General features: G+C 54.6%; 2 protein-coding genes and 1 long non-coding RNA gene across 3 annotated transcripts; all 3 read right to left on the bottom strand.

Moving 5' to 3' along the window:
* Window positions 1-25,998: 25,998 nt before the first annotated feature.
* LOC142913935 (protocadherin Fat 3-like) lies at window positions 25,999-29,632 on the bottom strand. The gene is made up of 2 exons (XM_076061054.1): window positions 26,945-29,632; window positions 25,999-26,090 (listed from the first exon to the last, which is right to left on the bottom strand). Exon 1 carries the CDS (start codon window positions 29,387-29,389, stop codon window positions 27,056-27,058), a length of 2,334 nt encoding a protein of 777 aa, XP_075917169.1. The 5' UTR covers window positions 29,390-29,632; the 3' UTR covers window positions 25,999-26,090; window positions 26,945-27,055.
* LOC142913934 (protocadherin Fat 1-like) lies at window positions 29,632-48,075 on the bottom strand. Its single transcript, XM_076061053.1, has 10 exons — window positions 44,721-48,075; window positions 44,454-44,578; window positions 40,435-40,648; window positions 40,071-40,132; window positions 38,854-39,159; window positions 38,521-38,737; window positions 37,209-37,348; window positions 36,201-36,497; window positions 30,935-31,145; window positions 29,632-30,657 (listed from the first exon to the last, which is right to left on the bottom strand). Exons 1-10 carry the CDS (start codon window positions 47,959-47,961, stop codon window positions 29,639-29,641), a joined length of 5,832 nt encoding a protein of 1,943 aa, XP_075917168.1. The 5' UTR covers window positions 47,962-48,075; the 3' UTR covers window positions 29,632-29,638.
* A 561-nt stretch (window positions 48,076-48,636) lies between these two features.
* Window positions 48,637-52,857, bottom strand: LOC142913963 (uncharacterized). The gene is made up of 4 exons (XR_012934994.1): window positions 52,650-52,857; window positions 52,003-52,055; window positions 49,760-49,893; window positions 48,637-48,746 (listed from the first exon to the last, which is right to left on the bottom strand). It is a non-coding gene; the product is annotated as an uncharacterized LOC142913963 (long non-coding RNA).
* Window positions 52,858-64,285: the final 11,428 nt, after the last annotated feature.

Here is a 64,285-nt window from a genome sequence, read left to right as displayed (position 1 = left end):
AGATATGACGTATTAATTTATGTGAACGCATGCTATTATGCTAATGTATACAGTTATGATAATTAGGCTTAGCTTCGTTGCTCAGGGTCGTATCATCAATCGGCATCATACAATTAATTGTATGAAGTTATGCAGGTGTGCTGTAAGTATGCCAGATTGAGCTCGGCTTTGTTGTCTAGGTTCGTATTATCGATCGCTATGATACAATTATTCTCGCTTTAACATTTACTGATTATGTATTAGTGTGTTATCTCAGGTCTCCAAATTCAAATCTCACCGCAGGATACAGTTCTTGTAATTAAGAATTAACTTAGGAAATAAACACTCAAACACTGCTGTGTTAAGCAATTTTAATTTCTAAACAAAACTTTAACACTCTAATATGCGAATTCTTATGCTTGAAATTGTCAACACAGTATTCCAGGAGATGTTCCCCTCATTGATCCATACATTTAACCCTCAATAATCACGTTTGTTAACTGGGTACCAGAACAATTGATTACTTCCTCAGAGTAACACGATCATATACGGCGATAGGGAACAAAACTCCTTAAAAATTCGTGCAACGATATTCATACGAAGGCAATAAAGAAACATGTCCTGAAGGCAAAGTACACGGTAATTAATTCATGAGCAAGATTACGTAATTGTGAAATGTCTTGGAACAAGGGTGTGTGGCAGTACGCCTGCTTCAGCAAATACTCATCAATTGGCTAAGGCTTCATGGATTCATACATTTAACCCTCAATGATCACGTTTGTTTACTGGGTACCGGAACAAACGATTGCTTCATCAGAGTAACATGAGCATATACGGCAAATAGGAATAAAAGTCCTTCTTAGCTCTTTCGGTAAAGTCACGTTGAAGGGCAACAATAAAACATATATAAAACAATAAAAATTCTCACGACGTTTCCACCATAACACAAACGTCGTGAGAATTTTTATTGTTTTATATATATTTTATTATTTTATTGTTTCCCTTCAACGTGACTTTACCGAAAGAGCTAAGAATATGAATTACTGTAGTCACGAAAGCTTTAAATCAAAAGGAATAAAAGTCCTTAAAAAATTCATGCAACGACATTCACACGAAGGCAATAAAGAAACTTATCCCGAAGGCAAAACGTATACGGCAATGAATCCATGGGCAAGATTACGTAAGTTAACGAAATGTTGAAACCATGGTGTGCAGCAGTAGGCCTGCTTCAGCAAATACTCATTAATTGGCTGAGGTTTCAATACATTCACGGGCCAGATTCTGTGATCAAAGGAAGATTTCAATGCAGTGTTCTCCCTGTGAGTGTGTGAATTCGTAACTTATGTTTTTAAACGTTTAGTTTTCATCAATGAATTCGTTGATAATATTTATGCAAATCAAAAAGAAACATAACTACTAAAAATACTTCTACATGACCGTTTCCCCGTAACCCAATGGCAACCGTGTTCTTCGTTATCAGTTGATACTTGACGCACTTATCATGAGTCTTCTTAGTAATGATTCGTGTATATGTGTTGAGTGGGCATGGTATGGGTTGAGTGGGGATGTGTTGTTGATCAATTATTTGCGTCAAGCAGATGCCAGGTGATGTGTTGCAATGTGTGGCGGCGTGCATGTCATACGGATAGCTGGGTTCTCCTCTCACACGGGCGGCCGGAGTTCGGTCCGCAGCCAGTCCGAAGAGTCGGGACGACGCGATGATCCCGTCTTCAGGTAGCACCCACAGCTCTTCCGCTGGCAGCTGACACCCTTGCTTGGTGCGCGCCGGCTCCGGCTCTCTGGCGACGAACGATGCTTTCGTTCGTCGATGGATGACGCTGGAATTCTGGTCAGCTTAGCTCTGCAGTGGCTCTTGTGAGTCGACGCCCAGAGCAGAATGATTTTCGAGCGATACTTCTTCGGACGGCGCTGAATTCGCACGGCGTAGCATGTCGCTACTCGGCGAGCCTCACCATCCTGGATGAGTTGCGGAGTCTTCTTCTGCGTCGGCGGTGATCTCCTGCGTCGGTGGCTGGCTGTTATCTTCGGTAGCTGGTCATCTTCGGTAGCTGATGATCGCCGTCTTCTGCCGCTGGTAGCTGTGTTGCAATGTATGGCCCGTGTCTCTCTTTTTATGCCAAAATTTATTTCTCTACTCGCCTTCTCACAAAGGACCGGAACTTTCTATGATCTCGCTCTGTGTTGTGGGGGGGGGGGGGAGTTGTATGTGTGTCTGTGTGTGTGTCATTTATTAAGCCATCTGTGTCTCTCCCCAAGCCATCTTTTCATCTGTGGAACACAGATGCCCCCCTGCAATACAAGAGTAATTTCCCTCGCTCTGGGCGTTACATTCTTTGCTATGCCGTGCTGCGGGAAGACAAAGACGGTTGGGAGGGTCTTTTCCTATGGGATACAGTTTATCTTGGTTGTGTGTGACCTATTTCGCCTCATCTTTTCTGGATAACCCTCGGTTTAATAATGCATAATTATTATTTGGTTAATGTTTCCCAAGATTTGTGATTTAACATTGTAATCACCACGTATTTCTTAGGGTTTTTTTTTTATTTTGTCCCCCTGTCAGTATCCGCGGACCCGTGCTGTTATACTAGAGTAATTTATTGGTGTCCTCAGTTTTAGAGGTATAACTTAGTTTCGGTTAAGCTTCTTGACTGCTGGAATTAATTTCTATGGTTTTTGTAAAGTCACGTAAATGGCAAGATGTAGTGTAATTTAAGGTGAATAACGTTAGTATCAGTATTATGTACGAGAAGTAATACCCACTATGTAGATTGTAGTCTGTTTTTTTATCGTAGCGAGTGTGTAGATTCCTATAATGTCAACTTATTCTTTAAAGCTTTCGTGACTGCAAGGATTCATCTTCTTTGGTTCTTTCGGTAAAGTCACGTAGAATGAGAATAAAATAATAAATTAATAAAATAAAATAACACAATAAAATTCTCACGACGTTTCGGCCACAACACAAGTGGCCTTCATCAGGTGAAGGGACGAGACTGTCTCGAGGACAGCGCTGGAGCGAACACAGCCAAGCTCAGACCGCGACCTTTAAGCTGTGTGAGAAGAAACAGAGCGCCTTGACAAAGGAATTAGCATTTGGTATTACCTTATAGTCGCGGCTTTAAATCGAAATTTAACCGCCTCTACGGGGAGGGATTCCACATAACCTTAAGATCATTCAACAGACTCCGGGATAAGAAGGCTCAACTAATCGAGTCTCTCACCTTTCTGAAGAGATGCCGCGACTCTAAGGTAATACCAAATGCTAATTCCTTTGTCAAGGCGCTCTGTTTCTTCTCACACAGCTTAAAGGTCGCGGTCTGAGCTTGGCTGTGTTCGCTCCAGCGCTGTCCTCGACACAGTCTCGTCCCTTCACCTGATGAAGGCCACTTGTGTTGTGGCCGAAACGTCGTGAGAATTTTATTGTGTTATTTTATTTTATTAATTTATTGTTTTATTCTCATTCTACGTGACTTTACCGAAAGAACCAAAGAAGACTTATTCTTGTTGCTGAGTTTTGTCCTATTTTGTCTGATGTATGTGTGTTTGTTCTATTTTATTGTGGTGATGAGATGTCTCATCAAGGCCTGGCTCCTTCCTTCGCGGTCGGGTGTCGCCTTTGTCTATCTCGGTGGGAGTCGTGTTCTCTCCCTTTGCCGTTTTATTGCTACCGCATGTGGCTGGGAAAAAAGGCGGCCGATAGGCTTCCTCTATGGAATCCTTTTCTCTCAGTCCCGTGATCAACCCATCTCGCTCCATCTCCTCTGGGTGACCCTTGGCTTAACTCTAATAATCATTATTTGGTTTATGTTTTCCAAGATTCATCTTTAATCTTTAATTTGTTTACCCACCTAAAGTGTTGTTAACAACTTCACTGATTTTGAAATAACAAAAATATTTTTTTAACACAAAACATTTTTTTGTTATTTTCTTTGTGACTTTACCGAAAGACCCAAGAATATTAAATGACCTCGTTTAATAATGATAATTATCATGACAGATTAAGAACAATAATGGTAACAATGATAACATTAACAATAATGAACAATAAGGATAACAAGGATAATTTTATCAATTTATGATAATCGTAATGATGATAGCAATGATACGGATACTGATAATACGGATGATCGTGATAAAGATATTATAACGATACAGATAATGACAATGATACGGATACTGATAATACGGACAATCATGATAAAGATATAACGATATAGATAATGACAATGATACGGATACTGATAATACAGACAATCGTGATAAAAATATTATAACGATACAGATAATGACTGATACGGATACTGATAATACAGATAATTGTGATAAAGATATTATAATGATACAGATAATGACAATGATACAGATACTGATAATACGGATAATCGTGATAAAGATATTATAACGATACAGATAATGACAAGGCACCTTAATTACTCTCACGCAGCTTAAAGGTCACGGTCTAAGCGTGGCTGTGTTTCACTCCAGCGCTGTCCTCGAGAAAGTCTGGTCCCTTCACCTGATGAAGGCTGCTTGTGTTGTGGCCGAAACGTCGTGATTTTTGTTGTTTTATTTTTTACCTACATGACTTTACCAAGAGCATGATAATAACTCTTATATTTTATTTTAAACAAACCCCCCGCCCCCCAGGAAAGAGAATGCCGTGAATGTTGAAGCAATGGATCTTCCAGACGACGTGGAGACTCACCACGTCGGCGGCGGCGCTCACACCCAGCTCCACTTAGCCCAGCGGAGCGTTACCTTGGAAGGGCTTTGTGTGGTGGTGGAGGAGAAAGAGGAGGAGGTGGAGGAGGAAGAGGCGGAGGAAAAGGAGGAGGGACAGCAGGTGGAACGTGACCCGTGGGATGAGTTAGACAAGCTGGAGTGTGCCTCGTGGGATGAGTTCGACAAGCTGGACGATGAGGTGCAGCGTGTCCTGTGTGATGAGTTAGACGAGGTGGGGGAGCGTGTCCTGTGGGATGCGTTTGACAAGGTGGGGGAGCGTGTCCCATGTGATGAGTTAGACGAGGTGGGGGAGCATGTCCCGTGGGATGAGTTAGACGAGGTGGAAGATGAAGTGCAGCGTATCCTGTGGGATGAGTTTGACAAGGTGGGGGAGCGTGTCCCGTGGGATGAGTTTGACAAGGTGGAGGAGCGTGTCCCGCGTGATGAGTTAGACAAGGTGGGGGAGCGTGTCCCGTGTGATGAGTTAGACGAGGTGGGGGAGCGTGTCCCATGTGATGAATTAGACGAGGTGGGGGAGCGTGTCCCGTGGGATGAGTTAGACGAGGTGGAAGATGAAGTGCAGCGTATCCTGTGGGATGAGTTTGACAAGGTGGGGGAGCGTGTCTTGTGGGATGAGTTTGACAAGGTGGGGGAGTGTGTCCCGTGTGATGAGTTAGACGAGGTGGGGGAGCGTGTCCCGTGTGATGAGTTAGACGAGGTGGGGGAGCGTGTCCCGTGTGATGAGTTAGACGAGGTGGAGGACGTAGGCTACAAGTGCTCTCCCATGGAGTCGATTGGAGACGAGGCTTTGCCGTGTTCCGACGGAGGGGACCCCTGGGAACGGATCTTTGACGTCGCCTCCGCCGTGACCTCCTCCACCGCCTCCACTTCGACGTCGTCGACTCTCGGAGGTCTCCCCTCGGAGGCCATCGACGACGCGACCCGAGGGGGCTCCTCCTGGACAGAGTCGGATCTCGTTATTTTCAAGCTGATAGAAAACGCCTGGCGTGGCGGCGGCGGCGGGGACGACGACGATAGCCTCGGGGAGGTCGCGGCCGCGTCTCCCCGTTTGACTCGGGGTGCAAGATGGAGGAGAAGTGAAGCCAATCACCAAGGCAGGGAACTCCTCTACTTACAAACATCACTTCAGATAATCCCCTACTTATGAACGTTACTGCGAGGACTTCCCTACTTACAATCATTACCGCAGATACTCCCTTATGAGCATCGCCAGAGGGATTCTTCTATTTACTATCACTGCTGCAGGGATTCCCTTACATTACCGCAAGACGCCCCTGTTTACAAGCATTACTATAGAGACGCCCCTACTTACGAACATTACTTCAGAGATTCCCATACTTAAGAGCGCTACGACGTGGATTCCCCTACCTACGGACATCACAGCATGTACTCTATGTACGAACATTACTACAGGGACTTCCTTACTTATGAACATTCGACTTACGAACTTTCAGAGATGCGAACAAACCTGGTCCGTATGTCCACTTGCAGCTGCTCGTACCGAGAGTCGTAAGTTCAACCGGCGCGCAACAGATGGTGGTGGTGGCATCTACAGCGAGGGAAAAAAAGTATTTGATCCCCTGCTGATTTTGTACGTTTGCCCACTGACAAAGAAATGATCAGTCTATAATTTTAATGCTAGGTTTATTTGAACAGTGAGAGACAGAATAACAACAACAAAATGCAGAAAAACGCATGTCAAAAATGTTATAAATTGACTTGCATTTTAATGAGGGAAATAAGTATTTGACCCCCTCTCAAGCAGAAAGATTTCTGGCTCCCAGGTGTCTTTTATACAGGTAACGAGCTGAGATTAGGAGCACACCTGTCCACAGAAGCAATCAATCAATCAGATTCCAAACTCTCCACCATGGCCAAGACCAAAGAGCTCTCCAAGGATGTCAGGGACACGATTGCAGACCTACACAAGGCTGGAATGGGCTACAAGACCATTGCCAAGCAGCTTGGTGAGAAGGTGACAACAGTTGGTGTGATTATTCGCAAATGGAAGAAACACAAAAGATCTGTCAATCTCCCTCGGCCTGGGGCTCCATGCAAGATCTCACCTCGTGGAGTTGCAATAATCATGAGAACGGTGAGGAATCATCCCAGAACTACACAGGAGGATATTGTCAATGATCTCAAGGCAGCTGGGACCATAGTCACTAAGAAAACAATTGGTAACACACTATGTCATGAAGGACTGAAATCCTCCAGCACCCGCAAGGTCCCCCTGCTCAAGAAAGTTTGCCAATGAACATTTGAATCATTCAGAGGACAACTGGGTGAAAGTGTTGTGGTCAGATGAGACCAAAATGGAGCTCTTTGGCATCAACTCAACTCGCCGTGTTTGGAGGAGGAGGAATGCTGCCTATGACCCCAAGAACACCATCCCCACCGTCAAACATGGAGGTGGAAACATTATGCTTTGGGGGTGTTTTTCTGCTAAGGGGACAGGACAACTTCACCACATCAAAGGAACGATGGACGGGGCCATGTACCGTCAAATCTTGGGTGAGAACCTCGTTCCCTCAGCCAGGGCATTGAAAATGGGTCGTGGATTGGTATTCCAGCATGACAATGACCCAAAACACACGGCCAAGGCAACAAAGGAGTGGCTCAAGAAGAAGCACATTAAGGTCCTGGAGTGGCCTAGCCAGTCTCCAGACCTTAATCCCATAGGAAATCTGTGGAGGGAGCTGAAGGTTCGAGTTTCCAAACGTCAGCCTCGAAACCTTAATGACTTGGAGAAGATCTGCAAAGAGGAGTGGGACAAAATCCCTCCTGAGATGTGTGCAAACGTGGTGGCCAACTACAAGAAACGTCTGACCTCTGTGATTGCCAACAAGGGTTTTGCCACCAAGTACTAAATCATGTTTTGCAGAGGGGTAAAATACTTATTTCCCTCATTAAAATACAAATCAATTTATAACATTTTTGACGTGCGTTTTTCGGAGTTTTTTGTTATTCTGTCTCTCACTGTTCAAATAAACCTACCATTAAAATTATAGACTGATCATTTCTTTGTTAGTGGGCAAAGGTACAAAATCAGCAGGGGATCAAATACTTTTTTCCCTCACTGTACATCTGTTGAACGTGAATAACCAGTGACATCTACATCTGTAGAACATGTAAAACCAGTGGCATCTACATATATAGAAAATGAAGAACCAGTGGCATCTACATTTGCAGAACATGAAGAACCATTGGTATCTACATCTGCAGAACGTGAAGAACCATTGGAATCTACATCTGCTGAACGTTAAGAACCAGTGGCATCCACATCAGTAGAACGTGAATAACCAGTGGCATCTACAGCTGCAGAACATGAAAAACCAGTGGCATCTACATCTGCAGAACGTGAAGAACCAGTGGCATCTACATATGAGGAACGTGAACCAGTGGCATCTACATCTGCAGAACGTGATGAACCAGTGGCATCTACATCTGCAGAACGTGAAGAACCAGTGGCATCTACAGCTGCAGAACATGTAGGATCAGTGGCATCTACATCTGCAGAACGTGAAGAACCAGTGGCATCTACATCTGTAGACTATGAAGAAGCAGTGGCATCTACATCTGCAGAACGTGAAGAACCAGTGGCATCTACATCTGTAGAATATGAAGAACCAGTGGCATCTACATCTGCAGAACGTGAAGAACCAGTGGCATCTACATCTGCAGAACGTGAAGAACCAGTGGCATCTACATCTGCAGAACGTGAAGAACCAGTGGCATCTACATCTGCAGAACATGAAGAACCAGTGGCATCTACATCTGCAGAACATGTAGAACCAGTGGCATCTACATCTGCAGAACGTGAAGAACCAGTGGCATCTACATCTGCAGAATGTGAAGAACCAGTGGCATCTACATCTGTAGAATATAAAGAACCAGTGGCATCTACATCTGCAAAACGTGAAGAACCAGTGTCATCTACATCTGCAGAACATGAAGAATCAGTGGCATCTACATCTGCAGAACGTGAAGAACCAGTGTCATCTACATTTGCAGAACATGAAGAACCAGTGGCATCTACATCTGCAGAACGTGAAGAACCAGTGGCATCTACATCTATAGAATATGAAGAACCAGTGGCATCTACATCTGCAGAACGTGAAGAACCATTGGCATCTACATCTGCCGAACGTAAAGAACCAGTGGCATCCACATCAGTAGAACGTGAATAAGCAGTGGCATCTACAGCTGCAGAACATGAAAAACCAATGGCATCTACATCTGCAGAACATGTAGAACCAGTGGCATCTACATCTGCAGAACGTGAAGAACCAGTGGCATCTACATCTGCAGAATGTGAAGAACCAGTGGCATCTACATCTGTAGAATATAAAGAACCAGTGGCATCTACATCTGCAAAACGTGAAGAACCAGTGGCATCTACATCTGCAGAACGTGAAGAACCAGTGTCATCTACATCTGCAGAACATGAAGAACCAGTGGCATCTACATCTGCAGAACGTGAAGAACCAGTGGCATCTACATCTATAGAATATGAAGAACCAGTGGCATCTACATCTGCAGAACGTGAAGAACCATTGGCATCTACATCTGCCGAACGTAAAGAACCAGTGGCATCCACATCAGTAGAACGTGAATAAGCAGTGGCATCTACAGCTGCAGAACATGAAAAACCAGTGGCATCTACATCTGCAGAACGTGATGAACCAGTGGCATCTACATCTGTAGAACACGAAGACCAGTGGCATCTACATCTACAAAACGTGAAGATCCAGTGGCATCTATATCTGTAGAACGTGAATAACCAGTGGCATCTACAGCTGCAGAACATGAAAAACCAGTGGCATCTACATCTGCAGAACGTGAAGAACCAGTGGCATCTACATATGAGGAACGTGAACCAGTGGCATCTACATCTGCAGAACGTGATGAACCAGTGGCATCTACATCTGCAGAACGTGAAGAACCAGTGGCATCTACAGCTGCAGAACATGTAGGATCAGTGGCATCTACATCTGCAGAACGTGAAGAACCAGTGGCATCTACATCTGTAGACTATGAAGAAGCAGTGGCATCTACATCTGCAGAACGTGAAGAACCAGTGGCATCTACATCTGTAGAATATGAAGAACCAGTGGCATCTACATCTGCAGAACGTGAAGAACCAGTGGCATCTACATCTGCAGAACGTGAAGAACCAGTGGCATCTACATCTGCAGAACGTGAAGAACCAGTGGCATCTACATCTGCAGAACATGAAGAACCAGTGGCATCTACATCTGCAGAACATGTAGAACCAGTGGCATCTACATCTGCAGAACGTGAAGAACCAGTGGCATCTACATCTGCAGAATGTGAAGAACCAGTGGCATCTACATCTGTAGAATATAAAGAACCAGTGGCATCTACATCTGCAAAACGTGAAGAACCAGTGTCATCTACATCTGCAGAACATGAAGAATCAGTGGCATCTACATCTGCAGAACGTGAAGAACCAGTGTCATCTACATTTGCAGAACATGAAGAACCAGTGGCATCTACATCTGCAGAACGTGAAGAACCAGTGGCATCTACATCTATAGAATATGAAGAACCAGTGGCATCTACATCTGCAGAACGTGAAGAACCATTGGCATCTACATCTGCCGAACGTAAAGAACCAGTGGCATCCACATCAGTAGAACGTGAATAAGCAGTGGCATCTACAGCTGCAGAACATGAAAAACCAATGGCATCTACATCTGCAGAACATGTAGAACCAGTGGCATCTACATCTGCAGAACGTGAAGAACCAGTGGCATCTACATCTGCAGAATGTGAAGAACCAGTGGCATCTACATCTGTAGAATATAAAGAACCAGTGGCATCTACATCTGCAAAACGTGAAGAACCAGTGGCATCTACATCTGCAGAACGTGAAGAACCAGTGTCATCTACATCTGCAGAACATGAAGAACCAGTGGCATCTACATCTGCAGAACGTGAAGAACCAGTGGCATCTACATCTATAGAATATGAAGAACCAGTGGCATCTACATCTGCAGAACGTGAAGAACCATTGGCATCTACATCTGCCGAACGTAAAGAACCAGTGGCATCCACATCAGTAGAACGTGAATAAGCAGTGGCATCTACAGCTGCAGAACATGAAAAACCAGTGGCATCTACATCTGCAGAACGTGATGAACCAGTGGCATCTACATCTGTAGAACACGAAGACCAGTGGCATCTACATCTACAAAACGTGAAGATCCAGTGGCATCTATATCTGTAGAACGTGAAGAATCAGTGGCATCTACATCTACAGAACATGTAGAACCAGTGGCATCTACATCTACAGAACATGAAGAACCAGTGGCATCTACATCTGCAGAACGTGAAGAACCATTGGCATCTACATCTGCAGAACGTGAAGAACCAGTGGCATCTACATCTGCAGAACGTGAAGAAACAGTGGCATCTACATCTCTAGAACGTGAAGAACCAGTAGCATCTACATCTGCAGAACGTGAAAAACCAATGGCATCTACATCTGCAGAACATGAAGAACCAGTGGCATCTACATCTGTAGAACATGAAGAACCAGTGGCATCTACATCTGCAGAACGTGAAGAATCAGTGGCATCTACATCTGCAGAACGTGAAGAACCAGTGGCATCTACATCTGCAGAACGTGAAGAACCAGTGGCATCTACATCTGCAGAATGTGAAGAACCAGTGGCATCTACATCTGTAGAATATAAAGAACCAGTGGCATCTACATCTGCAAAACGTGAAGAACCAGTGGCATCTACATCTGCAGAACGTGAAGAACCAGTGTCATCTACATCTGCAGAACATGAAGAACCAGTGGCATCTACATCTGCAGAACGTGAAGAACCAGTGGCATCTACATCTATAGAATATGAAGAACCAGTGGCATCTACATCTGCAGAACGTGAAGAACCATTGGCATCTACATCTGCCGAACGTAAAGAACCAGTGGCATCCACATCAGTAGAACGTGAATAAGCAGTGGCATCTACAGCTGCAGAACATGAAAAACCAGTGGCATCTACATCTGCAGAACGTGATGAACCAGTGGCATCTACATCTGTAGAACACGAAGACCAGTGGCATCTACATCTACAAAACGTGAAGATCCAGTGGCATCTATATCTGTAGAACGTGAAGAATCAGTGGCATCTACATCTACAGAACATGTAGAACCAGTGGCATCTACATCTACAGAACATGAAGAACCAGTGGCATCTACATCTGCAGAACGTGAAGAACCAGTGGCATCTACATCTGCAGAACGTGAAGAACCAGTGGCATCTACATCTGCAGAATGTGAAGAACCAGTGGCATCTACATCTGTAGAATATAAAGAACCAGTGGCATCTACATCTGCAAAACGTGAAGAACCAGTGGCATCTACATTTGCAGAACGTGAAGAACCAGTGTCATCTACATCTGCAGAACATGAAGAACCAGTGGCATCTACATCTGCAGAACGTGAAGAACCAGTGGCATCTACATCTATAGAATATGAAGAACCAGTGGCATCTACATCTGCAGAACGTGAAGAACCATTGGCATCTACATCTGCCGAACGTAAAGAACCAGTGGCATCCACATCAGTAGAACGTGAATAAGCAGTGGCATCTACAGCTGCAGAACATGAAAAACCAGTGGCATCTACATCTGCAGAACGTGATGAACCAGTGGCATCTACATCTGTAGAACACGAAGACCAGTGGCATCTACATCTACAAAACGTGAAGAACCAGTGGCATCTACATCTGCAAAACGTGAAGAACCAGTGGCATCTACATCTGCAGAACGTGAAGAACCAGTGTCATCTACATCTGCAGAACATGAAGAACCAGTGGCATCTACATCTGCAGAACGTGAAGAACCAGTGGCATCTACATCTATAGAATATGAAGAACCAGTGGCATCTACATCTGCAGAACGTGAAGAACCATTTGCATCTACATCTGCCGAACGTAAAGAACCAGTGGCATCCACATCAGTAGAACGTGAATAAGCAGTGGCATCTACAGCTGCAGAACATGAAAAACCAGTGGCATCTACATCTGCAGAACGTGATGAACCAGTGGCATCTACATCTGTAGAACACGAAGACCAGTGGCATCTACATCTACAAAACGTGAAGATCCAGTGGCATCTATATCTGTAGAACGTGAAGAATCAGTGGCATCTACATCTACAGAACATGTAGAACCAGTGGCATCTACATCTACAGAACATGAAGAACCAGTGGCATCTACATCTGCAGAACGTGAAGAACCAGTGGCATCTACATCTGCAGAACGTGAAGAACCAGTGGCATCTACATCTGCAGAATGTGAAGAACCAGTGGCATCTACATCTGTAGAATATAAAGAACCAGTGGCATCTACATCTGCAAAACGTGAAGAACCAGTGGCATCTACATCTGCAGAACGTGAAGAACCAGTGTCATCTACATCTGCAGAACATGAAGAACCAGTGGCATCTACATCTGCAGAACGTGAAGAACCAGTGGCATCTACATCTATAGAATATGAAGAACCAGTGGCATCTACATCTGCAGAACGTGAAGAACCATTGGCATCTACATCTGCCGAACGTAAAGAACCAGTGGCATCCACATCAGTAGAACGTGAATAAGCAGTGGCATCTACAGCTGCAGAACATGAAAAACCAGTGGCATCTACATCTGCAGAACGTGATGAACCAGTGGCATCTACATCTGTAGAACACGAAGACCAGTGGCATCTACATCTACAAAACGTGAAGATCCAGTGGCATCTATATCTGTAGAACGTGAAGAATCAGTGGCATCTACATCTACAGAACATGTAGAACCAGTGGCATCTACATCTACAGAACATGAAGAACCAGTGGCATCTACATCTGCAGAACGTGAAGAACCATTGGCATCTACATCTGCAGAACGTGAAGAACCAGTGGCATCTACATCTGCAGAACGTGAAGAAACAGTGGCATCTACATCTCTAGAACGTGAAGAACCAGTAGCATCTACATCTGCAGAACGTGAAGAACCAATGGCATCTACATCTGCAGAACATGAAGAACCAGTGGCATCTACATCTGTAGAACATGAAGAACCAGTGGCATCTACATCTGCAGAACGTGAAGAATCAGTGGCATCTACATCTGCAGAACGTGAAGAACCAGTGGCATCTACATCTGCAGAACGTGAAGAACCAGTGGCATCTACATCTTTAGAATATGAAGAACCATTGGCATCTACATATGTAGAATATGAAGAACCATTCGCATCTACATCTGCAGAACACGAAGAACCAGTGGCATCTACATCTGCAGAACGTTAAGAACCAGTGGTATCTACATCTGCAGAACGCGAAGAACCAATGGCATCTACATCTGCAGAACGTGAAGAACCAGTGACATCTACATCTTTAGAATATGAAGAACCATTGGCATCTACATATGTAGAATATGAAGAACCATTCGCATCTACATCTGCAGAACACGAAGAACCAGTGGCATCTACATCTGCAGAACGTTAAGAACCAGTGGTATCTACATCTGCAGAACGCGAAGAACCAATGACATCTTCACCTGCAGAATGTGAACAACCAGTGGCATGAGACCTCCTTTGCCAGTAACAAGATATAGAAATAGGTTTTACCCTTTTAACTGGCACAAAAACTGACACCTTTATTCAAGGCATCATGTTTGCAATAACCACAACACAAGCAGTCAACATGCAAACAAAAAAGACAACTCTGATAATAATATGCACTGTCCTTGAATTTGATTGGTCCACACCCGAGACGGCTTTTCTTAGAGCCTAGTCTCCATTGGTGTTGGACCAGAAGACGCCAAAAGGCGTACAACTCAGAAACAGCACACTATCAGAGTATTGAGGGCTCGGAGTGAGCATTTACATTATGAGACCTCCTTTGCCAGTAGCAAGATATAGGAATAGGTTTTATCCTTTTAACTGGCACAAAAACTGACACCTTTATTCAAGGCATCATGTTTCCTACAACCAGTGGCATCTACATCTGCAGAACGTGAAGAACCAGTGACATCTACAGCTGCATAACGTGAACAACCAGTGGCATCTACATCTACGAACACAGACCCTCTGGAACCTAACTCGTTCGTAAGTAGAGGCAAGTCCCTGTATAGTGTAGTGTGTATAGTAGTGTTTATAATATTGTAATATGTATAGTAATGTTGTGTATATAGTAGTGTAGTGTAAATAGTAATGTATATAGTAGCGTCGTGTGTATAGTAGTATAGTGTCTATGGTAGTGTAGTGTGTATAGTAGTGTATATAGTATTGTAATATGTATAGTAGTGTTGTATATAGTAGTGTAGTGTGTATCGTAGTGTAGTGTATATAGTAATGTAGTATATAGTAGCGTAGTGTGTATAGTAGTGTCATGTATAGTAGTACTGTGATGAAATTAAATATGTTGGTTCTTCACGTTCTGCAGATGTAGATGCCACTGGTTCTTCACGTTCCGCAGATGTAGATGTACATGCCGTACAAATCTAGAGGAGTAAAGTTGGATAAATCGACTTACGAACACAGATCTCTGGAACCTGACTCATTCGTAAGTAGAGGTAGTCCCCGGTATATATATAAATGCAAAAAAAATATTTAATTTCATCACTTAAAAAGCTGGACATCCGTGACGCGCGAAGCACTTTGCGGCCCTTTGGATTCCTCCCGCCGCGGCTTAAAGATTCCGATTCCCCGACCCCGTCGTTGGCGCGACGTTGCTACCGCTGAGCGACGTGGCCACCCGTGCCACACACGCTGCACTCCCGTCCTGTTTGCGTGTCGCTGCCTCGTCGCCGTAGTTGTTGTGGCATGGTAACGGTTCGGCGCTTCGCTGCACTAGCGACCCGGCGAGCCGGGGTTTTGATTCCCGCTCACGGCCACCAACGCCACCGGGTGACGATTGTCTGAACCGGTCAACGGGCATCCCCTAGGTCGATTCAGCCTCAAATGAGTACCTGGTGCGGCGGTATGTAGTGAACGTTGCCGCCGGGGAGACTAAGGCGTGGTGGTGTGAGCCATCCACCCTCTGCTGTGTCGTGCCGCCCTTCATGGGTGCTGCTACTCGCCACTACCAGCACTCGCCCCTAAGTCTGCCACAGGCGACACGGCGGGGGATATTTGTCTCTGTTGTAACGTTCTTACCCCATGGCCCCTACTACTGGACATCTGTGATGCACTAAGAGCTTCACAGCTCTTCGGATTCCTCCTCCCGCTGCTGAAGTATGGATATTCTGATGCTGAATTGGCGAGGACAATTCACAATTGATTCAGTTGATTCCACCACCCACCCTCACCACCCTCCCCCACCATCCACCTCGCCTCACCCCTCTCCCTATCACCACCCTCCCCCACCACCCCTTCCCAACCTCCGCACCCCGCGTCCCCCCCCCCATCTTGCTCGTCGTCGGCCACTGACAAACTCGACGGGCGACCGAGACTCTCGCCCCTGCGCTCTAAACCAAATCTCCCGTGTGATTTTTTTTTATGATGTCCCGGACGGGACGAGATTTTAACGGTCTAAACCCCCGACGGAGCGCAGCTCAGCTTGCCCGGCTGGAGGAGGCATTCGTGGACGAGCCCTACCCGGACCCACATCGACAGCTCATGCTCGCTCTTGCCACCAACATCTCGGTGAGGAAGGTCAAGGTAAGTCCCCCCCCCCACCAACCACGTGGTGGTAATCTCAAAGCTAGGGTGGGAGGAGCAGAAGTAGTCGTTGGCTTTAGTGACCGATCTTACCGGAGACGGTGGTCATGTCTGGTTGCTAGACTATCGCACACACAGACACACGTAGATACACACAGACACACGTAGACACACACAGACACACGTAGACAAACACGTAGAAACACAGACACACGGAGACACGTAGACACACAGACACACAGACACACGTAGACACACACAGACACACACAGACACACGTAGACACAGACATATGTAGACACACACAGACACACGTAGACACATGTAGACACACAGACACAGACAGACACACGCAGACACACACAGACACACGTAGACACACACAGACACACGTAGACACACAGACACGGAGATACGTAGACACACAAACACACAGACACGTAGACACACAGACACACACGTAGACACACAGACACACACGTAGACACACAGACACACGGAGACACACGTAGACACACACAGACACACGTAGACAAACACGTAGACACACAGACACACGTAGGCACACACAGACACACGTAGGCAAACACGTAGACACACAGACACACGTAGACACACACAGACACACGTAGACAGACACGTAGAAACAGACACACGTAGACACACAGACACACACAGACACGTAGACACACAGACACACACAGACAGACACACACAGACACACGTAGACACACAGACACACGTAGACACACACGTAGACACACAGACACACACAGACACATGTAGACACACACAGACACCACGCACACCGCTGGATGATTTTGTTATTGCGGTCCTGGTCAAGGGTTGGTTCCAAAACCGACGAGCCAAGTGGCGATGGCTGGAGCAGGAAGCGGCGTGGACGACGCACGTCACCGAAGCCAGGAACGCCGTCGCCACGGACGCCATCACCCCCGCCACGGCCACCAGCGTCACCGTCGCCACGGCCACCACCACCACCGTCACCACCACCACGGCCGCAATGAACCGGTAATTGGCATCGGCTCGCTCTGCGAGTCTGCGGAGAGCGGTGAGCATCGAGCGGTGAATGGTGAGCGTCCACAGAGCGTCCAAGTGAGGCGTCATCCATCCCACGTCGATGAACGGACAAGTTCAGCCTTGCAGCTCTTGACTCGCCTCACACTCATGGGACCCACGGTGGCTATGAGATGTTGACTACCTCGCCTGGTGTACAGGAGGTCGTGGGTTTGATACCAACCCTGACGATGCCTGCTGCTGTATATTTGGAGTCTGCGTCTGTCATCATCATCACGGTGGCTATGAGATGTTGACTACCTCGCCTGGTGTACAGGCGGTCGTGGGTTTAATACCAACCCTGACGATGTCTGCTGCTGTATATTTAGAGTCTGCGTCTGTCATCATCATCACGGTGGCTATGAGATGTTGACTACCTCGCCTGGTGTACAGGAGGTCGTGGGTTTGATACCAATCCTGACGATGCCTGCTGCTGTATATTTAGAGTCTGCGTCTGTCATCATCATCACGGTGGCTATGAGATGTTGACTACCTCGCCTGGTGTACAGGAGGTCGTGGGTTTGATACCAATCCTGACGATGTCTGCTGCTGCATATGTGGAGTCTGCGTGTCTCATCACGGTGGCTATGAGATGTTGACTACCTCACTTGGTCAACAGGAGGTTGCATAGATAATCGCCGTGATCGCGTGGAGTCTCTGTATCTCCATGAGTCTCTATGTATCTCCTTGAGTCTCTAGGTATCTATGAGTCTCTATGGTACCTAGAGATGCATAGAGACTCATAGAGACACATAGACTCATGGAGATACATAGAGACGCATAGAGACACATAGACTCATAGATATACTTACAGACTCATGGAGATACATAGAGATGCATAGAGATACATACTCATAGAGATACATAGAGACTCGTAGAGATCCATAGAGACTTAGAGATACAGAGAGACTCATAGAGATACATAGAGATACATAGAGACGCATAGAGACTCACGGAGACTCATAGAGGTGCGTGTAGTGCCGTCGTTAGAGCAGCGGCCAAACCTCCGCCTCCACATTTACAGGCAGAGGCAGCAGCAGCAGCAGGTGAAGCGCGAGATCCACACGCGCTCCGCCAACCCCCACGTGGGAGCCAGCACCGCCAAGGTGACCGGCGTACAGACACCAGAACCTCCATCCGCTCCACCTCCATCTACTCCACCTGCATCTACTCCACCTCCATCTACTCCACCTCCATCTACTCCACCTGCATCCACTCCACCTGCATCTACTCCACCTGCATATACTCCACCTGCATCTACTCCACCTGCATCTACTCCACCTGCATCCACTCCACCTGCATCTACTCCACCTGCATATACTCCACCTGCATCTACTCCACCTGCATCTACTCCACCTCCTGCACCTCCATCTACTCCACCTCCATCCACTCCACCTCCATCCGCTCCACCTCCATCTACTCCACCTCCATCTACTCCACCTCCATCTACTCCACCTGCGTCTACTCCATCTCCATCTACTCCACCTCCATCCACTCCACCTCCATCTACTCCACCTGCATCTACTCCACCTGCATCTACTCCACCTCCATCTACTCCACCTCAATCCGCTCCACCTGCATCTACTCCACCTGCATCTACTCCACCTCCATCCACTCCACCTCCATCTACTCCACCTCCATCTACTCCACCTCCATCCGCTCCACCTCCATCCGCTCCACCTCCATCTACTCCACCTGCATCTACTCCACCTGCATCTACTCCACCTCCATCTACTCCACCTCCTGCACCTCCATCTACTCCACCTCCATCTACTCCACCTCCATCCACTCCACCTCCATCCACTCCACCTCCATCCACTCCACCTCCATCTACTCCAGCTCCATCTACTGCACCTCCATCTACTCCATCTACTCCACCTCCATCTACTCCACCTGCATCTACTCCACCTGCATCCACTCCACCTCCATCTACTCCACCTCCATCCACTCCACCTCCATCTACTCTACCTCCATCTACTCCACCTCCTGCACCTCTATCGACTCCACCTCCATCCACTCCACCTCCATCTACTTCACCTCCATCCACTCCACCTTCATCCACTCCACCTCCTGCACCTCCATCCACTCCACCTCCATCTACTCCACCTCCATCCACTCCACCTCCATCCACTCCACCTCCTGCACCTCCATCCACTCCACCTCCATCCACCCCACCTCCTGCACCTCCATCTACTCCACCTCGTCCAACCCCCATCACCTGCACCACCACCCCCACCCTCCTCCTTCCCCATGTTCCTCCCCCCTCCTGCACCGTTCCTGCACCACGGCATCAATTCAAAGGTCGAAGTTCATCCGTCGCTGTAACAGTGACGGGGATTATCTGAACGGCACCCGGGCCTCCCCTAGGTCGACCCGGCCTCAAACGTGCGGAGGGGGGGCTCCTGGTGGTTCCCCGCCGGTTTGCGCCGTCGCCCGGCCACCCCCCGCCGGCATCCCGCCGGTTGCGGTGCTCTCAAGCGCCGCCGCTCGCACCGTCGGTGCCCACGCATCCCTGGTGGCGGTGGCGGCGGCGGCGGCGACGGTGACGACGGTGTTGGTGATTGTGGCGACGGGGACGACCACGGCCGCCGCCGCCGCTGCTGCTTCTACGAGCCGTCCTGAAATACGCCCTCGTCTGTAACGACGTCGCCGCACTCGACCGCTCCTTCAACATCGCCGCACAAGTGAACCGCTCGGCACAGCTCTGTGGTGGTGGTGATGATGGTGGTGATGATGGTGGTGGTGGTGATGATGGTGGTGGTGGTTATGGTGGTGGTGGTGGTTATGGTGATGGTGGTTATGATGGTGGTGGTGGTTATGGTGGTGGTGGTTATGATGGTGGTGGTTATGGTGGTGGTTATGGTGGTGGTGGTTATGATGGTGGTGGTGGTTATGATGGCGGTGGTGGTGATGATGGTGGTGGTGGTTATGATGGTGGTAGTTATGATGGTGGTGGTGGTTATGATGGTAGTGATGATGGTGGTGGTGGTTATGATGGTGGTGGTGGTTATGATGGTGGTGGTGGTTATGATGGTGGTGGTGGTTATGGTGGTGGTGGTTATGATGGTGGTGGTGGTCATGATGGTGGTGGTGGTTATGGTGGTGATGGTGGTTATGATGGTGGTGGTGGTGGTGGTTATGATGGTGGTGGTGGTTATGATGGTGGTGGTGGTCATGATGGTGGTGGTGGTTATGATGGTGGTTATGATGGTGGTGGTGGTTATGGTGGTGGTGGTTATGATGGTGGTGGTTATGATGGTGGTGGTTATGATGATGGTGGTGGTGGTTATCATGGTGGTGGTGGTTATGGTGGTGGTTATGATGGTGGTGGTGGTTATGATGATGGTGGTGGTTATGGTGGTGGTGGTTATGATGGTGGTGGTTATGATGGTGGTGGTGGTCATGATGGTGGTGGTGGTGGTGGTTATGGTGGTGGTGGTTATGGTGGTGGTTATGATGGTGGTGGTGGTTATAATGGTGGTGGTGGTTATGATGGTGGTGGTTATGATGGTGGTGGTCATGGTGGTGGTGGTGGTTATGATGGTGGTGGTGGTTATCATGTGAGTTGTATTAGCACTCCACTGAGATTGACGTTCCACAGTGATTTATAATAAAGGCTGTTACGAGTTCTACCCGCCTCGTGATTTACAATTCCATTTACGTATGAAGAAGGTGCGCAGATCCGGACAGTAATTACAACGTTTATTTTTTATTAAACTCATGATATTTAATAAAAAAATTAAGTGAGGTAAACTACCTTAGCCCTCAGGTCTAAATGCGTAAAAAGAGAAGCGTGTGTATTCCCGTAATATGAGCACCGTATTTTCCCGCATATAACCCGCAGACGCATACACACCCCGTGTCAGCATGCGAGCTCGCATGCTGACAAGGGGTGTGGCCGACTCAAGCTACATAGAGCGACATTAACCTGGGGCTGCTGCTGCTACTGCTGATAGCGGGTGGTGGTGGCTGCTGATAGTGGGTGGTGGTGGCTGCTGCTACTGCTGATAGCGGGTGGTGGAGGTGGCTGCTGCTGCTAGCGGGTGGTGGTGGTGGTGGTGAGGGCTGCTGCTAGCGGGTGGTGGTGGTGAAGGCTGCTGATAGCAGGTGATGGTGGTGGTGAGGGCTGCTGCTAGTGGGTGGTGGTGGTGAAGGCTGCTGATAGCGGGTGATGGTGGTGGTGGTGAGGGCTGCTGATAGCGGGTGGTGGTGAGGGCTGCTGATAGCGGGTGATGGTGGTGGTGGTGAAGGCTGCTGATAGCGGGTGGTGGTGGTGGTGGTGAGGGCTGCTGATAGCGGGTGGTGGTGGTGGCTACTGCTGATAGTGGGTGGTGGTGGTGGTGAGGGCTGCTACTGCTGATAGTGGGTGTTGGTGGCTGCTGCTGCTAGTGGGTGGTGGTGGTGGTGAACGCAACTTTGAAGGGGGCGAGGGTCTAAACCAAACAAACAGGAGAGAGGGGGGCACCATCAGTCGAACGTGGACTCGCCGCCCACACGCCGGCTGTGGCGAGGACGCAGCATCTCCTCCCTGCTGTCGTTGCCGCTCCACTCAACGGATGCCGAAACGGCGAAGGAGGCGGCTTTAACGGCGCAGCACAAACACAGCAGGGAGACGGCTTCTTCAACTGAACAACGAACACTACCAGCCACCATGGTCACCATGATATCGCCGCGTCCTGGCACCCCACGGTAGCCCCGCAGGCGGCTGGGCGTGACGGTGAGCGGCTCGGCAACGGGAAGAGTTCGCGAATTTAAATCCTGCTCGTGCAAAACAAAAGCAACGGTGCATTTTGACGGTCAGCAGGTGAAGACCCCCCCCCCGCTCGCTGAGCTGCTGCTAGCTGCCAGCTGCCGATGACGACCACGAGGGACGATGACCGTTTGGCCAAATGATCCCGTTGAAATGTAAATTTGCCGACGGTCTAGCGACAACGTAACCGCGTCGTTACGGGTCAATGCCACCACCTCCCCGACGACGGCGTCGCCAGGCAGGGCGTCCTCCCCGACGACGGCGCTTCACGAGCCCATTGGGGGAACCGCGGACGCGTCGTCGTCGACGTCGGTGACGTCCACGGTCACCACGGTGACGGCGCTCGGCGAAGTCGCCGCCCCTCCGGCGGCGTCGTCGTTGTCGTCGTCGCTGGCGGCGGCCGCCCACACCGTCAGGTAGTGGTGGCGGCGCTTCTCGTAGTCCAGGGCCTTCGCCGCGACGCGTATTACGCCTGGGCACACGCGGCACACGCGACGCACGTCTGTGAGACGGAGAGACGGAGACACACGGACGGGGGAACCCCCCCATGGCCCGAGGGGACCGCCGCCTGCGCCCCGCGCCGCGTCTCTCACCGAGCCTCCGGTCGACGTCGAAGGCCCCGAGCTCGTTGCCGCCGGCGATGCCGTAGCTCACCGCGCCCCCCCCGCCGAGGACGGCCGCCACGGCGACGACCACGTTGCCCGGCGCTGCGTCTTCCGGCACGGCGGCGCGGTAGGCCAGCTGCCGGAACGCCGGGGCGGCGGCGACGCCGCGCTCGTCGTCGTCGTCGTGCAGGGACACGGAAATCACCGCGGTGGAGGACGCCGTCGCCGAGGCTCCGCCGCCGCTGTGGGCGAGCACCGTGAGGTTGTAGACGTCGCGGCTCTCCAGCGGACGCTTGACGGTGATGACACCCGAGCGGCCGTCGATAGCGAAGCGGTCGCCGGCAGAGTTCAGCAGAGAGTGAGTCACCCTGCGGTGGGGGCCTACAATACACGGCGACAACAACAACAACGGCCGTTCGCCACCGAGTGGCGGCGACGTCACCACGGCGCTTGTGCCAGGCCAGGTGCACGTTGGGGACACGTGGAGTGTCGAATGCCCGCCGGCAGGAGGTCACGGGGCAGACCCAGCAGGTGCCACGGGTTCACTGACCGAGACAAGTGGCCGATGCACCACCTGTGCCCCCTACTTTGCTTCAGCCACCCGGCGCTCCGCTCGTTGTTGTGAGTGTCGCTCCTCCGCCCTCCATTGTTGTTGGAGGGCGACTGGCTCCAACTGCCCAGTAGCGTCCTTCACGAGCCTCCTCCACAGAGGCCGATCTTGACACCGCTGGTACCGGTCATCGGCAAGTCCACTCAGCTCCACATCCTCCTGTACCACAACACTTCATCTCTTCTCTAGCCCGTGCCGCGCCCGTTCAGCCCCCTATATCCGGCCAAACAGGAGCTGCTTGGGCTTGCGGTGGCTGGGCCATGTGGGCTACACGACCGAGCCAACGCAGTCTTGCCTGCCGGAACTCACCGATAAGAACATGTCTAGATTGCCAAAGATCCCATGTGTAGCCTCAGGCTGTAGGGGCAAGTGCTGTAAGAGAGCAGCACCTATGAAGGCCGGCACCGTGGCACACGAGGGGGTGGGTGGCCAGCACCACGCCCGGCCGCTTTTGTCTCTCGAGTGGCGATGTTCGCCAGGTTCGTAGCGCTGCGCGCTAACCGCTACCCATAATGTACACACACACGCGCACATACACACTCAAAGTCACGCGTGGGCGCGTGTGTACGTCGTCACCGTCGCCACCGTCGTACCCAGGTCGGCGTCGACGGCGCGCGCGCTCGTCACCGCCGTCCCTACACCGGCGTGGCTCAGGCGCAGGGCGACGGCGCGGGGGGGCGACCCCGTGAGGAAGCGCGGGGCCGAATCGTCCACGTCCTCCACCCTCACGAGGACCTCCACCCGGCAGGAGCGGCCGCCGCCGTCGGTCGCGGCCACGGCGAGCGCGTGGGCCGGGGCGGCCTCGCGGTCCAGCGGCGCCAGCGTGAAGAGCTCCCCTACGCGGGGCCACGCCGACGAGAGAGACGTTAACCACCTCGCCCGCTACACAGGAGGTGGACGTAAAATTTGATCACAACCCCGACGGCTGCTAGAGCGCGATGGAGAGAGCGCGATGAGCGTTACCGCTGACGGAGTCCAAGCGGAAGAGATTCGCTCCGGCACCGTGTAGCGAGTACCCGATGGTTCCGTTAGAGCCGGAATCGGAGTCACGGGCTGAAACCCTCAGCAGGAAGACTTGTGGGGCGACGTCCTCCCGCACGGTGACGTTGTACCACAGCTGGGGCACCGTGGGGCACAGCGGTAGTGCAGTGAGCCCAAAGGTGAGGGAGAGCCGGTAGTCGAGGCGACACTTATTTAACAGTAACTATAGCACAGGGTCTCTAACACGAAGGGGGTGACGGCCCCTTACGCCCGCCATCTGGGGAGGTGTGGCCTCTGGGCTATCGTGTCCTATCGACTGGGACCACGTACACTCTCAGCCCTGCGGCTAGGGGCCCTAGGGGGAGGCTACTTTGACCCAACCCGGCCAAAGTCCTTGGGTCCGACCACTTTCCCTCACAGCCCCGGCCCTTACAAGGACAGTGGGTCTGGGGGTTCCCAGGGTCCTACTCTAAGCCCGGTCTCCAGTCTTCAACTTGAGAACTGCGGAACCCATTCAGGGGTCCGGCTTTTATACTCCGCCCCTGGCCACGCCCTCTCCGCCCCTGGCCACGCCCTCTCCACCCCTGGCCACGCCCTCTCCGCCCCTGGCCACGCCTTCCTTCCAGAGTGTTCCAGGGGATCCTAGAATATTCCCACAGCCCCCTTATTGGGGTCTTGGGAACCCCGGTGGCCCACATACCACCCCCTACTGGCGTCTGTCCGCCAGTGCAGGTAAGTATACCGTGTGTTCATGGCGTTACAGCAGTACGGTGGTGTGGTAGGGTATGACGAGTCTGTGAGCCTGTGTGGCGAGTCTACGGTTACGGGTACCTTGTCACACACGGGGCCGTTGTCGTTGACGTCCAGCACGGTGACGGCCACGACGACCGTCCTCACCAAGGTGCCGTCGGTGGCCATCACCAGCACGTGGTGGCGTTCCTGCTCCTCCCGGTCGAGCGGCCGCTCCAGGCGCAGCGTCCACTCGCCCCCCCTCTTGACGGGGCCGAGAGAGAAGTGGCCCAGCGGGTCGCCGCCTGTGGCCAGCGTGGACGGGGGGTGGGACGCGGACGTCGCTCGCCGTCGAGACGGAGAGTGTGACGAAGAGAGTGTGATGAAGAGAGTATGATGGCGAGAGTATGATGACGAGAGTCGGTTTAATGCAGAGGCTTCCGCGAACAACTGTGAATGCGGTAGTGGGTTCACTCCAACACAACAGGTGTAGTGGCGTACTAGTAGACTACACTATACACTACTGCACACTACCTGTCAGGTGGTACGTAAGATCCCGGTTTTCCGGCGCGGCGTCCGCGTCGTCCGCCTGGACGACAGCCAACGCCAGGCCGGGCGCGGCGTCCTCCGGCACTCGGACGTCGATCACCGAGGCCGAGAACCGCGGGGGGTGGTCGTTGGCATCGCTCACGATGACGAGCACCTTGGCGACGGCCGGCGGGCGCTCGGGGCGTGCCGGGTCGAAAGCCTCGACGAGGAGGTGGTGCCGGTCACGGGCCTCGCAGTCCAGCCGGCTCAGCGTGCTCACCCAGCCGCTGCGGGCGTCCACCATGAAGAGCGGCTCCGCTTCTCCGGCGTCGCCGCTCTCGCGCAGCTCGACCAGGTTGTGTACCGGCTGAGCACCTCCGTCTCGGTCTGTCGCTGAGGGACGGGTCGGGGGGAGGATGGGGGGGGGGTGTTGTATGTAGGCCCTTTTTCCAAATTGATATTAAGAATGATTTTGCCAATATTTGTTTTATCAATCATGGTGTCGCTTGGAGGCCAGATGGGGTGAGGTGAACACCCTCCCTCCCCTCACAGCAACAGCCTCTCACACACAACCGAGGGACGGAGATAAGCCATAAAAGAATCAAACCAGGGTGAGACTGAACAGATGGCTTAATAAATCAGAACACACGGACACACGTACAACCAACCCCCCCCCCCCCCCCCCACAGCACAGAGCGAAATCAAAGGAAGTTCCGATCCTTGGTGAGAAGGCGGCAGAGGAAGAAATTTGGCATAAGAAGAGAGACACGAGCCATACATCGTCATCACAGCTACCGGCGGCAGAAGACGGCGACCAACTAGCGAAGACGACAGCCAGCCACCGAGGTCGATCAGTCACCAAAGAGTTCTGCAATGTCAAGCCATCAACGTCGAGAAAGGGCGGAAAGCGCCAAGCATCGACCGAGCCAGCATCGCAGAGAACCAGCGGCACGCGCAATCGACACCGCCAGGGGAGAGCACGCCGCTGCGTCAACAGCGTCAGGCGGGGTCCCCCACCTGCCCTGCTGTTTCCAGGCCTCGTCCCTGCGGACACTTCCTCCCGCCGTGATATTTTCCCAGTAAATTGGTTAAATTGGTTACCGAAGAGTGGCAGCCCCTACCATTTGGAGCTATCTGTGTGACCCATAGACTACTCGCTCAGAAACCCATAGACACACCACACAGACACCCACACAAAGACGCGTTTGTTGACCGAGTCAGCCCAGCGCCGCACACGGTTGCGTTACCTCTCACTTGCACGAGCAGCACTCCGCCTGGCAGGTTCTCCAACACGGTGGCCTCGTAGACGCTCGACTCGAACACGGGCGCTTCGTCCTCCACGTCCTCCACACGCACCGTCACCGGGACCTCGCCGTGACGTCGGCTCCGCCCCGCCGCCACGTGGCCCTCACCTCGAAGCGGTGGCTCCCCGCGGCCTCGCGGTCGAGCGCCCTCGCCACCACGATCCGCCCGTCGCCGGCGACCACCGCGAACGCGCCGCCCCCGGCGCCGTCATCCGCCACCCCGCTGCCGCCGCCGGGCACCGCGGCGTACGCGGCCGCCTCGTCGCCCGCGAGCGCGGCCGCCACAGCGCCGACCACACTCCCCGCCCGCGCGTCCTCCGTGACCGTCAGCTCGTAGGCCGCCTGGGCGAAGGCCGGTGCCGCCGTGCCGGCGGGCAGCACGGCGACGGACGTGGGGACGGCGGCGACACGCCCGCCGCCGTCCTCCGCCACGACGAAGAACGACAGCCGCGAGCCCTCCAGGCCGGCGAGGCCGCCCTTGGTGATGACGCGGCCCGTCAGGGGCTCCACCTCCAGGACGTCCTCGGAGGCGTCCGGCTCCCGCCCCTTCCGGAGCGAGTAGATGACGGCCGCGTTGCTCCCCTCGTCGCGGTCCGTGGCGGCGACCCGCAGGACCGCGGTCCCCTTCGCGGCGCTCGCCGGCACTCCGCCGGAGTACTCGGCGGCGACGAACCGGGGCGCGTTGTCGTTCTCGTCCGTGGCGACGACCCTGACCGTGGCGAAGGCCGCCCTGCCTCCGCCGTCCCGGGCCACGACGCGGACGTCCACGGCCCTCTGCGAGGGGTCCTCCCTGTCGAGGGGCGCCCTCGCGAAGATCCGCCCGCTCCCGTCGACGGTGAAGCGCTCGCGGGCGAACCGGTTTGCGATGGAGTACGACGCTCGCCCGAACGCGCCCGCGTCGGCGTCCGTGGCCCGCACCGAGGCCACCGGGGTCCCCGCCACGGAGTTTTCGGGAATCTCCGCCGCGTACTCGGCCCGCTCGAAGGCGGGGGCGTGCCGGTTGGTGGGCCGCACGTCGACCGCCAGCGTGGCGTCGCCGACGAACGCGCCGTCCGTGGCCGAGACTCGGAGGTGGTAGCAGGCGGCCAGCTTCTTCCGCTCAAGTGGGACGGCGACGGAGACGACGCCCGTCTCGGCGTCGATGGCGAAGCTCGCTGGGTCGTCGTCGCCTGAGACGATGGCGTACCGCAGCCGGTAGGCGTCCGACGCGTCGGCGTCCAACGCCCTCGGCGCGGCCACGAAGTGCCCGGGCCAAGACAGCCGGCTCACGGACGCCTCGTACAGCGGCCGCTCGAACACCGGCGCGTTGTCGTTCGCGTCCTCGACGGCGACGGTCACCGTGACGTCGGAGGCGAGGGGAGGGGAGCCGCCGTCCGTCGCCCGCACCGAGAAACGACGGAGCCGGCTCCGCTCGTGGTCCAGGGGCGCCGTGGTCACGACCAGCCCGCCGTCCGGGTCCACGTAGAATCCCTCGCCGCCCTTCTCCCCGTCGTCCACGATCTCGTAGCGGAGCGCCCCGTTGGGGCCGGCGTCGGTGTCGACGGCGCTCACCCGGACGACGGAGGTCCCCGGGGGCGCGGATTCGGACAGTCTGGCGGCGTAGGCGCCCCGCGCGAAGAGCGGTCGGTTGTCGTTGACGTCCCCGACGACGACGTCCAGGCTCGCGTCGGCGTGCAGGCCCGTCGTCGGGGAGGCGGCCCGCACCGCGAGGCGGTAGTTGGCCCGCGTCTCGCGGTCCAGCGAGCCGACGACGCTCACGACGCCCGTGCCAAAGTCGACGGAGAACTGGTCGAAGGGGTCGCCGTCGACGATGGAGAAAACGAGCGGCAGGCCCTCGGGACCTGCCGCGCGGACGTGAGCGATCGGCGTGGGTGGCCCGACGTCCTCGGGCACCCACGCGATGTGGGAGAGGCTCTCGAACGCCGGCGTGTCCTCGTCGAGCACCGTGACCGTGACGCCGACCGCAGACGACAGCGGAGGAGTCCCGCAGTCCGTCGCCACCACGGTCACGACGAAGTCCTTGCCCGACGCGCCCGGGGCGAAGCTCGTCCTCAGCAAGATCTCGCCGCCGGAAGGGCGGACGCGAAAGCGGCCGTCGCGGTCGTCCCTCAACGAGTACCTCACCCTGGCGTTCTCGCCGACGTCCCGGTCGAGGGCCGCCACGATCAGCACGGCGCTCCCCGGCGCCGCCGCCGCCCCGACGACGGCGCGGTACGGCAGGCCGACGAACGCCGGGGCGTTGTCGTTGACGTCTTCGACGGCCACCTCGACCACGGTGCGAGCGACGCTCGGGCCGCCCCTCACCTCCACCAGCAGCTCGTAGCGATCGCGCTCCTCCCTGTCGAACGCGACGCCGGCCGTCTCCAGGACGCCCGCCGTCGGCCTCATCCGGAACGCGCCGCTCGGGTCGAGCAGGTCGAAGACGAGCGGCTCGTTGAGGTCCCCCCCCGTCGCGACGACCGCGGCCACGACGGCGCCCGCCGCGCCGTTCTCGGGGATGCGCGCCGAGATCTTTGGCGGAACCCGCAGCCTGCCGCCGAACGCCCGCACGGAGACCTTCACCCGCGCGGCGCTCCGAAATTTCCCGTCGGACACCTCGACCCCGAGGTCATAGCCGGCGGCGAGGAGGGAGGCGTTTCACACCTCGACGTCCCCAGTGCGCGCGTCCACGGCGAACGCGCCGCCGACGTTTCCCGAGGCGACGCGGTAGGTCAGCGCGGCACCGACGTCCGGGTCGGAGGCCGCCAGGGTCAGCAGGCGGACGCCGGCGTGGGTCGGCACGGTCAGCGTCGTCTCGTACGCGGCCGTCGAGAACGCCGGCGGGCAGTCGTTGGCGTCCAGCACGGCAACCGTCACCTCGGCCGGAGCTTCGGCGGACATCCTCGGGCTGCCGCCGTCCGAGGCGGTCACCCGGAAGCGGAACTCGGCCGTCGTCTCGCGGTCGAGGGCCCTGGCGACCCTGATGGCCCCGGTGCGCGGGTCGACGGAGAAGTACTTCCTGGCTCCGAACTCGACGATCCCGTAGGCGACCGTCGCGCGCCCCTCGCCGTCGTCCGCGTCGGCGGCCCTGACGACGAGCGGGATGCCGTCCGGGTCCAGCACCGGGGTCCCCGCCGCCGCCTCCTCGCCGACGGCCCCGTGGTAGCGAGGGCGGTCGAAGACGGGCCCGTTGTCGTTCTCGTCGAGCACGCGGATCGTCACCGACGCGTCCGTCGAGAGGCCCGCCGCGTCTGTGGCCCGCACCGTCAGCCGGTACGACGGCGTCCGCTCGCGGTCCAGCGGCCGTTTGGCGGCGACGACCCCGGACGTCGGGTGGATGTCGAAGGCGCCTTCGGGATCGCCCTCCCGTATTTCGTAGGCGACCGTCGACCGGCCAGAGGCGCTCACCGCGAGCACGAAGCTCCCGGGCGCGGCCCCTTCGGCGACCTCCGCCGAGTAGCCGCCGCCGCCGCCTCCGGAGGCGAATTCGGGGGGGACGTCGGCGTCGGCGGCGACGACGACGACGCGGACGGCGGCATTCGTGACGCGGCGCGGGCGCCCCCGGTCCACCGCCCTCACCGTCAGCTCGTAGGCCTCCACCGCGGAGCCGTTCAGCTTCCTCGCCACGAAGACGACGCCCAGCGCGCGGTGGACGGCGAAGGAATTTCCCACGTTTCCTGCCGGGAGAATTCGGAGGAGCGGGACGGGCGCGAGTTCACGTCACCGAATCCGGAGGGAGACGCCGAGGGCAAACAACGCGGGGGAAACCGCGGCGCCCGTCGGCTCCCGAGCGATCCGAGTTGGACCCGCGGCTCGCGACTCGCTCGGGGAGAGGGACGCGACGGAGAAACCATGACGCTGGAAACGTGCCCCTGTGCAGAAACTCCCCCCCCCCCCCCCCCCCCCGGGGCGGTTGGGAGGGGCGGCGGGAGTGGCAGCGGAAGCGGCGGTCACCGTATCTGATGCTATATCTGACGTCGGCGTTGGGGCCGTCGTCGCGGTCCGTCGCCGTGACGCGCACCACGGCGGAGCCCACGGCCGCCGACTCGGCCACGCGGGCCTCGTAGGGGCCGCCGGTGAAGCGGGGCGCGTGGTCGTTGGCATCGTCGACGCTCACCGCCAGCGTGGCGTACGCTCGCCTCACGGGGACCCCGCCGTCCTGCACCTGCTCGCGCGGGTGAGAGAAAGAGAGTGAGAGAGTGAGCGAGTGAGAGAGTGAGAGAGTGAGTGAGAGAGTGAGAGAGAGTGAGAGAGAGAGTGAGAGAGAGAGTGAGAGAGAGAGAGTGAGTGAGAGAGAGAGAGTGAGAGAGAGTGAGAGAGAGAGTGAGAGTGTGAGAGAGAGAGAAAGTGAGTGAGAGAGAGAGTGAGAGGAAGTGAGAGAGTGAGAGAGAGAGTGAGAGAGAGTGAGTGAGTGAGAGAGTGAGCGAGAGAGTGAGAGAGTGAGAGAGAGTGAGAGAGAGAGAGTGAGAGTGAGAGAGTGAGAGACTTTGACTTTTAAATAAACTTTATTGTCCAGCAGCAAATGCCCTGGACGGTTCCGGTGCTCCATTGCGAGAGTCGCCAATAAAAAAGCCAACAATGTCCGTGCGCGTCATCGCGCGCAAGACCATCGACACCAGCCACAGGCAACAACCTCGTCACCGTCAACACAAGCGCACATATCGAAAAACAACACCGTTCTGCAATGACACAGAAGCGGGAAAAAAACCGGGTCCAAAGTGCGAACCACGCGCCGCCCCCCCACGGTACGGGTGAACCCAACCACCAAAACCAAATCAAAATCGGTCCGCACGTGTCACCGCGTGCACATCCAAATGATGCAGCTGATCGCCGCCAATGCAGGTAGGTATACAGACCGCCTCAGTGGACGTGCTGCACACGAGGCACGCACAGCACACCTCCTGGCGTGGCCACCGCCAGCTTAGGTGGCTCACGGTCCACCGCCAGCCTCTAGTGATCGCGTGCGCAGAGGAAACCGTTTCGAGTCCGCGCGCGTCATCGCGCACCTTGCCCTTTTAAATCCCGAGGCCACAACGCTAGGTGTTGGTGTTGGCGGTGGCCGCAGGTGGGGGGCCCTTTAGCTGGGAGGAATACCTCCTCTCTGCCTTCCGTACTAGAGCCTCCACCTTGTCGGCTTCCTTCCGGCTGCAGACTTACCTTTGCGGATCCTTGCAAAGTGGTCACGCGGCCTGCATGAAGGCCAGCGCGTCGGGGAATTGCTCTCTGAAGGTGCCCGCGCGCCCCTTGAAGGGGTGTCGTACATAGTCAATGATGGCCCCTGGGTTGTACTCTATCCCCCTCCGGACTCGCGGGCGGCTCGTTTCACTTGTGTTCTCAACAACGTTGGACCTTAACCACCCGTCGACCCTGGAGGTGTTGTTGTTGTTGTTGTCGTTATTTTCGTTGCTGTTGTTTTTACAGTCGCCTTGTATGTTCTCTTGGGGCTTGGCGGCTGCCTCTCGTGTCAGGCCACCCCGAGCCGGGTTTTTCTTGGGCTTGGGGTGGTGTACCTCCGCGGGTCTAGCAGCCATCGCCCCGTCAGACGGGGAGGCGGGCTGCTCGTCTCTCGCGTGCGCCGCGGCACCGTCAGGTGTCACGGCACCCTCGAGCGCCGCGGCACCGTCAGGCGCGGCGGCGCCGATGAAGGTGATGGTGGTAGTGGTCGTGAAGCCTTCAATAGCTGTACCGGGGGAATCTCCATATGGTACAGATATAAAGGGAGGCTGATCGATGCCCGGGCGCGGTCAAGGGATGGCTCCCTATTGCTCAACCACGTTATGTATGCTGATGATTTGGTAATAGCTGCTCATTCAGAGGAGGAGTTGGAGACGCTGCTGCTGAGACTGGAGCGTGCCACTAAGAGGTGGGGCCTTACCATCAGCCCCACCAAAACTAAGCACCTGCCTTCGTATTTTGTACCATCGGACACTACACCCCCACAACTCCCAATCGGTGATGGGGCAGTTGTGGAGAGAGTGGAGAGTTTCTCATACCTGGGCAGTGTGCTTATGACCGGCTCCAGTTTAACAGCAGAGGTCTCACTCCACATCAGTCGAGTGGCAATATCTTTTCATCAGTTGCGTAACGCTGTGTGGAAGCTACCTGGTCTGTCGCTCCGCACTAAGCCTCAGGTCTTCTTGGCCACGGTCATTCCCACCCTTCTCTACGCTTGCGAAACGTGGACCCCCCTAATGGAACATCTTCGCCGGTTGGAAACATTTAGGCTGGCCTGCCTACGATCCATCCTGGGTTTAACCAGACTGGATTGTGTGAGGAGCTCACAAATCCTTGAAAGATCTAGGAAAGGTCCCATCGGTGAGCTCCTCCGGCGGGCAAGGCTGCGATGGCTGGGTCATGTAGCCCGCATGCCCAGCCACCGCATGCCGAAACAGATTTTGTTCGGCCGGATTGAGGGGGCTAAACGGGCGCGGCACGGGCTAGAGAAGAGATGGAGTGATGTGTTACAGGAGGACGTGGAGCTGAGTGGACTTGCCGATGACTGGTACCAGCGGTGTCAAGATCGGCCTCTGTGGAGGAGGCTCATGAAGGACGCTACTGGGCAGTTGGAGGCAGTCGCCCTCCAACAACTACGGAGGGCGGAGGAACGACGCTCACAACAACGAGCGGAGCGCCGGGTGGCTAAAGCACAGCAGGTTGGCACAGTAGGGGGCACAGGTGGTGCATCAGCCAGTCATCTCAGTCAGTCGACCCGTGGCACCTGGGTCTGCCCCGTGACCTTCTGCCAGCGGGCGTTCGACACTTCACGTGGCCTCAGTGTGCACATAGCCTGGCACAAGCATCGTGGTGACATCACCGCCACTTAGTGGTGAATGGCGGTTGTTGTTGTTGTTGTTGGTCTGCAATTCCGGAGCGGCCAAGGCTGGGTCCGGCTCCGACGGTCGCTCTGCTACCGCGACGTCGTCCGGCAGGTGGAGTCCGCCGTCGTTGCTCATCCCGTCCCGCGGCCCGGGTTCGCCGTCGCTCCCCGTCGCCGCTTCCGTGCGGTCCTCCGGCTCGCTGTTGTCGCCGGCGACCACCGTCCGCATCGCGGGGGCCCCGACGCGTCCCGCTGACGCGGGGTCGCTCCTTGCCCTCCGCTTCCTCCGCTAGGGAGGGGCGGACGGGCGGACGAAAACGTCTCCCTCGTCCTCGGTCGTCCGTGCCCCGCAGTCAGCTGCCAGGACGGCGAGATCACCCCGCTGCCCTCCCTGCTGCTGCTGTTGTTGATTTTGGTGTTCTTCTTGTTGTAGTTGATGGCGGTGCTGTTGCTGCGGCCGCTGCTGCTGTGTCTGCTGCTGCTCCGCCCGCCCGTTGCGGGCGGAGCAGCAGGCGCGGCGGACTCGCTTGCCCTGTTCGGGCAGTTCCTCCGGGCGTGGCCGCTGCCTCCGCACCCGGAACAACGCATCCCCGCCGTGGATGCGTGTACTGTGTACACGTGGCCCTGCACCGTGTACTTTAAGTTAATGTCTAAGTCCGTGTTGCCGTCCTTCAGGACCATAAAAACCTGGCGCTGAAGCGACAATACGTGCGCCGACCCGGGGTCCCTCGTTCGTAGAGGCAGCAGCGTGACTTTCGACACCGCCGTCCCGTAGCGTTGGAGGTCCCGCAGCAGGTCGGCGCCGCTCAGAAAGGGCGGCGTGCCCGAGAGCGCCACCCTGACGGCGGGCGTGGCGAGCGGGGCACACCGCAGGTGAAGCTCACCCACGGTGAGCCCCGTCTCCACCAGGCGCGCCGCCATCGCCTCCTCCACCACGTACACCGTGACCCCTCCGCTCTGCCGCTGGGCCGCGACGACGCCGGCATAGCCGACGTCGTCGCGGCCACCGCGGCGGCGACGACGGCGATCCCGGACGGCGGAAAGGTGGCGAAACTGTTCCTCCTCGTGAGAGTCTCCAGCGCGGTGCGCTGCACCATGGTGGTGGTCGGCAGCAGCCACACCTGCGCACGTGTTCGCTGTAGTTGTCGTCGTTGTTGTTGTCGTTGTAGTTGTCGTCGTTGTTGCCGTTCTCTGTTCAGCCCACGAGCCGCTCGGAATAAATTTTCCGGGACGACTCAGTGAGCAAAAATAAAGAAAAAATCAAAGGGAATAAACCATTACAAAACGAGGGGAAGAGCGATGTTTAAACTCCCCATCGTAACCTCTCTCAGGCTTGGCCTAATTTATGGAAAATCAGGCCCCCATTGATCCAGGTGAGCAGCGCGGAACTTCACCTGGACGCAGCCTCCTCCGCGCATGCGCAGAGAGAGAGAGAGTGTGAGAGTGAGAGAGTGTGAGAGTGAGTGAGTGATAGTGAGAGTGAGTGAGAGAGTGAGAGAGCGAGAGAGTGAGAGAGAGTGAGAGTGAGAGAGCGAGAGAGCGAGAGAGTGAGAGAGTGAGGGAGAGAGTGAGAGAGTGAGAGAGAGAGTGAGAGAGTGAGAGTGAGAGAGAGAGTGAGAGAGTGAGAATGAGAGAGAGAGAGTGAGAGAGTGAGAGAGAGAGTGAGAGAGTGAGAGAGAGAGTGAGAGAGTGAGGGAAAGAGTGAGAGAGTGAGAGAGTGAGAGTGAGAGAGAGTGAGAGAGTGAAGAGAGAGAGGGCTGAGCGGAGCGCTCGCTCCGAACGCCCCCGGACAGGAGGCTTTCGCGGCAGACGCCATTCTCGGTGGAGGGACGTGCTGGTTGCGTGCAACGTGTCGTCGTCCGACTGTGCCACCGCCGCCTGACATGGCCGGTCGGCAAGGTTTTGTGTCACCCAAACAAAATGTGGCGATTTAGTTACACGGCTTGTTTACGTGACAAACTACACTATACGCATTACTATGCAGTACACCGCACACTGTGGTCACCACGCAAGACGGTGGTCACGGCGTCGTCGTCGTCATCGTCGTCGTCGTCATCATCGTCGCCTTCGATCAGCAGTCGGCTACGTACAGTTGCGGACGAAGTTCAACGGACACACACACACGTACACACACGTACACACACACACGTACACACACGTACACACGTGCACACACACACGTACACACACGTACACACACGTACACACACGTACACACACGTGCACATGTACACACACGCACACACACACACGTACACACACACGTACACACACGTACACACACACACACGTACACACACACATGTGCGCACGTACACACACGTACACACACACGTACACACGTACACACACGTACACACACACGTACACACGCGCACACCCGGCGTGGAGTCACGTACTCACCATGACGGTGAGTACGTGGCTCCACTTGGCCTCTCGGTCCAGCCTCTCGGCGACGGTGACCTCGCCGGTGACGGGGTCTACGCGGAACAGACGCTGGCCCTCCACGGCGTCGCCGCCGCCCACGCCGACGAGGAAGAAGGAGAGCCGGGCGGCGGCGGCGCCGGCGTCGGCGTCGGTCGCCTCCAGCCGCAGGATCCGGGAGGCGCCGGGAGAGGCGTCCTCGGTGACGGTCGCCTCATAGAGGTCACGGGAGAAGCGGGGCCGGTGGTCGTTCACGTCCTGCACCGTCACCACCACCTAGCGGTGGGGGGGGGGGGGGTGAGTAAAGTGGTGATGCGGGTGGCGGTGGTGGTGGTGGTGAGGAGGAATTGGCAAGAGGTGCCGATGCACCCGGCACGTCTCACGCGGCCACCGCGGCAACCCCCGGCCTTGTGACGTCACCGCGTCGCCCTGACGGCCTCGTCACGCCCACCTTGTGCGACAGACAGACAGACACGCACACAGACACACACACACAGACACACACAGACACACACAGACACACACACAGACACGCACAGACACGCACACAGACACACACAGACACACACAGACACGCACAGACACACACACAGACACACACACAGACACATAGAGACAGACACAGACACACACAGACACACACAGACACACACACAGACACACACACACAGACACACACAGACACAGACACACACACACAGACACACACACACAGACACACACACACAGACACACACACACAGACACACACACACAGACACACACACAGACACACACACAGACACGCACACACAGACACACAGACACACACACACAGACACACACACAGACACACACAGACACACACACAGACACACATACACAGACACACACACACAGACACACACACAGACACGCACACAGACACACACACAGACACACACAGACACACACAGACACACACAGACACGCACACAGACACACACACAGACACGCGTGCCCGCCCACCAGGGTGGTTGAAGCGTTGGTCCCGTCGGTGAGCGTCACGGTGAGCCGGTAGGAGGAGCACCGCTCGGCATCCAGCGGCTTGGCCACCTCCACAACGCCGCTGTGCTCCGTCACGTGGAAGCTGCGCTCCACGTCACCGCCTGTCCACAAGCGGCGCCCCCCTAACGTCATCATCATCGTCACCGTTAACACACCATCATCATGTCACCGTTAACACACCATCATCGTCACCATTAACACACCATCATGATGTCACCGTTAACACACCATCATCGTCACCGTTAACACACCATCATCATGTCACCGTTAACCCATCATCGTCACCATTAACACACCATCATGATGTCACCGTTAACACACCATCATGATGTCACCGTTAACCCATCATCATGTCACTGTTAACACACCATCATGATGTCACCATTAACCCATCATCATGTCACTGTTAACCCATCATCGTGAGGTCACCATTAACACATCATCATCGTCACCGTTAACACATCATCATCGTCACCATTAACACACCATCATCATGTCACTGTTAACACACCATCGTGATGTCACCGTTAACCCATCATCGTGAGGTCACCATTAACACATCATCATGAGGTCACCATTAACACACCATCATGATGTCACCGTTAACCCATCATCGTGAGGTCACCATTAACACATCATCATGAGGTCACCATTAACACACCATCATGATGTCACCGTTAACACACCATCGTGAGGTCACCGTTAACACATCATCGTCACCATTAACCCATCATCATCGTCACCATTAACACACCATCATGTCACCGTTAACACATCATCATCGTCACCGTTAACACACCATCATGATGTCACCATTAACCCATCATCATGAGGTCACCATTAACACATCATCATCGTCACCATTAACACACCATCATGAGGTCACCGTTAACACATCATCATGAGGTCACCATTAACCCATCATCATGAGGTCACCATTAACACACTATCATCGTCACCATTAACACACCATCATGAGGTCACCGTTAACACACCATCATGAGGTCACCATTAACCCATCATCATGAGGTCACCATTAACACATCATCATGAGGTCACCGTTAACACACCATCATGAGGTCACCGTTAACCCATCTTCATGAGGTCACCATTAACACATCATCATGATGTCACCGTTAACACTTCGTCATGATGTCACCATTAACGCACCATCATCATGATGTCACCGTTAACCCATCATCATGATGTCACCATTAACACACCATCATGATGTGGGGTGGGATGTGGAATGTGTGTGGTGGCACCACGTGACCTGTGATGCTGAACCAGAGGAGGCTCCCCGCCGTGCTCTGCGTGGGCAGCGCGATCACCACGGAGCCCACGGCGGCCGTCTCCGACACGGTGACCGCGTGCTGGCTCAGGCCGAAGGCCGCGGGCGTCTCCGGTGGCCGGGGAGCGGCGATCCACTCCACGTGGATGACGGCCGTCGACGGCAAGGTTGGCGGTTGCCCCGAGTCCCTGGCTTCGATCTGCGGGGCGGGCAACGGCAAGATCGGCGAGTTCTGCTTCACGGTGGGGGGTCAACATTGTCAAGCGTGTCCGTGAGGATGAGGGGGGAGGACCGCGAGGGGAGTGTGCCCAGTACCAGGATGGAGTGGGATGTCCCCGCACGGTGCAAGTCGCTCCGGCTGTAGACGACTCCGTGCTCATCGGAATAGTAATTGTGTTGCCACCCGCGGACGGTGTACAACAGCATGCCGTTGTTGCCCCAGTCGGCGTCGGCGGCGTAGACGCGGGCGATGGCCACCACCGTCGGCTCCTTCGCCGCCACCGCGTAAACGCGCGTGAGGTTCCTGCGGAAGCGCGGGGCGTTGTCGTTCTCGTCGGAGACGCTCAGCGTCACCGCCACCCTCGCTTCACGCGGGGGCACGCCGCCGTCCACGATGGACACCTGGCGCCGGCGGGCGGGACGCACGCAGACACACGCGCAACAACAACAACGACCTCCACTAAGTGGCCGTGACGGCACCACGACGCTTGTGCCAAGCCATGGGCACGTCGAGGCCACGTGTCGAACGTCCGCTGGCATGAGGTCACGGGGCACACCCAGGTGCCACGGGTCGACTGACTGAGATGAGTGGCCGATGCACCACCTGTGCCCCCTACTGTGCTTTAGCCACCCGGCGCTCCGATGGGTCTTTGTCCAGATGTTTTAATGATTTGTGAGCTCCTCACACAATCCACCCTGGTTAAACCCAGGATGGATCGTAGGCAGGTGAGCCTAAATGTTTCTAACCAGCCAAAGATGTTCAATTAGGGGGGGTCCACGTTTCGCAAGCGTAGAGAAGGGTGGGAATGATTTGCCGAGAAGACCCGAAGCTTAGTGCGGAGCGACAGACCAGGTAGCTTCCACACAGCGTTATGCAACCGATGAAAAGATAATGCCGCTCGACTGATTCGGAGTGAGACCTCCGCTGTCAAACTGAAGCCAGTCATGAGCACACTGCCAGGGTATGGGAAACTCTCCACTCTCTCCACAACTGCCCTATCACCAATTGTGAGTTGTGGGGGTGGATTGTCCGATGGTACAAAATACCCAGGCAGGTGCTTAGCTTTGGTGGGGCTGATGGTAAGTCCCAACCTCTTAGTGGCAAGCTCCACGTTTAGCAGCAGCGCCTCCAACTCCTCCTCTGAGTGAGCAGCAATTACCAGATCATCGGCAAGGTTGAGCAATAGGGAGCCATCACTTGACCGCACCTGGGCATCGATGAGCCTCCCATTATATCTGTACCAGATGGAAATTCCTCCGGTACAGCTATTGAAGGCCACTACCACCACCACCACCATCACGGTGACTCTCACCTCCAGCTCGTGCTCCGCCTGCCTCTCTCTGTCCAGCCGCCTGCTGGTGGTGTGGATGACGCCTGCAACGAGTCCGTTCACCGGAGGTCAACAACAACCATCCCACGCCGGCCGGCACACGCACGCAGTGGGGTGGGGTGGGGGCCAACGTGGATAGTAAATGTTGCTGGATTTGCTCACCAACACACCGGTTAGTGCTGTACTAGTAACGAATTGGCACATTCTGTAGTATATAGTTGTGTCGTGCATAATGTAGTGTACACTATACACTACATTATAATTGTAAATGTTATAGATTTGCTTTCTACACTACACTATAATTGTAAATGTTCTGGATTTGCTCTCCACCACCACCAACCCCCACCTGTCGCGTTGTTTATGGTGAAGAATCCCTGTGGGTCTCCGCTGACGATGTTGAACGTGAGGCCCCTGCCCCGGGCATCGTTGGAGGACATGGCGGCGGCGTTGTCCAGGTCCCAGGCGTCCACCTGCACTGCCCTGACGCCCCCACGGGAGTTCTCCGCCACCGCGGCCTGGTACCACGGACGCGATGCCCGCGGGGGGTTGTCGTTAACGTCCTGGGGGGGGGGGGGGGAGAGACACACGGTACTCGCATTGTGTGTCGTTTTAAAATGCAGGGGTGCATACGCATGTGTGTGTATGTGTGTGTGTACTTGTGTGTGTGTACGTGTGTATATACGTGTGTGTGTGTACGTGTGTTTGTGTGTGTGTATACGTGTGTGTGTGTGTACGTGTGTGTGTGTGTATATGTGTGTGTGTGTGTGTGTACGTGTGTGTGTATATACGTGTGTGTGTGTGTATATACGTGTGTGTATACGTGTATGTATACGTGTGTGTGTGTATACGTGTGTGTGTGTACGTGTGTGTGTGTGTATACGTGTGTGTGTGTGTGTCCTCCAGAAACAACGAAAAGCCACTACGGGTGGCCATGTGGAATGTTTGAATGCTCACAGCGGAGGAGAGGCTGCCACTCCTCTGTCGGGAGCTGGACCGGTACCGCCTGGATCTATGTGGCATTCAGGAGGTCCGGTGGACTGGCTCTGGCTCCTGCCACCATGAGGGGTGGACAGTCCTCTACTCGTGGCAGCAGACTGCCAAACAACAGGGTGTGCCTCTTCTTTTGAACAAAAGAATGAAGGGGGTGTGGGAGCGTGGCGGTGAGGTGTGGGAAGCTGTAAGCCCCAGGCTACTTTGGGCTCGCCTTCCCATCAACCGGAGGCAAGGCATGGTGGTCGTGGTTACTTATGCCCCCACCGAAGATGAACATCCGTGGAGGGATGCAGGCAAAGCCGATGAGTCAGATGCCTTCTATGACCTCCTGTCACAGGTGCTGGCTAAAGTGGCCCCTCGGGATAGAGTCATCATGTTGGGTGACTTCAATGCCTGAGTTGGTCATGATACTGGCACCTGGTATGGAGTGATTGGAGGGCATGGGCCAGATCAGCTCAATAACAACGGTAGGAGGCTGCTAGATTTTTGTGCAGCCCATGGGCTTGTAATTACCAACACGCTGTTCCGGCATCGGCGCATCCACACAACATCATGGTTGCATGCCGGGTCCAAGCAAGAACATCTGCTGGACTACATAGTGACGGACCAGCGGATGCGAGCCCTCGTCCTTGACACCAGGACCTACCGTGGAGCTGATCTGCCCTCTGACCATCGACTAGTCATCTGTAAGATGCGCCTGCCATTCTTCCACTCCGGTGGTAGGTGTACACCCAGGACCCCATTCCAACCTAAAGTGGCCTGGTCTCAGTTATCTGATGAAAGTTGCAAGCGAGAATTTCATCATCGCTTGCGGCTGGGATTGGCATCGTCCCTGACTCCTGATGTCGAGGGTAAATGGGCGAGGTTTAGGACTGTGACATGCAGCTGCAATGGCTGCTTTGGGTACACGGTCCAGACCTCCCCAGAGACCCTGGCTGACAGAGGAGGTGTTCAGGATGATTGAGAAAAAGCGACAGGCCCACTGTCATCGGCTACAGAATCCCACGTCAGAGAATGAGGAGACTTACCGCAGCCTTCGCTCGGAGGTTCGGAGAGCCGTGAGGCGCTGCAAGGATGGGTGGTGGTCGCGGGTTGCTGAGGAGATGGAGTCTGCCTCAGTGGCCCGTGATCACAAATCTCTATTTAACTCCATCAAAAAAGTAACCTGCAGCGCCACACCTATTACCATCATTAGGGGAAAAAACGGTGATCCAATCTCCAACCCCCAGGAACAGGTTTTCAGATTTGCTGAGCATTTCTGTGAGGTCCTGGGGGAGGGAAAATCCCTCAGACAGAAAAACATCGTGGCACAAAGTGAGGATGACCCTGCTGAGGCTGCGGTACCTCAAATATTGGAAGAAGTCACCCCCTGTGAGTGGCTGGCTGAGGTGCCATCTGTTGAGGAAGTCCTGAAGGCAATCCGGAGTCTGAGACCAGGAAAGGCAGCGGGCAGAGATGATCTCCCAAGCGAAATGCTGAGGGAGGGTGGCGTTTGTGCACAGACTGCCCTATATGACATCATAACAACGGTCTGGACCACTGGACGGGTTCTGCAGGATTGGAAGGATGCCATGGTGGTCCCCCTTTTTAAGAAGGGGGACCGCACAGACTGTAACAACTACAGGGGCATCTCACTCCTCAGTGTGCCGGGAAAGGTCCTGGCAAGGATTATTCAGCATCGCCTTGCCAGGCACGCTGAGGAGAGGCTTGCGGAGCCCCAATGCGGTTTCAGGAAAGGGCGGTCCTGCACAAATGCCATATTTTCTGTCCGTCTGCTACAGCAGAGGTGTAGGGAATTCCAACAAGACCTACATATCTGCTTTATTGACCTGGTCAAGGCCTATGATACCATCAGTAGGCCTGGGCTCTGGGTTGTTCTTCGTGCTTTTGGAGTACCTGATCCTCTGCTCACGATCATTAAGGACCTTCATGATGGTGAGTGGGCCCGGGTAAAATTACGTGGCCGGGAGTCCGAGCCATTCCCTGTACACCTTGGGGTGCGACAGGGATGTCCTCTGACTCCCACATTATTTAACATCTATTTTGACCAGGTAGTTCGTGAAGCCTTCAATAGCTGTACCGGGGGAATTTCCATATGGTACAGATATAATGAGAGGCTGATCGATGCCCGGGTGCGGTCAAGGGATGGCTCCCTATTGCTCAACCACGTTATGTATGCTGATGATTTGGTAATAGCTGCTCATTCAGAGGAGGAGTTGAAGACGCTGCTGCTGAGACTGGAGCGTGCCACTAAGAGGTGGGGCCTTACCATCAGCCCCACCAAAACTAAGCACCTGCCTGGGTATTTTGTACCATCGGACACTCCACCCCCACAACTCCCAATCGGTGATGGGGCAGTTGTGGAGAGAGTGGAGAGTTTCCCATACCTGGGCAGTGTGCTTATGACTGGCTCCAGTTTAACAGCAGAGGACTCATCGGTTGCGTAACGCTGTGTGGAAGCTACCTGGTCTGTCGCTCCGCACTAAGCTTCAGGTCTTCTCGGCCACGGTCATTCCCTCCCTTCTCTACGCTTGCGAAACGTTGACCCCCCTAATGAAACATCTTCGCCGGTTAGAAACATTTAGGCTGGCCTGCCTACGATCCATCCTGGGTTTAACCAGACTGGATTGTGTGAGGAGCTCACAAATACTTGAAAGATCTGGGCAAGGTCCAATCAGTGAGCTCCTCCGGCGGGGAAGGCTGCGATGGCTGGGTCATGTAGCCCACATGCCCAGCCACCGCATGCCGAAACAGCTTTTGTTCGGCCGGATTGAGGGGGCTAAGCGGGCGCGGCACGGGCTAGAGAAGAGATAGAGTGATGTGGTACAGGAGGACGTGGAGCTGAGTGGACTTGCCGATGACTGGTACCAGCGGTGTCAAGATCGGCCTCTGTGGAGGAGGCTCGTGAAGGACGCTACTGGGCAGTTGGAGGTAGTCGCCATCCAACAACAACGGAGGGCGGAGGAGCGACGCTCACAACAACGAGCGGAGCGCCGAGTGGCTCAAGCACAGCAGGTTGGCACAGTAGGTGGTACAGGTGGTGCATCAGCCAGTCATCTCAGTCAGTCGACCCGTGGCACCTGGGTCTGCCCCGTGACCTCCTGCCAGCGGGCGTTCGACACTTCACGTGGCCTCAGGGTGCACATAGCCTGGCACAAGCGTCGTGGTGACGTCACCGCCACTTAGTGGCGAATGGCGGTTGTTGTTGTTGTGTGTATACGTGTGTGTGTGTGTACGTGTGTGTGTGTACGTGTGTGTGTATATACATGTGTATACGTGTGTGAATACGTGTGTGTGTGTGTATACGTGTGTGTGTATACGTGTGTGTGTATATACGTGTGTGTGTGTGTACGTGTGTGTGAGTTTCCGTACCTGCACGTCCACGTAGACGTGCAGTGTGGAGAAGCGAGGGACGACTCCGCGATCCGTCGCGCGCACCGTGAGCCAGTAGCTGTCAGCAGTCTCCCGATCCAGCGGCTGCACCGTGACGATCATCCCTGCCGGCGCGGAGCGCCGTGCACGACACGCGGCAGAGACGGGCGCCGGCGTGAGCCGTCAGTCGGCGTCGTGAGCCGTGAGGAGGAGGATGGGGGGGGGGGGGGAAGGGAGGAAGGAGGGGGGGGAGTAGGTGCGGTTTACCATTCTCTGGATGAATGCTGAAGACGCCCAGGCCGGATTCGTCCACGAGGGAGTACCGCACCTCCCCGTCGATCCCCCGGTCTTCATCCGTGGCCGTGACGGTGACGACGACGGCGCCCACGGGGGCGTCCTCCCGCACGGCGGCAGCCGCCGCGAACTCCGCGAACCGCGGGGCGTGGTCGTTCTCGTCCACGTCCACCACCTCCACCGTCGCCCGGCAGGCGGCCGGCGGCGGCCCCCCGGGGTCGCCGTCGCGCGCGGCCACCGTCAGGTCGTGGCGGCGCCGCCTCTCGAAGTCGAGCGGCCGCGCCAGACGCAGGGCCCCGCTCGTCTCGTGCACCCCGAACGTGCCGCCGTCCTCGTCCTCGCCCGGCAGGGAGTAGCGCACCTCCCCGGCCGGCCCCGCGTCGGGGTCGCGAGCGTCCAGCCAGCCGAGGACGGCCCCCACCGGGAAGTCCTCGGGCACGCGGAGGCGGAGGGGCGCCGGCGCGCACGCGGGCGCGTGGTCGTCCACGTCCTCCACCGTCACGGTCACCGCGGCGACGGAGGAGAGGCGGCTCTCCTCCGGCGCCAGGTCCGACGCCTCCACCAGCAGCGCGTGCTCGGCGCGCCGCTCGCGGTCCAGCGGCGCCGCCACCTCCAGGGCGCCCGTCTCGGCGTCCACGCGGAAGAGATCGGTGTCGGACAGCAGGCGGTAGCGCACGACGCCCGCGGCGCCCGCGTCGCCGTCGGCGGCCTCCAGCCGGAGCACCTCGCGGCCCGGCCGCGCGCTCTCCGGCACCCGGGCCTCGTAGGCGCGCCGCGAGAACTCCGGCCGGTTGTCGTTGACGTCCGAGACGACGACGCGGAGGGCGGCGCTCGCGGAGCGCCGCGGCGTGCCCAGGTCGCGGACGACGATGTTCACGAGGTAGGAGGCGGCGGCCTCACGGTCCAGCGGCACCAGGACCCTCACGACGCCGGTCTCCGCGTCCACGGCGAGGCCGCTCGCCCCGCCGTCGTCCGTCAGGGCGTACAGCAGCTTCCCCTCGAAGCCGTCGTCCGGATCCGTGGCCTCCATTCGGGTGACCTCGGCCCCGACTGGCAAATCTTCGCGGACTTCCACGGCGACCGCCGGGGCGGCGAACGCCGGCGCGTGCCGATTGACGGCGCTGGCGGCGAGGGGGCGCGGGCGGTCTTGCCGTTGGTTTGCCCGGTGGAGCCACGCGACCATCCTCCGGGCGATCCCCGTCTCCACGCACCGCCATGACGGCGCCCGTCCGGGAGCGGCGTCCACGACCGAGACGTTCAGGAATGCCGTCTCCGCCGAGAGCTCCCCGTCGGTGGCCGTGAGGCCAAGGCGGAAGGCCCCCGCCGGCCCGGCGGCGACGTCGGCGATGGAGCGCGCGAGCGTCACGACGCCGAGGGCGCCGTCCAGCGCGAAGAAGCCGCCCCCGTTCCCGGACGCGATGCCGTAGAGCACCGGCCGGAGCTCGTCGGCGTCGATGGCCGACGCGGTGAAGATCGGCTCGCCCGGCCGGAGGTCCCGGGGGATCTCGCCCACGCAGTCTACGGACTCGAAGACGGGCGCGTTGTCGTTCACGTTGGTGACGTTCACCGTCACGGTCGCCTCGGCCTCCCGGCGAAACGGAGTCCCCCAGTCCGAGGCTCGCACGCGCAGCTGGTAGGCCCCCGTCGTCTCCTCGTGGTCCAGCGGCCCCGTCGTGACGACGATGCCCGTGCGGGGGTCGACGGCGAAGGGGCCAGGCTCGTCCTCCACCAGGCCGTACGTCACGCGGCCGTCGTCCCCCTCGTCGTCGTCGGCGGCGTGCAGGATGAGCACGAACGTGCCCGCCGGGACGTCCTCGCTCAACGAGGCGGAGTAGTTGGGCCGCTCGAAGACCGGGGCGTGGGCGTTGTAGTCCGCGACGTCGATCGCGACCCCGGCGACGCCCGGGCCGGCGTCGGTGCCAACGTTGAACTCGAAGCGGCGTCTGTCGACCGCCGCCAGGGACTCGCGGACGGAGACGACCCCGGTGGCGGGGTTCACGGCGAAGAAGTCGCCGTCGGCGCCGCCTCGGACGACGTACCGGCAGCCCCGCGCGCCGCAAGAGGCTCGGACCGCGAGCACGACGGCGCGGGGCGGAGACCGCCGCTCGACGGCGCCTAAGTAGACGCTCCGCTCGAACGCGCCGGCGGCGCCGCCCCCCCGGAGCGTGACCGTGACGGGCCGCGAGTGCCTGGGTGGCCTCCCCCCGTCGCGAGCCTGCACGGTGAGGTTCACCCCGAAGGGGAAGTCCGCCCAGTCCAGCCGCCCCGAGAGCCTCACCGCGTAGGCCGAGGCGGGGCCGGCGCCGTCCGTCGGGGCGACGGAGAACGCCCGGAGGGGGTCGCCGGCGACGATCTCCACGGCGACGATCTCCCCCTCGGGGCCGGCGTCGCGGTCCACCGCGACGAGCTCCGCGTGCGCGGCGGCGGGGTCGGCGAACGGCGCCCCTTGCCCGCGGGTCGCGACGACCGTGACGCGCGGGGCGTGGGCGTTCGCCCGGCTCACGTTCACCGCGACGCGCGCCGAGCCGCTCAGCCCGCCGCCGTCGACGGCCATCACCTTGAACTCGTGCAGCCCCGCGTCACCGGGCTCCGTCAGCCTCCTGGCGAGCGTCACCGCGCCGCTCGTCGGGTGCACGGCGAACGCGTCCGAGTGCCGCGCCAGGGCGTAACTGAAGCGCCCGTTGGGGCCCTCGTCGGCGTCCGTGGCGGCGACACGTAGGACCGTGGTGCCCGCCGGCGCGTCGTTGGCGACGCTCGCGGCGTACGACAAAGCCGAAAACAGCGGATTCAGGTCGTTGCGGTCCAGCACCTGGACGAAGACCGTGGCGGACGCCGCCCCGCGGCCGTTCTCGGAGAACGCCTTCACCCCCAGCGCGTAGCCGCGGCGCTCCTCGCGGTCCAACGGCACGCCCCTCGTGCGGACGCGCAGGAACCAAAAGTCGCCCACGACGAGCCCCTCTGCCTCGAACGCGGCCCCCTCGTCCCCGGACACGACGGCGTACCGGGCCCCGGGGGCCGAGCGGCCGACGTGGATCCCCATCTTGTCGTGGCTCTCCACGTACGTCCCGGGCGCGGAGTTTTCGTAGACGGTGGCTTTGTAGGACAAGCTGGTGAAGCGCAGGGCGGGCTTCGGCCGGCCCCGTTGCCCATCGAGGCATTTCCTGCACGGCGGCAGCAGCAGCAGGAGCAGCAGCGGGAGGAGCGCCGAGGCCATCGTGTTGGGCGTCGGGCTCTGCGCCCGAGAGCCGCCGACGACACGGAGCCGCGGTCGGAGAGGTGGGCGACGCCAAAGTCTGGCGCTCCCAATGGGGTGTCGGTCCTCCTCCTCCTCCTCCTCTAACATGTCAGATCAAGACCAAACACAAACCAAACTATTTTATTTTGCCAGGTAAGGCGCCCCGCTGAGCTACCGGGTAGTGCTTTTTGAGAACCGAATTGGCTGTCGTGAACGATAGCTCAACAAAGTGGCTCATCATCGTCGTCGTCACCTCGTGGACATTTATAATTACAGCAGCAGCCAAATACTTGAAAAGGCACGTTTCTACAGGCACAGAGATCCACAGAAACCCACCCACTGCGAGACTAGAGAGACCCACTCACCTTGGTAGGGTGTGGGCTGGGCCGCTCCCCCGGCCACGCTACAATAATACTATCTAAGCGCAGTAATAATAATATCTAGGGGCTCTATAGTAGTAACAGGACGCATTGGTGTGGAGTGGGGAGAAGAGGACATTCAACCTCAGCGTGTTGTGTGCGTTTTTGTTGCAGTTTTAACGCGAATGAAAATGTGTGCCGATCGTGTGTGCATTGCTAGGGGCAACCCCTGCCAGCGGTGCAAAGTGTAATTATATAAATGCTTACGATACCAATGTGTGCGACTTGCCTTGTAGAGTGTGCAGGCGAATAAAAAAGGACGCACGCCTCCGTCGATGGTGCGTGAGAGTTTGCAGGGGCCAACCGTGCGAGCGTTGTGCACGTGCGCGCAGCTGATGACGTTGTCTCCGGGCCGAGGCGCGTGGGGAAATAAATAAATAAATAGCCGCAAACCTAACTAAATATTTTAAGGGAAATCGCCAACACAACTCAACTTTAACTCTTTTGAATGCGAGCGACGGGAAGACGGCACAGCGCTTGCCCACAGCGTGCTTCCTGGCAGAAACATTTCTCACGTGAACCCCACGGTTTGGTAGCCAAATCCCTCGCAAGCACGCGTGCGCAGACGGACACAGACAGACGATAAAATTAATTGTATAGGTTAGAGAGACAAAGACCCCCCCGTGTAGCCTTAACAGACAGTAGGGGCAAGTGCTGTTTGCGAGCGCCTATGAAGGCCGGTAACGGTACACGAGGGGGTGGGTGGCCAGCAACCACGCCCAACCGCCTTTGTCTCCCCAGTGGCGATGTTTACACACCGCAACAGGTACTCATTTGAGGCTGAGTCGACCTAGGGGAGGCCCAGGATCGGTTTAGATAATCGTCACTGATTGTGTTGGCCGTGAGCGGGAATCGAACTCGGGTCGCTGGGTTCATAGCGCAGCGCGCCAACCGCTACACTACCGCTCCCCATATAGACCACACACACCACATTATTATATATACAGATAGTCCCCGACTTACGATGGAGATGCGTTACCACGACCCCATCGTAAGTCGAAAATATCGTAAGGCGAAAATGGCCTAGCCTACCCAGGAGTCTTAAAGAATGGTGATAGTTTAGCAAAACAGAGCAATTTACAGGATCGTACTGTATAAACTATATACTGTATGTATTTATTAATTACAATACTGTATTGCACAGTAAAATTCAAAGTAAAAAACAAGGTAAATTCTTAGCCTACCTATGTGAACTGCAATTTCATAGAAAGTGTTTTCAGGAAACAATCCTCTGCTATAAAAACTTTTAACATGCATTAAACGTATGTATCGTAGTAACCCTAAAATGAAATCGCTAAAGCTATGTTATCATACACGCATTGAACGTATCGTAACGTATCATATTGTACTGGACTCACCAAGATTCTGTCCGTCGTCTGCACACTTGAATGATGTTAGGTTGTTGATGGCCACATTAACTTAGTTGTTGGAAGAGGAGGATGGCGATGATCAAGTTACAGTCTCGTACCTCGTAGCACGCTGCTGCGTTTGCCTGCCGCGCAAAATTAAAAATATTTTGCTATTTTGTAATATTGCTATCGCCATCGTAACTGTGGCGCCACCACAGCGGAGCAACTCCGCCGGCTCTACCCTCTCCTCGCACCCCCCTCCCCATCCCACGAACGCACGCACGCCCCACTAAACACCCGCATGCACCCCCGTAGGGTCGCGAGGAGGGATCACCTGGTGCGATGGGTTTTCACCCGAGGACCCCACTAGCAGGGACGTTCCACGGTTTCCCCGGACCAGGAAATTGGCCGAGCCCCCCAGACCGGATTACATGGCGCCCCCCCCCAAGAAGGGGGCATAGAGCTTTACAGGCCGGCCGCGATGAAGCATACACAGCACGGGGGGGTGGGACCTTCAGCCAGTACCCAGCAGCAGGGTAAACAGTGGGGTGGGAGGGAAAAGCCCCTAGGCAGATAAGAGTTTACTCAAGTTGGAGGGAGCGAGGGGATTATCGATGAGTCAACGGCGAGGAACGCAGGCACAGAGACAATGGGAAGGGGGGGATGACGCGACCCCCACCTCCCCCCCAATGGCCAGAGCGCTCAAAGCAGCCGCAAAGAGAATTCGATTGGATGCGCAGGATGACGTCATGTGCCCCGGGGGTTAAGGGGCTTTGGAGACATAAGGGGGCCGGAGGGGCGGATTGAATCAGAGTCCTTCTGGAGCGGCGGAGGAGACCAGCCGTCCTTAGCGTCCGTGCGACCAATGCAGGGTGGAGCTGGAAACGGTCGGACAGAAAAAGTCCCCGAGGCGAGCATCTTCCCCAGCCCCCATGGGGCAGCTGAATAGGTGAGTGGGTACGGGAAGGGGGGCCAATTGAGTCAGCTCGAGCTTTGGGGATAGACGCACTCTGCGACGGCCAGGTGACAGGAGGTTAGGCGCTGTCCGAAGGGTGCTGGCTGGAGGGGGCCATAAACGGGGGTCCCTATTCGCTCCGGGACATAAATCTTAGCACAGACTGACGTTGTGACGCGTGGTGCATGTGTGTGTGTGAAGAGCGGTGGGACAGCGATCAGCGTACGACGGTGTGTGGGTGACTATAAATCAGTGTGGGTGTGACGCGCGCGCATATTAAAATACCAACGGTGGCCCGTGCCGGCGCGTGTCTGTGCGTGCACCACGGCGTTAACGGTGAGACACGCGCGAGTGTAACTAGTGTCTGTGTGTGCACCGCAGTGTTAACGGTGAGACACGTGAGAGTGTAACTAGTGTCTGTGTGTGCACCGCAGTGTTAACGGTGAGACACACACGAGTGTCACTAGTGTCTGTGCGTGCACCGCAGTGTTAACGGTGAGACACGCGCGAGTGTCACTAGTGTCTGTGTGTGCACCACAGTGTTAACGGTGAGACACGCACGAGTGTCACTAGTGTCTGTGTGTGCACCGCAGTGTTAACGGTGAGACACGTGAGAGTGTCACTAGTGTCTGTGCGTGCACCACAGTGTTAACGGTGAGACACGTGAGAGTGTCACTAGTGTCTGTGTGTGCACCACAGTGTTAACGGTGAGACACGCACGAGTGTCACTAGTGTCTGTGCGTGCACCACAGTGTTAACGGTGAGACACACGCGAGTGTCACTAGTGTCTGTGTGTGCACCGCAGTGTTAACGGTGAGACACACACGAGTGGGTGGGTGGGGGGGGCATCAGCCCCCACCCATTAGACGTGGCGCCCCCCCCCCACCGCTCGTGGTGAGTGAGAGGGAGATCAGCCCCACGTAATGGGGAGTGGGGGGGGCATGAGCCCCCACAAACGCTGGGGATGAACAGATCCGACTTCAGCTGAATGTGTGTGCTGTGTTCACCTCCTGTTTCCATTTGTATAAAGAGTTCCAGAGGAAAACAAAAGTAAACTACTGTTATGCTATAACCTCCGTGTTCAACAGAGTTAATAGATGTTACTGCAAACACAAACTGTACACTGTCACTGGGTAAACAGGCGGTGGCGTGTCTAGAATCACGCCTGGCCATCTTAATCTGCTTGGCATGAATGCTTCCTCACTCCACCAAGTAATTAATCGAGGATCAATTAGCATAGCCGAGGCTAACTGGAGTTTGCGTGTCTCTCTCTGTGGTGAGATGTTAACTACCTCACCTGGTATACAGGAAGTCGTGGGTTCGATCCCGACACTGACGCCTGCTGTATATCTGGAGAGTTCCAGAGGAAAACAAAAATAAACTATTGTTTTGATATAACCTCCGTGTGCAATAGAGTTAACAGACTTTACTGCAAACACAAACTTGACACTGTCACACACTGCCATGAGTAAACAGGTGGTGGTGTGACCAGCACCATGCCTGGCCACCTTCATCTGCTCAGCATTAATTCTTCCTCACTCCACCAAGTAATGAATCGATAATCAATCAACATAGCCGAGGCTATCCGTGTCTCTGTCTCTCTCTCCCCGTGGTGAAGGTGTTCCCCTCCACACATTCAGAGTCAGCAGCGGCACAAGCTTAGCATCTTTGACCGATAAGATACATTGACGCACGTATTGTTGGTTCTTTCAGTAAAGTCACGTAGATAGAAAATAAAAACAGATTAAATTCAATAAGATAAAGACCACTTGTGTTGCGATCGAAACGTCGTGGGTTTTTTGCTTTATTTTCAATTTTTTATTTTATTGTTATTTTAATTTTATTTTCTATCTACGTGACTTTACCGAATAAACCAAGAATATTAATTCCTGCAGTCACAAAAGTTTTAAGTCAAAACATTCACACACGTTAACAAAGCCTCACCTTGTGTTGTTGTGGGCAGGTCGCTTCTGATAACAAGAGCGGTATAGCAGCTCAAGCGGGCATGGCCTGGTGAAAAAAGAACGAAAATAAAAACTGCGTGAATATTTACAATAAAACAAAGTTACAAAGTTGCGAGCCGGGTGAAGACAAATTAAACTTAAGCGAGATAATTAAAGCGAACGCAATCAGGAGGCAAGGCCCCGCGTGGCTAGGCCCCGCGTTGTAAAGTTCCAACCTGGACATCGATTCCCATGCTCGCTGCTACTCAACTGACATCCCTACGAGAGAGAGAGGCTCTACCTTGGTAAACAACAACAACAACCACCACCAGCATGAGAATTTCTCACGTCGGATTTCAGTGCAAGCGCGGATCGGCAGCCTCCTGTTACCTCTCGACATCACGTGGGTAAGTAGGTAACATGACGTCACTTCTGGGGTAAGAGACACGCCCCTCCCACAATGAGCGGCTCTGTAACTGAATAAATTATGTTAATGATGCCGGCCCATATGTGGAGGGATGGGGGCGTGGCTGCTAAACCCATCGCAATAAACTCTCGACGGCTTCAACGGATACATTATGTTAATGAACCGCCAGTCACTGGGCGTACCTTTGCCCAAATTAGGATTGCCACTGGATTGATATCGACAGTGACCCAAGCGAAGGTGACGTCACGCTCAAGAGCGCCGTGGACGGGGTTGGGGGAGTGTGAATACCTTGGTGACATGACGTCACTAGCGAGGTACACCTCCCCCTGGCGTTTCACGCCGATGAAGTAATGCTGAGTGGTGACGTCACAGAGCGGGATTGGAGTTTAAGTTGATTTAGATTCATTTTACATTGCTCCCTCCCTTGGGTGCGTGGGCCCAGCTACAACAACGTGGACATTATTGTGTATACACTGTGTGTGTGTACACTGTGTGTGTGTAAACTGTGTGTGTACACTGTGTGTACGTATATACACTGTATGTACATACTGTGTATACACTGTGTGTGTACACTTTGTGTACACTGTGTGTGTGTACACTGTGTGTGTGTGTACACTGTGTGTGTGTGTAGACTGTGTGTGTACACTGTGTACACTGTGTGTGTACACTGTGTGTGTACACTGTGGGTACACTGTGTGTGTACACTGTGTGTGTACACTGTGTGTGTGTACACTGTGTGTGAAAGCCAACTGTGGACCGGTTTTGGTGGACAATGTCTCAACAGCAGAGGGGCTTGCTTCAAGCCATGGTTGTGAACATCCAGACGTTAATCAGCAAGGAGCATTTCTAGTCCAAGTTCGACAAAATCTACGTCAACACGTAAGACAAAATTATAATTCGTGTTGCAGAGAATGTATCTCCTCTACGTGTAACTTTAAGGTGGTATGCCTTGTAACTGATGAATGATCTGAGTGTGCTTCCTATGTCAAAGACAATGAGTTGCTCCAGATGCTTCCTGAAACACAAAAGTACCCTTTGACCTGTATCACAAGAACAATGGGTCTCACCTGAGTTCTCTGTACAGGTTACTTCCAAAACACACACACACACACACTTTGTCCTAACATCACTTATTCAATGTTTGACCCTTATAAAAAATAAAGTGATGCATGTACACACAAAATAAGACAAGTGTTCATTCTGAATTATTGACAGGCATTTTAACAAAATGTAATTACTGCAGTGAAATATACTGCATCAGATAACATCTGATTAAGAAGCTATTTGAAAAAAGAAATATGCACCGTCTGCTTAACAGTGGATGTAAAACATACTATTGTGACATTCAAAACGAGGCCATTGCATGCTGGCGAATTCTAAACATTAGCGACAAATTACATAACTGAGATGAAATATCAATCATCGCCCCCTACTGACAGCCTCTTGTTCACATACTCTTTGGTTCTTTCAGTAAAGTCACGTCGGTAGACAAAATAATAATAGATCACGACGTTTCGATCGTAACACAAGCGGTCGTCCTCAGGCGGAAAAAATAATAAATGCAGGCCGGTGCAGGGCCACCACCCTGTGCCACACAGGGGCAGCTGCTACTTGGGGATGCTCTTCGAGTGTTTCAGACGAGATACAAAACTCCGAGTTGCCGAGGCGGTTAAGCAACCACCGTGTAAAAGCAATTATTATGATAACATAGTGAATGTTTGGGGGCGTATTGGCTCTCGCTCCTGGTCAGAGATCTCCCCAACCCACAGGTCCACAAAGACTGGCCACTCGTTCTTACTCTGCAGGTTGAACCTAGGAATTGAGTGTTCAACTTCACATTCTTGTCAATAAAGGCCTGTGACAAAGGTGCATCTATTGGAGCGACATCGTCTCTGGCTTACACATCTACCGGGTCTCCACTTGACTTTGTATTGTCTAGGAGCAAGTCCACCCACACCTCCACTTCCACAAACTGCTGGGAGTTGCCTCGCTCTGCCTCACAGTCAGAATTCTCCTCCTGCTTCACGTTGCCTCCATCGATGTGAAAGTCCCATTTTGGAGTTTCATCTTCATCTTCACATTTCACCTTCACTTCTTCACCATCACCTCTTCCCTCTTCACCATCACTTCTTCCCTCTTCACCATCACTTCTTCCCTCTTCACCATTACCTCTTCATATTTCACCTCGATACCTTTAAAAGTGTCCAAGCTGGGATTTTCTTCTGGTTCTTGTTTCAAGAGGGATGGGCTTATTGTGGCACTTTGACTTTCACAAGCTGATTTCAGACTCCACTCCTTGTGGATCTTCTGATGCTTCTGTGTTTTCCGGTGATCTATAAGATGTGGTTGCTGTGCAAACGCCTTCCCGCACGGAGTGCACCTGAAGGGTTTCTCTCCCGTGTGTGTTCTCTGGTGTATTACAAGAGTAGATGAAAGTGTAAACGCCTTCCCACACAGAGTACACTTGAAGGGTTTCTCTCCCGTGTGTGTTCTCTGGTGTAATACGAGATTATATGACTGTGTAAACGCTATCCCACACATCGTGCACCTGAAGGGTTTCTCTCCCGTGTGTGTTCTCTGGTGTATTACAAGAGTAGATGAAAGTGTAAACGCCTTCCCACACAGAGTACACTTGAAGGGTTTCTCTCCCGTGTGTGTTCTCTGGTGTGCTACAAGAGCAGATGACTGCGCAAATGCCTTCCCACACACACTGCACTTGAAGGGTTTCTCTCCCGTGTGTATTCTCTGGTGTTCTACAAGAGTAGATGACCGTGCAAATGCCTTCCCACACACACTGCACTTGAAGGGTTTCTCTCCCGTGTGTGTTCTCAGGTGTTCTACAAGAGCAGATGACTGTGAAAATGCCTTCACACACACACTGCACTTGAAAGGTTTCTCTCCCGTGTGTGTTCTCTGGTGTACTTTAAGAGCAGATGGCCATGCAAAAGCCTTCCCACACACACTGCACTTGAAGGGTTTCTCTCCTGTGCGAGTTCTCTGGTGCTGTGTCAAATTTCCAGTCCGATCCGTGCTGTATGCACGCTGGTCGCAATGTTGACTTGTCGTACCGAGCTGCTGTGCTGACTGCCTTTGCTCCATCAGACCAGCGTCAGCTGCAGACAGAAAATAAGAATATCCACACCATCTACACGTCAGTATCGAGGCACAGAGGAATGCATATATAGTCACATGTGACTTACACGTCGATACTTATTCATATATTCATGATGTAGTGAAAAAGTGTCCCAAATTCATCACACGGGCTGTGATGGCACACAATGAGAGGGCAAATGGTTATAAACATGCCTGGAAGCCCTCGTATCTTCAAAATGAATGTTAACCCAAAACTCTAAGCACACAATTTCGGCTGTCTGGCTACAAAATGAATATTTATAAGAGCTAAATTCAGCTGACATAGCAAAGGATGTTGAAAACAATACTATTTGTGTTATGCTGAAATGCATGAATTAATGTTCAATCGCAACTCAGATGTCCTTGAATGCTGGGATGAACAGTCCCGACTTCAGCTGCATGTGTGTGCTGTGTTCACCTCCTGTTTCCATCCTTAGTAAGAGTTCCAGAGGAATATAAAAATAAACTATTGTTTTGATATAATCTCCGTGTTCAATAGAGTTGATAGACTTGACTGCAAATACAAACTTGACACTGTCACACACTGGCGGTGGCGTGTCTAGAATCATGCCTGGCCACCTTCATCTGCTCAGCATTAATGCTTTCTCACTCCACCAAGTAATTAATCGAGGATCAATGAACATAGCCGAGGCTAACTGTAGTTTGCGTGTCTCTCTCCATGGTGAGATGTTAACTACCTCACCTGGTATACAGGAAGTCGTGGGTTCGATCCCGACCCTGACGCCTGCTGTATATTTGGAGTTTGCGCGTCTCTCCGTTTAGCGTCTTTGACGGATAGACATTGACACACGTATTCTTGGTTCTTTCAGTAAAGTTACGTAGACAGAAGATAACAATAACAGATAATACAATTACATTAAATAAAGACTACTTTTGTCGCGATCAAAACGTGGGTTTTTTTTGCTTTTACTATTTTTTATAGTTATTTTTATTTTCTATCTACGTGACTTTACCGAAAGAACCAAGAATATTAATTCCTGCAGTCACCAAAGTTTTAAGTCAAAACATTCACACACGTTGACAAAGCCCCACCTTGTGTTGTTGTGGGCAGGTCGCTTCTGATAACAAGAGCGGTATAGCAGCTCAAGCGGGCTTGGCCTGCTAACAAAAGAACGAAAATAAAAACTGCGTGAATATTTACAATAAAACAAAGTTACAAAGTGGCGAGCCGGGTGAAGACAAATTAAACTTAAGCGAGATAATTAAAGTGAATGCAATCAGGCGAGGGCAGGAGGCAAGGCCCCGCGTGGCTAGGCCCCGCGTTGTAAAGTTCCAACCTGGACATCGATTCCAATGCTCGCTGCTACTCAACTGACATCCCTACGAGAGAGAGGCTCTACCTTGGTAAACAACAACAACCACCACCACCACAACGACCACCACCACCACCACAACGATGAGAATTTCTCACCTCGGATTTCAGTGCAAGCGCGCACACGGCAGCTTCCTGTTACCTCGCGACAGCAGGAAGTAGTATGACGTCACTTCCCTCCCACGAGCGGCTCTGTAACTGAATAAATTATATTTTGATTTAAAGCTTTCGTGACTGCAGTAATTCATATTCTTAGTTTTTTCGGTAAAGTCACGTTGAAGAGAAACAACAAAATAACAAAATATATATAAAACAATAAAAAAATTCTCACGACGTTTCGACCATAACTCAAACGGTCATCATCATCCATGATGATGACTCAAACGGTCAGCGCCCACGCCCCAATCCCTCCATATGTGGAGGGATTGGGGCGTGGGCGCTGAACCCGTCGCAATAAACTCGCGACGGCTTTAACGAACACATTATGTTAATGAGCCGCCAGTCATTGGGCGTAGCTTTGCCCAAATAAGGATTGCCACTGGAACGATATAGGCAGTGACCCGAGCGGAGGTGACGTCACGCTCAAGAGCGCGGTGGACGGGGGAGGGATGAATACTTTGCTGACATGACGTCACTAGCGAGGTAAACGTCACCCTAGCGTTTCACGCCAATGAGGTAATGCAGAGCGGTGACGTCACAGAGTTGAAGTTTAAGTTGATTTAGATTCATTTTCCATTGCTCTCTCCCTTGGGTGTGTGAGCTCAGCAACAACGTGGACATTATTGTGTATACACTGTGTGTGTGTGTACAATGTGTGTGTACACTGTGTGTATACACTGTGTGTCCTTCTATGACCTCCTGTCACAGGTGCTGGCTAAAGTGGCCCCTCGGGATAGAGTCATCATGTTGGGTGACTTCAATGCCCGAGTTGGTCATGATACTGGCACCTGGTCTGGAGTGATTGGAGGGCATGGGCCAGATCAGCTCAATAACAACGGTAGGAGGCTGCTAGATTTTTGTGCAGCCCATGGGCTTGTAATTACCAACACGCTGTTCCGGCATCGGCGCATCCACACAACATCATGGATGCATGCCGGGTCCAAGCAAGAACATCTGCTGGACTACATAGTGACGGACCAGCGAATGCGAGCCCATGTCCTTGACACCAGGACCTACCGTGGAGCTGATCTGCCCTCTGACCATCGACTAGTCATCTGTAAGATGCGCCTGCCATTCTTCCACTCCGGTGGTGGGTGTACACCCAGGACCCCATTCCAACCTAAAGTGGCCTGGTCTCAGTTATCTGATGAAAGTTGCATGCGAGAATTTCATCATCGCTTGCGGCTGGGATTGGCATCGTCCCCGACTCCTCCTGATGTCGAGGGTAAATGGGCGAGGTTTAGGACTGTGACTCATGCAGCTGCAATGGCTGCTTTGGGTACGCGCTCCAGACCTCCCCAGCCACCCTGGATGACAGAGGAGTTGTTCAGGATGGTTGAGAAAAAGCGACAGGCCCACTGTCATCGGCTACAGAATCCCACGTCAGAGAATGAGGAGGCTTACCGCAGCCTTCGCTCGGAGGTTCGGAGAGCCGTGAGGCGCTGCAAGGATGGGTGGTGGTCGCGGGTTGCTGAGGAGTTGGAGTCTGCCTCAGTGGCCCGTGATCACAAATCTCTATTTAACTCCATCAAAAAAGTAACCTACAGCGCCACACCTATTACCATCATTAGGGGAAAAAACGGTGATCCAATTTCCGACCCCCAGGAACAGGTTCGCAGATTTGCTGAGCATTTCTGTGAGGTCCTGGGGGAGGGAAAATCCCTCAGCCAGGAAAACATCGTGGCACAAAGTGAGGATGACCCTGCTGAGGCTGCGGTGCCTCAAATATTGGAAGAAGTCACCCCCTGTGAGTGGCTGGCTGAGGTGCCATCTGCTGAGGAAGTATTGAAGGCGATCCGGAGTCTTAGACCAGGAAAGGCAGCGGGCAGAGATGATCTCCCAAGCGAAATGCTGAGCGAGGGTGGCGTTTGTGCACAGACTGCCCTATATGACATCATAACAACAGTCTGGACCACTGGACGGGTTCCGCAGGATTGGAAGGATGCCCTGGTGGTCCCCCTTTTTAAGAAGGGGGACCGCACAGACTGTAACAACTACAGGGGCATCTCACTCCTCAGTGTGCCGGGAAAGGTCCTGGCAAGGATTATTCAGCATCGCCTTGCCAGGCACGCTGAGGAGAGGCTTGCGGAGCCCCAATGCGATTTCAGGAAAGGGCGGTCCTGCACAGATGCCATATTTTCTGTCCGTCTGCTACAGCAGAGGTGTAGGGAATTCCAACAAGACCTACATCTCTGCTTTATTGACCTGGTCAAGGCCTATGATACCATCAGTAGGCCTGGGCTCTGGGTCGTTCTTCGTGCTTTTGGAGTACCTGACCCTCTGCTCACGATCATTAAGGACCTTCATGATGGTGAGCGGGCCCGGGTAAAACTACGTGGCCGGGAGTCAGAGCCATTCCCTGCACACCTTGGGGTGCGACAGGGATGTCCTCTGGCTCCCACATTATTTAACATCTATTTTGACCACGTAGTTCGTGAAGCCTTCAATAGCTGTACCGGGGGAATCTCCATATGGTACAGATATAATGGGAGGCTAATCGATGCCCGGGTGCGGTCAAGGGATGGCTCCCTATTACTCAACCACGTTATGTATGCTGATGACTTGGTAATAGCTGCTCAGTCAGAGGAGGAGTTGGAGACGCTGCTGCTGAGACTGGAGCGTGCCACTAAGAGGTGGGGCCTTACCATCAGCCCCACCAAAACTAAACACCTGCCTGGGTATTTTGTACCATCGGACACTCCACCCCCACAACTCCCAATCGGTGATGGGGCAGTTGTGGAGAGAGTGGAGAGTTTCCCATACCTGGGCAGTGTGCTTATGACTGGCTCCAGTTTAACAGCAGAGGTCTCACTCCGAATCAGTCGAGCGGCAATATCTTTTCATCGGTTGCGTAACGCTGTGTGGAAGCTACCTGGTCTGTCGCTCCGCACTAAACTTCAGGTCTTCTCGGCCACGGTCATTCCCTCCCTTCTCTACGCTTGCGAAACGTGGACCCCCCTAATGGAACATCTTCGCCGGTTAGAAACATTTAGGCTGGCCTGCCTACGATCCATCCTGGGTTTAACCAGACTGGATTGTGTGAGGAGCTCACAAATCCTTGAAAGATCTGGGCAGGGTCCCATCGGTGAGCTCCTCCGGCAGGCAAGGCTGCGATGGCTGGGTCATGTAGCCCGCATGCCCAGCCACCGCATGCCGAAACAGCTTTTGTTTGGCCGGATTGAGGGGGCTAAGCGGGCGCGGCACGGGCTAGAGAAGAGATGGAGTGATGTGGTACAGGAGGACGTGGAGCTGAGTGGACTTGCCGATGACTGGTACCAGCGGTGTCAAGATCGGCCTCTGTGGAGGAGGCTCGTGAAGGATGCTACTGGGCAGTTGGAGGCAGTCGCCCTCCAACAACAACGGAGGGCGGAGGAGCGACGCTCACAACAGCGAGCGGAGCGCCGGGTGGCTAAAGCACAGCAGGTTGGCACAGTAGGGGGCACAGGTGGTGCATCAGCCAGTCATCTCAGTCAGTCGACCCGTGGCACCTGGGTCTGCCCAGTGACCTCCTGCCAGCGGGCGTTCGACACTTCACGTGGCCTCAGGGTGCACATAGCCTGGCACAAGCGTCGTGGTGACGTCACCGCCACTTAGTGGCGAATGGCGGTTGTTGTTGTTGTTGTACACTGTGTGTGTGTACACTGTGTGTGTACAGTGTGTGTGTACACTGTGTGTGTGTACACTATGTGTATACAGTGTGTCACTGTGTGTGTATGTACACTGTGTGTGTGTACACTATGTGTATAAACTGTGTGTGTACACTGTGTGTATGTACACTATGTGTATACACTGTGTGTGTCACTGTGTGTCACTGTGTGTGTGTCACTGTGCCTGGCACAAGCTTGGTGGTGGGTGTACACCCAGGACCCCATTCCAACATAAAGTGGCCTGGTCTCAGTTATCTGATGAAAGTTGCATGCGAGAATTTCATCATCGCTTGCGGCTGGGATTGGCATCGTCCCCGACTCCTCCTGATGTCGAGGGTAAATGGGCGAGGTTTAGGACTGTGACTCATGCAGCTGCAATGGCTGCTTTGGGTACGCGGTCCAGACCTCCCCAGAGACCCTGGCTGACAGAGGAGGTGTTCAGGATGGTTGAGAAAAAGCGACAGGCCCACTGTCATCGGCTACAGAATCCCACGTCAGAGAATGAGGAGGCTTACCGCAGCCTTCGCTCGGAGGTTCGGAGAGCCGTGAGGCGCTGCAAGGATGGGTGGTGGTCGCAGGTTGCTGAGGAGATGGAGTCTGCCTCAGTGGCCCGTGATCACAAATCTCTATTTAACTCCATCAAAAAAGTAACCTGCAGCGCCACACCTATTACCATCATTAGGGGAAAAAACGGTGATCCAATTTCCGACCCCCAGGAACAGGTTCGCAGATTTGCTGAGCATTTCTGTGAGGTCCTGGGGGAGGGAAAATCCCTCAGCCAGGAAAACATCGTGGCACAAAGTGAGGATGACCCTGCTGAGGCTGCGGTGCCTCAAATATTGGAAGAAGTCACCCCCTGTGAGTGGCTGGCTGAGGTGCCATCTGCTGAGGAAGTATTGAAGGCGATCCGGAGTCTTAGACCAGGAAAGGCAGCGGGCAGAGATGATCTCCCAAGCGAAATGCTGAGGGAGGGTGGCGTTTGTGCACAGACTGCCCTATATGACATCATAACAACAGTCTGGACCACTGGACGGGTTCCGCAGGATTGGAAGGATGCCCTGGTGGTCCCCCTTTTTAAGAAGGGGGACCGCACAGACTGTAACAACTACAGGGGCATCTCACTCCTCAGTGTGCCGGGAAAGGTCCTGGCAAGGATTATTCAGCATCGCCTTGCCAGGCACGCTGAGGAGAGGCTTGCGGAGCCCCAATGCGATTTCAGGAAAGGGCGGTCCTGCACAGATGCCATATTTTCTGTCCGTCTGCTACAGCAGAGGTGTAGGGAATTCCAACAAGACCTACATCTCTGCTTTATTGACCTGGTCAAGGCCTATGATACCATCAGTAGGCCTGGGCTCTGGGTCGTTCTTCGTGCTTTTGGAGTACCTGACCCTCTGCTCACGATCATTAAGGACCTTCATGATGGTGAGCGGGCCCGGGTAAAACTACGTGGCCGGGAGTCAGAGCCATTCCCTGTACACCTTGGGGTGCGACAGGGATGTCCTCTGGCTCCCACATTATTTAACATCTATTTTGACCACGTAGTTCGTGAAGCCTTCAATAGCTGTACCGGGGGAATCTCCATATGGTACAGATATAATGGGAGGCTAATCGATGCCCGGGTGCGGTCAAGGGATGGCTCCCTATTACTCAACCACGTTATGTATGCTGATGACTTGGTAATAGCTGCTCAGTCAGAGGAGGAGTTGGAGACGCTGCTGCTGAGACTGGAGCGTGCCACTAAGAGGTGGGGCCTTACCATCAGCCCCACCAAAACTAAACACCTGCCTGGGTATTTTGTACCATCGGACACTCCACCCCCACAACTCCCAATCGGTGATGGGGCAGTTGTGGAGAGAGTGGAGAGTTTCCCATACCTGGGCAGTGTGCTTATGACTGGCTCCAGTTTAACAGCAGAGGTCTCACTCCGAATCAGTCGAGCGGCAATATCTTTTCATCGGTTGCGTAACGCTGTGTGGAAGCTACCTGGTCTGTCGCTCCGCACTAAACTTCAGGTCTTCTCGGCCACGGTCATTCCCTCCCTTCTCTACGCTTGCGAAACGTGGACCCCCCTAATGGAACATCTTCGCCGGTTAGAAACATTTAGGCTGGCCTGCCTACGATCCATCCTGGGTTTAACCAGACTGGATTGTGTGAGGAGCTCACAAATCCTTGAAAGATCTGGGCAGGGTCCCATCGGTGAGCTCCTCCGGCAGGCAAGGCTGCGATGGCTGGGTCATGTAGCCCGCATGCCCAGCCACCGCATGCCGAAACAGCTTTTGTTTGGCCGGATTGAGGGGGCTAAGCGGGCGCGGCACGGGCTAGAGAAGAGATGGAGTGATGTGGTACAGGAGGACGTGGAGCTGAGTGGACTTGCCGATGACTGGTACCAGCGGTGTCAAGATCGGCCTCTGTGGAGGAGGCTCGTGAAGGATGCTACTGGGCAGTTGGAGGCAGTCGCCCTCCAACAACAACGGAGGGCGGAGGAGCGACGCTCACAACAGCGAGCGGAGCGCCGGGTGGCTAAAGCACAGCAGGTTGGCACAGTAGGGGGCACAGGTGGTGCATCAGCCAGTCATCTCAGTCAGTCGACCCGTGGCACCTGGGTCTGCCCAGTGACCTCCTGCCAGCGGGCGTTCGACACTTCACGTGGCCTCAGGGTGCACATAGCCTGGCACAAGCGTCGTGGTGACGTCACCGCCACTTAGTGGCGAATGGCGGTTGTTGTTGTTGTTGTACACTGTGTGTGTGTACACTGTGTGTGTACAGTGTGTGTGTACACTGTGTGTGTGTACACTATGTGTATACAGTGTGTCACTGTGTGTGTATGTACACTGTGTGTGTGTACACTGTGTGTGTGTACACTATGTGTATAAACTGTGTGTGTACACTGTGTGTATGTACACTATGTGTATACACTGTGTGTGTCACTGTGTGTCACT

The sequence above is a fragment of the Petromyzon marinus genome, unplaced genomic scaffold, assembly GCF_048934315.1.
Source record: "Petromyzon marinus isolate PM22_M1 ecotype Great Lakes invasive population unplaced genomic scaffold, UKy_Petmar_22M1.pri1.0 PM_G_Scaffold_27, whole genome shotgun sequence".
Classification (NCBI taxonomy): Eukaryota; Metazoa; Chordata; class Hyperoartia; order Petromyzontiformes; family Petromyzontidae; genus Petromyzon; species Petromyzon marinus.
Note: the sequence above shows the minus strand (reverse complement) of the source record. Positions and strands in the feature narration are given on the sequence as shown.

Bases quoted from the DNA above. Each gene is read 5' to 3' on its own strand.
- LOC142913934 (XM_076061053.1), bottom strand. From the start codon at position 47,961: ATGGCCTCGGCGCTCCTCCCGCTGCTGCTCCTGCTGCTGCTGCCGCCG. The intron at 37,349-38,520 runs GTCACGTGGTGC...GCTTGTGGACAG, and splicing joins CCTCTGGTTCAGCATCACAG to GCGGTGACGTGGAGCGCAGC. The intron at 31,146-36,200 runs GTGAGTACGTGA...CCGCGCGAGCAG, and splicing joins GCCACGTACTCACCGTCATG to GTGCAGGACGGCGGGGTCCC.
- LOC142913935 (XM_076061054.1), bottom strand. From the start codon at position 29,389: ATGAGGCCGACGGCGGGCGTCCTGGAGACGGCCGGCGTCGCGTTCGAC.